Below are 63,328 nucleotides of genomic sequence, written 5' to 3'. Positions count from 1 at the left end.
CTCTGACATGCACTGTCAACTGTGGGAACTTATATAGACAGTTGTGTGCCTTTCCAAATCATGTCCAATCAATTCAATTTACCACAGGTAGACTCGAATCAAGTTGTAGAAACATCTAAATAAGGTATTTCTGTTTTTTATTTTTAATACATTTGCAAAAATGTCTAAACCTGTTTTTGCTTTGTCATTATGGGGTATTGTGTGTAGATTGCTAAGGATTTTTAAAATCCATTTTAGAATAAGGCTGTAACTTAACAAAATGTGGAAAAAGTCAAGGGCTCTGAATACTTTCTGAAGGCATGGTATGTAGACACTGAAATTATGAATACAAGGTTCATTAGGTTAAGTCTCCACATGGGTAGAATTGAAGGAAATGTGCTTTAAAAATGCAGAATGTATCTCTGCCAAATTGCAAAATTAGCAGAATTGTTTGAAATCTGTTATAAAATTGCTACATTTTCTCTCCACCCCATGACAAAATGTGTAGCACTGCAGAAAATGTGTTTTAAAACTGCAACATTTTCTGTATGCCTCATGACAAAACGGGTAGAATTGCAAATGAACTTTAAAATGTACATTTTTCTCTCTGCGGTCAAGAGGGGGTGCTACTAAAACATTTTGCCCTCTTGGTGACGGGGCCCCTCAACCAAATCTCGCTTAGGGCCCAAAAAAGCTATATCCAGCCCTGGTCACTACAAAGACAGGTGTCCTTCCTAACACGATACCAACCTAAATGACAGAGTGAATAGATGAAAGCCTGTTCAGAACAAAAAATATTTCAAATCATGCATCCTGTTAGCAATAAGGCACTAAATTAAACCTGCAAAGAAGTTAAGTTTATGTCCTGAATACAAAGTGTTATGTTTGGGACAAATCCAACACATCACTGAATAACACTCATATTTTCAAGCATGGTGGTGGCTGCAACAGGTTATAGGTATGCTTGTCTTTGGCAAGGACGATGGAGTTTTTAAGTGTAAAAATAAACGTAATAGAGCCAAGCATAGGCAAAATCCTAGAGGAAAACCTGGTTCAGTTTGCTTTTCAACAGACCATGGGGAGACAAATTCACCTTTCAGCAGGACAAAAACATAAAACACAAGGCCAAATATACACTGCAGTTGCTTACCAAGACAACATTGAATATTGCTGAGTTGCCTAGTTACAGTTTTGACTTGAAAATCTATGCTTGAAGAATTTTTTAAAGAATAATGTGCAGATATTGTACAATCCAGGTGTGCAAAGCTCTTAGACTTATCCAGAAAGACTCACAGCTGTAATTGTTGCCAACAGTGATTCTAACTTGTATTGAATCAGGGCTGTGAATATTTATGTAAATTAGATATTTATGTATTTAATTTTCAATAAATGTGCAAACATTTCTGAAAACATGTTTTCATTTTTTGTTATGGGGAATTGTGTGTAGATGGGTAATGAGAAAACCCTAGATTTAAACCATTTTCAATTTTCAAGGGGTATGAATACTTTCTGAAAGCACTGTATCCCACAGAAAGCTAAGTATTGAAATAACCAACTCTAGTTTACGTAATGAATCAATTTGTTTCTTAGATTTAGAGACTGAAATATCAAATCAGATTTATGTAGCCCTTTATGTAGCCAGTGATGTTCAATTCATGATAATCCAATTTAGGATTAATCCAATTGTGCGTCGTCCCACGGACCTCCCGGTCGCGGCCGGTTACGACAGAGCCTGGGAGGCCCCACATTGTAGGATTTTTAATGAATTTATTTGCAAATTATGGTGGAAAATAAGTATTTGGTCACCTACAAACAAGCAAGATTTCTGGCTCTCACAGACCTGTAACTTCTTCTTTAAGAGGCTCCTCTGTCCTCCACTCGTTACCGGTATTAATGGCACCTGTTCGAACTTGTTATCAGTATAAAAGACACCTGTCCACAACCTCAAACAGTCACACTCCAAACTCCACTATGGCCAAGACCAAAGAGCTGTCAAAGGACGCCAGAAACAAAATTGTAGACCTGCACCAGGCTGGGAAGACTGAATCTGCAATAGGTAAGCAGCTTGGTTTGAAGAAATCAACTGTGGGAGCAATTATTAGGAAATGGAAGACATACAAGACCACTGATAATCTCCCTCGATCTGGGGTTCCACGCAAGATCTCACCCAGTGGGGTCAAAATTATCACAAGAACGGTGAGCAAAAATCCCAGAACCACGCGGGGGGACCTAGTGAATGACCTGCAGAGAGCTGGGACCAAAGTAACAAAGCCTACCATCAGTAACACACTATGCCGCCAGGGACTCAAATCCTTCAGTGCCAGACGTGTCCCCCTGCTTAAGCCAGTACATGTCCAGGCCCGTCTGAAGTTTGCTAGAGAGCATTTGGATGATCCAGAAGATTGGAAGAATGTCATATGGTCAGATCAAACTAAAATAGAACTTTTTGGTAAAAACCCAACTCGTCGTGTTTGGAGGACAAAGAATGCTGAGTTGCATCCAAAGAACACCATACCTACTGTGAAGCATGGGGGTGGAAACATCATGAAGATGAAACGTGGCTGGGTCTTTCAGCATGACAATGATCCCAAACACACCGCCCGGGCAACGAAGGAGTGGCTTCGTAAGAAGCATTTCAAGGTCCTGGAGTGGCCTAGCCAGTCTCCAGATCTCAACCCCATAGAAAATCTTTGGAGGGAGTTGAAAGTCCGTGTTGCCCAGCAACAGCCCCAAAACATCACTGCTCTAGAGGAGATCTGCATGGAGGAATGGGCCAAAATCCCAGAAACAGTGTGTGAAAACCTTGTGAAGATTTAGAGAAAACGTCTGACCTCTGTCATTGCCAACAAAGGGTATTGAGAAACTTTTGTTATTGACCAAATACTTATTTTCCACCATAATTTGTAAATAAATTCTTTAAAAATCCTACAATGTGATTTTCTGGATTTTTTCCCCTCATTTTGTCTGTCTTAGTTGAAGTGTACCTATGATGGAAATTACAGGCCTTTCTCATCTTTTTAAGTGGGAGAACTTGCACAATTGGTGGCTGACTAAATACTTTTTTGCCCCACTGTATATCCATTGTATTCTATTTCTCTGGAAGCAAATAATGTAACGCTCGTCGGAAGAAGTGGACCAAGGTGCAGCGTGGTACGTGTTCATGATACTTTATTTAATCTGACCACCAACCAAAAGAACAACGAACATCACATCCCACAACCTAAGGTGGCCAAAGAGGCTGCCTAAGTATGATTCCCAATCAGAGACAACGATAGACAGCTGTCCCTGATTGATAACCATACACTTGCCAAAACATAGAAACCCAAAACATAGAAATAAAGAACATAGAATGCCCACACAAATCACACCCTGACCAACCCAAAAAGAGACATAAAAACGCTCTCTAAGGTCAGGGCGTGACAAATAAAGTGAGAACATTATTGTTTTAACCTGTTTTAAACGTACAGTATACTCCCATTTTATTTGGCATATTGTCTGTACAGTGCTGTAAAAAAAGTATTTGCCCCCTTTCTAATCTTCTCTATTGTTACATATTTTTTTATACTGAATGTTATCAGATCTTCAACCAAAACCTAATATTAGATAAAGGGAACCTGAGTGAACAAATAACACAACAATGATATACTTATTTCATTTATTTCATAAACAAAGTTATGCAACACTCAATGCCCTTGTGTGAAAAAGTAAATAACCCCTTTCACTCAATAACTGGTTGTGCCACATTTAGTTGCAATGACTCCAACCAAACGTTTCCTGTAGTCGCTGATCAGTCTCTCACGTCAATGTGGAGGAATTTTGTCCCACCTTTCCATGCAGGACTGCTGTAACTCATCAACATTTGTGGGTTTTCAAGTCCTTTCACAACATCTCAAATGAGATTAGGTCTGGACTTTAACTAGGTCATTCCAAAACCTCAAATGTCTTTATTTTTAGCCATTTTCATGTAGACTTGATTGTGTGTTTTGGATCATTGTCTTGCTGCATGATCCACCTTCGCAGACGGATGGCCTGACATTCTCCTGTAGAATTCTCTGATACAGAGCATTAAGGCAAGTCATCCAGATCCTGAGGCAGCAAAGCATTCTCAAACCATGACACGACAACCACCATGCTTGACCGGTGGTATAAGGTTCTTACTGTGGAATGCAGTGTTTTTTGTTTTTTTTTGCCAGGCAAAATGGGACCCACTGCAGCATCAGGTAGGTTCACAGCGCGAGCTGCACAGCCTCCTCATCCTTTGGTTTGGCTTCTCTTCAAGGTTACCCACCACTTTGGCATGCTAGGAAGGCCTAACGTTTCAACTCTTTATATTTCCCCTTTTTTTCTTTTCAATGTTTTAATTGTAATTTTCAAAGCTTTACAGGTTTATTTCAAATAGTTCATCTTTCCCCCCCCACCTTTTTCAGCCCTTTAAAAAAAAAGAAAAATAGGTGGAAGATGAAAAGGTGTGTTTAGCTACTGTAACTGCTATATAGCACAATCACATTGGCTACATCACAATTACAGCTGATGCCAGTTCAGGATATTAAACCCAATGATCCGTTCATTTGAGTGATAGGCTACCCATTCCAGTACTGTATGTATTCACGTCTGACACTGCACCATTGTCCTTGCTTTAAAAATAACACTATAAAAAAAAAAAAAAATCTGGTTCTTTACCCACAGCACTGTCTTTATCAGTCTCATATTGCTGTATAACAGGAGCGGCCGGAGGAAGGAGAGTTACACTGAAACCTGCAGAGGTCCAGAAGGTAAGATGGGCGAAAGGGCACTGACCTCACACTTTTTTGACCCTGTTTGAAAACGTCTGTCTGAGCCTAGGACACAAAGACTTTCAGGCATTGAACAATATGTTAACTTTCGTGTCTATATAGGTTATACTGTTGAAATGTGTCTTTCTATCTCCTAGAACCACATCCAAACGTGAAAGTCTTTGCTTTTGGTCTCCTGCTCCTGGTGGCCGTCATCTATGGTAAATATCATCTCTTCATGTTGAACCATCCTAATGTTTTTATTTTCAAAAGTTCAGATAAAAAAATAACCTTGATAGTAGGTCGATAGTGTGCACTAGACTACACACTATGACTATGGCCAGTGACTTTCAAGGTTGAGTTTTCGTTCATGTTTCTCTATTTCTCTCTCTTTCTCTCTCCCCTCTCTCAGGTGAGGCCCTGCAGTGCCATAACTGTATCCGGGCCACGCCAGGCAGTGGTGATTGTGTGGAGACTGTGGAGACCTGTCCTCCTGAGCTGGACGCCTTCCCCTTATGGTGAGTCCCAGCACCATTCAGTCGGCATGGCATATAGCCACAATCACTGCAGAGACGCCACAGTGCCTTATTAATCCGACCAGAAATCAATCAAAGACACACACACACACACAAAAACAAAAATCTATTTACTAGGTAAACCTACAAGATTATCACTCAGTCGTCAGTCATTACCCACTGGACAAAAACTGGTTGAATCAACGTTGTTTCCACGTCATTTTAACCCCCCAAAAATCTATGTGATGACTAATTGGATTTGCAAAAGTTAATCAATGTAAAGGCATTTCCTCTTTTTTTCACCCAGCTTTTAACCTAAATCCAATGTCATGGTGACATTTCTTGTTGATTTCATGTTGAATTCAAGTTAGTTGACAACTCAACCAAATGTAATCAGAACTAGATGTTGAACTGATGCCTGTGCCCAGTGGGTATCGTCATCATCACCCCCCCCTCTATCTTTCTCTCTCTATTTCTCCAGAGAACACCTTCCAGAAGTCCTGCTTCAAGATGATGGAGTGCCTGAAGCTTGGTGTGACCGAGGGTCTGAGAGTCACCTGCTGCAACTGGGACAACTGCAACGTATAAGACCCATGGCCCATACTCACCTTCTGTATCATTGGTATGCGTGTGGCTGGAGCCCAGTTCAAATGGCAATGGAATACATTCAGTATAGCAAAATTATATTTGTTATCTTTTGTTATCTTTTGTTCCTGATTTCATATGTCTCGAAATGTCATAAGAAGAACTTGTTTACATGTGATACGAATGATTCATCACTCAACACCACCTCTTACATAAACTATGCACACCAGTCAGTTGTTTTGTTGAGCTTTGATATTTCTAAAGGTTCTTTACACTCTGTCCCAATATGGAATGCCCCAGTGTGGAACATGACACTTCAAACCTTTTGTCTTGTGAAATCCGGTAATTTCCATTCCTTTACAGAGAGACATAGGGTGCTAAACCTGAGTAAATAGATTGCCCAATATCTCACACAAGTGACTCATAGATAACAGCTTTATTAGCATACTATGCTGTATAAAAGGAGAAGAAGAAGGAGAGGAGAGTAAAGGAACCTCAATACACCTAAAGGAAATACAATCAGGTGAGCAACTACTCTACTATCTACAGCACCTAATAACGTTGTCTCGTGATACTACTGGGGTCGTTAAATGGTTGGTTTCTGTACATTTCAAATAAACCAGGGTAGCCTAGTGGTTAGAGCGTTGGACTAGTAACCGAATGGTTGCATGTTCAAATCCCCGAGCTGACAAGGTACAAATCTGTTGTTCTGCCCCTGAACAGGCAGTTATTCCACTGTTCCTAGGCTGTCATTGAAAATAAGAATTTGTTCTTAACTGACTTGCCTAGTAAAATAAAAAAATAAAAAATAAATGTAGCAATTGTTGAACATCCCACTGCAGAGAGGGAGTCTTTGTTGATGCCTTTTTTCTATTGTCGGAACGACAGTTCAACAGACTCCTAAGGAAAGATGAAAGCTATATGTTTTTCTCTCCTTCTGCTGCTGGCATGTAGCTTTGGTGAGTCTGCCCATCAAAGTCTTCATCTTATTTCATGTCTTTATTTGACAATGCCAAATAAACACATTCATCTGTACCAGATTAAAGCTTGTTTGCTTATTCTTATCTCCATTCTTTAATCTTCAGTCTCCCAGTTTACACAATGGATAACCAGACTCCCTCTAATACAACAGAGGTAATGTTGTTAATCTGTTTTCTCCAGGAGAGGGCCTGAAATGCAACCGTTGTGTTGGCAAAGGCTGCAGGAACACAGTGGAGACCTGCCGTATTGACCATAACACATGCGGCACGGTCTTATTCAAGCCCCCACTCCGTACGTATCTATTATCCCCATTCACTAGGCAGTATTCCCTGAGTTTCATCTGTATATATCCCTTCACTAGGCACTTTACTATGTGTGTAACCCGAGGATCAGTAACCAATCGGTAAAACACAAAAAGCTGATCCTTTTGATTGACATCTAAGGAAACGTTTGCTATTTCCAATCAAGAAAATGTGCTGGTTTGTGTCTTCCATATCTGGTGTTTTACCCTGTCTCGCTTCTCTCTCTCCACAGCTATTTCGTACTTCAAGAGATGCATGAAGATGTCAGAATGCATGCTGCTGGGAAGCAACAAGGACATTGATGCCTTTTGCTGCACCACCAACCAATGCAACTGAGACACATACTCTGTCTAACATACAATACAGTCCATTTATTGTACTAAGCTGAATATCACTAATCAATGCACATGATTGAAACTGTTAAGAAGTAACATAAAGTTTAACTTTTTTCCAAACAGTTTGCATTTAATTATTATTTATGTTTGACATAATTCACCTGTGATTAGCCAGGTGATGGCCTGGAACATGAGCACTGCACTAAGCAAGTTCAGTTTATATATGATAAGTCATATACAAGTCATATACAGAACTAGTTTATAGTCTATATTATGTATTACCCAATACCACAGAAAATATAAACTCCATGTAGTTATCATTACACACTGTCCCGATGTGGAATGTCCACATACGGAACAGAGCAGACCGTGCATAACTATAGTTTTAACTATGCTTTGCAGAATGTACGTTTTTCCGGGAAATTAAGTTTTTAAAATAGATTCCAAAAAATGACTACAGCGCTCAAATTGACCACTTTTTAAAACTATTTGAATACAGATCTGAGAAAGCAACTCCTTCAAAATGTATTTGAATACAGATCACAGGAAGTGACTACTTTTCTCAAACTATTTGATTGGCTGCCTTCAACTAATGGCAGGGCTGTATTTGGAACTTTGGTTCCTGATTTCAACATTTCATTTCATAAGTTGTTTACATATGAATGATTCATCATCCAACACCAACTCTTACATAAACTACGCACACCAGTCAGTTGTTTTGTTGAGGTTTGATATTTCAAAAGTCTCTTTGCACCCTGTCCCAATGTGGAACACAATTGCTGTTGTGGCACGCCCTGTTTCTGCAAACGTTTGTGTCTTGCGCAATCTCTCGGGAAAACCTGGAATTTTAATTGATTTAGAAACAAACATTATTATTGCTACAGATATAACGTGTGCGCTGGGAATCAGGAAGCAAGTTCAGGGAGTGAATAATTTAATAAATGAAAACATAATACAAAACACGAACAGCGCACAGGCATGAAACTGAAACAACGACGCCTCGGGAAGGAACCAAAGGGAGTGACATACATAGGGAAGGTAATCAGGGAAGTGATGGAGTCCAGGTGAGTAATGACGCGCAGGTGCACGTAACGATGGTGACAGGTGTGAGCCATGATGAGCAGCCTGGTGACCTATAGGCCAGAGAGGGAGCACATGTGACAGTACCCCCTCCCCGACGCGCGGCTTCAGCCGCAGGATGTCAACCAAAATCACAATCCTAGGGATCAGGAGCGGACCAGTCACCTCACCTCTGCTGAGGCAGGGAAACCTGTCAGTCCGGATGAGACGCCAACCAAAGGGACGATCCCGGGGATCAGGAGTGGACCGGTCACCCCCGCTGAGGTGTGGGAGCCCGTCGAGCCCGCTGAGGCGTGGGAGCCGGTCGAGCCCGCTGAGGCGTGGTAGAGCCCGCTGAGGCGTGGTAGCGGTCGAGCCCGCTGAGGCGTGGTAGCCGGTCGAACCAGCCTAGGCGTGGGTATCAAACAAAACGGCTGAGGCCTTAGCTCCAGTTCTGACACCAGGACCCGACTTCACCTCCAACACGAAAACAAAAAAAGCCCGCTGAGGCGTGGGAGCCCGTCGAGCCCGCTGAGGCGTGGTAACCGGTCGAACCAGCCAAGGCGTGGGAATCAAACAAAACGGCTGAGGCCTTAGCTCCAGTTCTGACACACTGACATCACCTCCAACACGAAAACAAAAAAAACTCCCTGATGCTTCCCTTTGGGCACAATTAAGATGGCGTAGCAGTGAAGACAAGCATGTTTGTTTGTCCTCTCATGTACTTTTGTATTTTTCGTATTTTTTGTATATATATATTTCAATTTATTTTTTGAATCTCTTTTCGATTTTAAATTTGATTATACCTTCCGATAACCTGATAACTCACCCATTGTGATACGGAATCGCTATTATTTAAAATTATTTAGAACACATTCAAGAACCTCCAGCAGCTAACCAGCTAATTAGCTACAAGCTATTTAGTCATTGTTAGCCACTGCTAGCGGCTTTTAACTTCTGCACAGATACCAGCCCTGTTTTTAGCCTGAATAATACTCGCTAGTCTACCAGTATCGGACTGTCTCTCCACAACAATTCCTGCCGTAATCCCTGGACCACTACTTCTGATCTTCACAGCTAGCTTGCAGCTAGCTAGCTCATAGCTTGCAGCTAGCTAGCTCACAGCTAGCTTGCACTCACCGTGGTACCCAGTACGGAAGCTATCCCTGAGGCCCACCTCCCGGCCTACTCAGCTGTTCACCCGAACCCCACTCATACACGGCTAGAGCCCAATACTCCTCCGGATCCTTGCTGTAAACTCTGGACCTTGGCACCGGATCACCGCTGCTACCGATTGGATATAGTGACTAACGCCACTGCCACGAAGCTAGCACCAGTTAGCCGTCAGCCAGGCACATCTCCCGGCTAGCAAACTAAATTCCACAATACCTCTTTCGCCATCTGGCTTGGATTCTCTGTCGACGCAGCGCCCCGCCGCACCACCACGACTGGTCTACCGACCGAATACTCCATCCGCTGTGCCTTCATCCGGCCTCCGTCGGAGCAGACGCTCCTACTAGCCCAGGGCTATTAACTTTAAACGCCGTGTCGCTAGCGTAGTGGCAGCTTCCCTGTTCCATCTACTGTTGCCCCCTGGACACTATGATCACTCGGCTACATAGCTGATGCCTGCTGGACTGTCATTAATCACGGTACTCCATTCTGTTTATTTATTTTTTTATCTGTCGGCCCCAGACGCAAACTCAGGCTCTGTGTGTAGTTAATCCGACCCTCTCTGCCTAGTCATCGCCATTTTACCTGCTGTTGTTGTGTTAGCTGATTAGCTGTTGTTGTCTCACCTGCTGTTTTAGCTAGCTCTCCCAATCAACACCTGCGATTACTTTATGCCTCGCTGTATGTCTCTCTCAAATGTCAATATGTCTTGTATACTGTTGTTCAGGTTAGTTATCATTGTTTTAGTTTACAATGGAGCCCCTAGTTCCACTCTTCATACCTCTGATACCTCCTTTGTCCCACCTCCCACACATGCGGTGACCTCACCCATTGCAACCAGCATATCCAGAGATACAACCTCTCTTATCACCCAATGCCTGGGCTTACCTCCGCTGTACCCACACCCCACCATACCCCTGTCTGCGCATTATGCCCTAAATATACTCTACCACGCCCAGAAATCTGCTCCTTTTATTCTTTGTCCCCAACGCTCTAGGTGGCCAAGTTTTGATAGCCGTTAGCCGCACCCTACTCCTCCAATGTTCCGCGGGTGATGTGCAGGTAAACCCAGGCTCTGCATGTCCCCAGGAACCCTCATTTGTTGACTTCTGTGATCGAAAAAGCCTTGGTTTCATGCATGTCAACATCAGAAGCCTCCTCCCTAAGTTTGTTTTACTCACTGCTTTAGCACACTCTGCCAACCCTGATGTCCTTGCTGTGTCTGAATCCTGGCTTAGGAAGGCCACCAAAAATTCAGAGATTTCCATACCCAACTATAACATTTTCCGTCAAGATAAAAGGGAGAGGAGTTGCAGTCTACTGCAGAGATAGCCTGCAAAGTAATGTCATACTTTCCAGGTCCATACCCAAACAGTTTGAACTTCTAATTTAAAAAATGAATCTCTCCAGAAATAAGTCTCTCACTGTTGCCGCCTGCTACCGACCCCCCTCAGCTCCCAGCTGTGCCCTGGACACCATTTGTGAATTGATCGCCCCCCATCTAGCTTCAGAGTTTGTTCTGTTAGGTGACCTAAACTGGGATATGCTTATTAACACCCCGGCAGTCCTACAATCTAAGCTAGATGCCCTCAATCTCACACAAATCATCAAGGAACCCACCAGGTACAACCCTAAATCTGTAAACAAGGGCACCCTCAAAGACGTTATCCTGACCAACTGGCCTTCCAAATACACCTCCGCTGTCTTCAATCAGGATCTCAGCGATCACTTCCTCATTGCCTGTATCCGCTACGGGTCCGCAGTCAAACGACCACCCCTAATCACTGTCAAACGCTCCATAAAACACTTATGCGAGCAGGCCTTTCTAATTGACCTGGCCCGGGTATCCTGGAAGGATATTGACCTCATCCCATCAGTTGAGGATGCCTGGTCATTCTTTAAAAGTAACTTCCTCACCATCTTAGATAAGCATGCTCCATTAAAAAATGCAGAACTAAGAACAGATATAGCCCCTGGTTCACTCCAGACCTGACTGGCCTCGACCAGCACAAAAACAGCCTGGGGTGGACTGCAATAGCATCGAATAGTCCCCGCGATATGCAACTGTTCAGGGAAGTCAGGAACAAATACACAGTCAGTCAGGAAAGCAAACGCCAGCTTTTTCAAGCAGAAATTTGCATCCTGTAGCTCTAACCCCAAAAGGTTCTGGGACACTGTAAAGTCCATGGAGAACAAGAGCGCCTCCTCCCAGCTGCTCACTGCACTGTGGCTAGGTAACACGGTCACCACCGATAAATCCATGATAATCGAAAACTTCAACAAGCATTTCTCAACGGCTGGCCATGCCTTGCTCCTGGCTACTCCAACCTCGGCCAACAGCTCCGCCCCGCCCGCAGCTACTCGCCCAAGCCTCCCCAGCTTCTCCTTTACCCAAATCCAGATAGCAGATGTTCTGAAAGAGCTGAAAAACCTGGACCCATACAATTCAGCTGGGCTTGACAATCTGGACCTTCTATTTCTGAAACTATCCGCCGCCATTGTCGCAACCCCTATTACCAGCCTGTTCAACCTCTCTTTCATATCGTCTGAGATCCCCAAGGACTGGAAAGCTACCGCGGTCATCCCCCTCTTCAAAGGGGGACACACCCTGGACCCAAACTGTTACAGACCTATATCCATCCTGCCATGCCTATCTAAGGTCTTCGAAAGCCAAGTCAACAAACAGATCACTGACCATCTCGAATCCCACCGTACCTTCTCCGCTGTGCAATCTGGTTTCCGAGCCGGTCACGGGTGCACCTCAGCCACGCTCAAGTTACTAAACGATATCATAACCGCCATCGATAAAAGACAGTACTGTGCAGCCGTCTTCATCGACCTGGCCAAGGCTTTCGACTCTGTTAATCACCATATTCTTATCGGCAGACTCAGTAGCCTCGGTTTTTCTAATGACTGCCTTGCCTGGTTCACCAACTACTTTGCAGACAGAGTTCAGTGTGTCAAATCGGAGGGCATGTTGTCCGGTCCTCCCGCAGTCTCTATGGGGGTGCCACAGGGTTCAATTCTCGGGCCGACTCTTTTCTCTGTATATATCAATGATGTTGCTCTTGCTGCGTGGGGATTCCCTGATCCACCTCTACGCAGACGATTCTGTATACTTCTGGCCCTTCCTTGGATATTGTGCTATCTAACCTCCAAACGAGCTTCAATGCCATACAACACTCCTTCCGTGGCCTCCAACTGCTCTTAAACGCTAGTAAAACCAAATGCATGCTTTTCAACTGCTCGCTGCCTGCACCCACACGCCCGACTAGCATCACCACCCTGGATGGTTCCGACCTAGAATATGTGGACATCTATAAGTATCTAGGTGTCTGGATAGACTGTAAACTCTCCTTCCAGACTCATATCAAACATCTCCAATCCAAAATCAAATCTAGAATCGGCTTTCTATTTCGCAACAAAGCTACCTTCACTCACGCCGCCAAACCTACCCTAGTAAAACTGGCTATCCTACCGATCCTCGACTTCGGCGATGTCATCTTCAAAATAGCTTCCAATACTCTACTCAGCAAACTGGATGCAGTTTATCACAGTGCCATCCGTTTTGTTACTAAAGCACCTTATACCACCCACCGCTGCGACCTGTATGCTCTAGTAGGCTGGCCCTCGCTACATATTTGTCGCCAGACCCACTGGCTCCCGTTCATCTACAAGTCCATGCTAGGTAAAGCTCCACCTTATCTCAGTTCACTGGTCACGATGGCAACACCCACCCGTAGCACGTGCTCCAGTAGGTGTATCTCACTGATCATCCCTAAAGCCAACACCTCATTTGACCGCCTTTCCTTCCAGTTTTCTGCTGCCTGTGACTGGAACGAATTGCAAAAATCATTGAAGTTGGAGACTTTTATCTCCCTCACCAACTTTAAACATCTGCTATCTGAGCAGCTAACCGATCGCTGCAGCGGTATAGTCCATCGGTAAATAGCCCACCCAATTTACCTACCTCATCCCCATACTGTTTTTATTTATTTACTTTTCTGCTCTTTTCCACACCAGTATCTCTACCTGCACATGACCATCTGATTATTTATCACTCCAGTGTTAATCTGCTAAATTGTAATTATTCGCCTACCTCCTCATGCCTTTTGCACACAATGTACATAGACTCTTTTTTTCTTTCTTGTTTTCTACTGTGTTATTGACTTTATTGTTTACTCCATGTGTAACTCTGTGTTGTCTGTTCACACTGCTATGCTTTATCTTGGCCAGGTCGCAGTTGTAAATGAGAACTTGTTCTCAACTAGCCTACCTGGTTAAATAAAGGTGAAATAAAAACAATTGGTGAAGCGTCATTCTGTAACATGTGCGCTGGGAGTCGGGAATCAAGTTCAGGGAGTGAATAATTTAATAAATAAATCAAAACAATAAAAAACATGAACAACGCACAGACATGAAACAGAAACAATGACGCCTCAGGAAGGAATCAAAGGGAATATCATATACAGTAAAGGTAATCAGCGAAGTGATGGAGTCCAGGTGAGTCTAATGACGTGCAGGTGCACGTAACGATGGTGACAGGTGTGCGCCATGATGAGCAGCCTGGTGACCTAGAGGCCAGAGAGGGAGCACACGTGACAGCAAAATCATATTCCAAGTTTTATATTTCCATTTTACAACAAATTACATTTTCATCAAAAATCCCACACAGCTATTTTTAGAGTATATATAGAGTAGGCTAAGGGAACTACTTGTGATAAACCTGAGTAAATATTGCCAATATCTCACACAAGTGACTCATAGATTAGCATATTATGCTGTATAAAAGGAGAAGGAGAGGAAAGTAAAGTATTACTACTGCAGACACTACCACTACTGTAATGTATTTGAAAACCATACAGTACTTGGAAACAAGCTAGCAAACACACTACATTTTCTTCAGGATATGTACTTTTCAGTGTTAGCCTAAAGAGTTTATTAGATAGATAGAACTACAGCTAGCTATCAGTAGACCTGAATATAAACATATTCTACATAGTTCTTCAACTACCACAAAAACACTTTTATAGAGCAGCCATCTCTAGATGCACCATCATATTTCTCCCAGGCAAATAATAGCTTCAAACTTTCCAATCATTATATAATCATTCAACTTCATTCTCACTGAACATTTTACAAAAGTAAATCGTGCATCTACTCATCTGAAACCCACAGAGTGTATGATTTAGAGTTGCTTTACTTTCCAAGAGTGCTGTCCATGAACCTGCTTTTTATTCCCATCTTCTGACATCTTCACTTTGTCCTATGTCGTTCTTCTTTTAGTTTTCACACGCAACAACTGTAGTTTAGAAATGTTTGTGATATAGCTGCCCCACAATCCAATATAATATGGTTGATATAGTAGTCTATCAAAGTACTCAAACCAATAATTTGTCTTCAGAAAGTATTCATATCCCTTGACATATTGAACTTTTGTTGTGTTACTGCCACAATGTATTAAATATATTTTTTTTTTATCTCACCCATCTACACACAATACCCCATAATTACAAAGTGAAAACATGTTTTTAGAATTGTAGCAAATGAAAATGAAATACAGAAATATCTAATTTACATTTGTATTCAACACACTGAGTCAATACATGTTAGGATCACCTGTGGCAGCGATTACAGCTGTGAGTCTTTCTGGGTAAGTCTCTAAGAGCTTTGCACACCTGGATTGTACAATATTTGCACATTATTCTTTAAAAAACATTACAAGCTTTGTCAGGTTGGTTGTTGATCATTGCTAGACAGCCATTTTCAAGTCTTGCCATAGATTTTGAAGCCAATTTCAGTTAAAAATGTAACTAGGCCACTCAGGAACATTCAATGTTGTCTTGCTAAGCAGCTCCAGTGTATATTTGGCCTTGTGTTTTAGGTTATTGTTCTACTGAAAGATGAATTTGTCTCCCAGGGTCTGTTGGAAAGAAAACTGAACCCGGTTTTCCTCTAGGATTTTTCCTGTGCTTAGCTCTATTCCGTTTATTTTTACACTTAAAAACTCCCTAGTCCTTGTCGAAGACAAGCATACCTATAACCTGTTGCAGCCACCACCATGCTTGAAAATATGAGTGTTATTCAGTGATGTGTTGGATTTGCCCCAAACATAACACTTTGTATTCAGGACATAAAGTTAATTTCTTTGCCACATTTTTTAGCAGTTTTAATTTAGTGCCTTATTGCTAACAGGATGCATGATTTGGAGTATTTGTATTCTGTACAGGCTTCCTTCTTTTCACTGTTGATTGTTGTGTTACATTCACTGGACTCCCACCAATTAAACTTCATGTACAATTACCATCTGGTTTTATTTATGTATTTGACAGGGACCATGCCAATTAAACACATGGACCAGATTAAAGATAGATTGCTTATTCTCATCACCATTCTCTCATTTTACACCATAAATAACCAGATTCACCACAATAAAACGGAGATGATGCAGTTCTTCGGTTTTTCCAGGAGAGGGCCTGAGATGCAACCTTTGTATTGGCAATGGCTGCAGAAACACAGTGGAAACCTGCCGTATTGACCATGACACCTGCGCCACGGTCATATTCAAGTACCCACTTCGTACGTACTGTATCTATTATCCCCATTCACTAGGCAGGCAGTATACCCTGAGTTTCATCTGTGTATATCCCTTCACTAGGCACTTTACTATGTGTGTAACCCGAGGATCAGTAACCAATCGGTAAAACACTAAATACCTGATCCTTTTGATTGACATCTAAGGAAAACATTTGCTTTATCCAATCAAGAAAATGTGCTAGTTTGTGTCTTCTATATCTGGTGTCTTACCCTGTCTCGCTTCTCTCTCTCCACAGCTATCTTGTACTTCAAGAGATGCATGAAGATGTCAGCATGCATGCTGCTGGGAAGCAACAAGGACATTGATGCCTAATTGCTGCACCACCAACCAATGCAACTGAGAGACACATACTCTGTCTAACATACTGTATACTATACAGTCCATTTATTGTACTAAGCTGAATATCACTAATCAATGCACGTGATTGAAACTGTCAAGAAGTTTGTTCCAAACAGTTTGCATTTAATTATTATTTATGTTTGACATAATTAACCTGTGATTAGCCAGGTGATGGCCTGGAACATGAGCACTGCACTGAGCAAGTTTAGTTTATAGCTGATACATACAGGACTAGTTTATAGGCTATATGATGTATTACCCAGTAACACAATGTAAAATATAGACTCCATCCAGCTGTTCTGTTGAGGGTTTGATATCTTAAAATTGTCATTACACACTCTGTCCCGATGTTGAATGTCCCAATGGGGAACAAAGCAGACCTTGGATAACTCTGCATTGTGGAATTTAACTATTTATCCAGTGGAGCAAATAGCTTCTTAGGAGGTAACTACAACTATTTGAATACAGATCCCAAGAATGACTACTTTTTAAAACTATTTGTATTTTCAAATAAACCACAAAATATAATGATTTTCGGCCCAGGTCTGGAACAGTCACTGTTATGTGGCACTGGTCGCTATAAACTTTCTTGTCTTGCGTAATCTCTTCTGAAAATCCAGGAATTCCCAGTCTGATATTCAGATCCAGACCAGAGGACATCTAGGAAATGCTGTGCTAAGGAAGGACAGCTCCGCACATATCGAAAGGAAACTTAACCAGGTCAGAGATTCTGTTTGAGTTGTAACCTACCTGCAACTACTTCCCTATTTACTGCTCATAACGACGCACTATAACAGAGCTTCGAAATCGCCACGAGAACAAACAGAGACACTAAAATGCTTAAAAAGTTGTCAGGTGTCACAAATATTTGTCTCAATTAAATTGTGCTACTTGGGTTTCACCATGTCTATCATTATACACATGTGAAGCAGTGGGACAGGACCAACTGTATACATCTGTCACACTACGTGCTCTTTGATGACATATGTTCTATCGTTAAAACGACAGCTCAAAAGACACCTGAAGAGAAGGAAATATGAAAGTGGTGTGTGTTTGTCTCCTTCTCCTGCTGCTGTCTTAAAGCTACGATGAGTCTGCCCAAAAAGAGTACTCTTATGTTTTACTAGGTATGATAAACTGTCTCACTGAATACTTGCTTGCTTATTAACCAGACTGAACCATTGTGACATCATTTTCAGCATTGTTTAACATGGAGCGTTCAGTCAGGTTTAACCAAGCTACTAAACAAATGTTTTCACCATTGTTTAACATGGAGCGTTCAATCAGGTTTAACCAAGCTACTAAACTATACCAGAGATAATGCTGGTATACTGTATGTCCAGGAGAGGGCCTAAGGTGCAACAAATGTCTTGACAGTGGAGACCATAGCCGGACACAGATGAGACCTGCCAAAGCGGGAAAAAAAGGTCTGCGCAAGAATAATTCAAACACTCACTTCGTATTTAGCTCCCTCCTTCACTTGGCCACTTTACCTTGTGCTTCATCGGTGCGACCTACCAAGGTTAAATTATCAGTAAAACACACACATTTTGGAGTAGGAGTGCTGATCCTGGATCATTTTAGCCTTTTATATCATAATGAATAAGATTATATGGACACGGAAGACCTATTCCTGGATCAGAACTCTGAAATGCTTTATAAATACAGGCCCAGGTTATGTCTCTTAGGTATCTGGTATTTTCAATCTTCTCTCCACAGCTCCCTAAACATTTAAGAGATGCATGCAGATGTCAGAATGCCAGATGTTTGGAGACGAGAGTGCGAGCATTCATGTCTGGTGCTGTCCCACCAACCTACGCAACTGAGACAACCGTTGACTACCATAGATGATTCTGTAATTTGGTGTGATGTCTGGCACCGCAAGAGTACCACATATGTAGTCCATTTACCATCTATTACTGTTGTTGTGAAGCAGTTACAAAATGAAAGTTGCTTCGTTCCCCAACAATTTGCATTTGTTTATTGATGTCAGCTTTAACTTGAATGCATGATTCAGTTTGATAAAATAGATGGGCCTATACAGATATCATCTGACTCTTTAGCATGTGATTGGTCAGGTAAGTTGATGGCATAAAATATGAGCACTGAGCAGGACTATTTGCCACCACCCAAGTCTTGAGCTGCTCTGCCATTACTATAGTGACCAAGTGGGAAAGATCCAGGTGGCATTTCTAGAACACTTCCCATGGCAGCCTGCCGTGTCACAATTCCCAGATCACTACACCATCTTTATCAGGTACTTCACATATAAAGTTGTATTTACATAACAGTGAAAAGACAGTTTATATGAGGACAGCACTGTGTTTACACTAGAGTTTCACAGACACCTGTGAAGCACAAGAACTCAGATGAGATTATTACATTATTGTGGTGACATTTACATAACCATTCTATAATACCTGGTAAAGAAAATATCTCGGACTATCCTGTGTTTGGTTATGCAGTGAAGATGAGAGTCTTGGCTATATCTTTCCTTCTTCTGATGAATTCTATTTGTGGTATGTGAATGAATAGAATGTTCTGGAAATAACTTCAAAAGAACACTGAAACTCTTCCACTCTGTGTTCATGATAATAACATGTTGTATAGTGTTTGTGAACTGTATCAACAACCTAATTGATTCAGTGAATATACAATATACTGACAAATAAGAACACAATATTAAAGTTTACACAAAAAAAAATGCAAACTGAGTTTGTGGTCCGTGTCGCCCAGATTTATCACTTGATTATTGGAATGAATTATTTCAGATCAAATGTGAGAAAGCCACAAATCAAGGTTCCACTCAGTCTAATTCCTCCTCTTCCCCAATATCTCTATTGGGGAAAATCATCTACAACATTACGATCAGTGAAATCTTGTTTTTATATCGTTTGTGTATGTTTGTTGATGTTGGGATTGCATCTGTTTTGTGTCCCATAGTCCACCTCTCTCTCCTTGTAACGGTGTCATGTTTCTGAGGATTCAGCAGCAGCAAAGAGTGTGGACATCTCCAGTGAATCGAGGGAGGACTCCTCCACACACACTGCTGCAAATATGAACTCTGTAACCACTAAAGAGAGTGCATTTAAAATGTCTCCTCTCCTCATCCATTTGTTATATCACACGCAGCCTAAAAATAAAATGAATAAATATCTGCATGTTTACACAGTTTGTGGATCTTTTTCTGGGGTTATAGTCCTAGGTTGCAGATGTTTTTTAGGTTGCAGTTTCACACTTCAACCCAGGAAATATTACCACATAATTACAACATGATTTCAGGGCCGATTTGTCAACAGTGAAAAGAAACTGGTACATAATTCATCCACTAGATGTCAACAGAGCTCCGGCTTACAGCATAGTCCAATAAAAAGAGTTTATGGTTTAGCTGGGCACAGCATAAAGATCACTCCATAGTGACAGACATGCTTTATTAATACACTGAATGAAACTACATTTATCAGTTTCCTACAATACATTATGATCATGCATTTGAGATGAATAAAACCAAAATGTATTAATAATTCAAACTCTATACAGATAATGATTATTTGGATGTGTCCCAAATGGCACCATTCCCCTATATAGAGCATTCATTTTGACCCGGGCCCATAGGGCTCGTGCACTATTCTGACCAGGGCCTATAAGGTGAAACATAGTGCACTATGTAGGGTGCCATTTGGGACTCAGCCCTAGTGTCAAGAGACTCTGTGTAGTGGTGTATTGACTAAAACACCCATGCTGAGAGACAAGCTTTGTCTGTGTCAATAGTTATTGATTTATTTCATTACACTCCAATAACCGATCGTTACACCTCCTAGGGAATTGTATGATCGCGCTCCAAATGTGATTGTTGTTTTCTAAATACTAACACAGTCGGGGGTTTATTTGTAAACAAAGGTTGCCAACGAAAATCCCCCCACTCGCACACACACACACACACACACACACACGTTGATGGCTGAAGTAGGCAACTCATATCATGTCCATTCCTCCCTTCTCACATAGACACAGGGGTTCCCTGACCCTGGTTTTATGACCCATATTGTAGGGGACACCCCATTGGCAGAGGCTTCCCCCAGTCAGGAAAGGAAACCACCAGGGTTGTGGAAAATACCATTCAGCAGCCTGCAGGAGACTACAGGACCCCACACCAACTAGCTACTTCTTCCACCACATAATTGCAAGGATCCCCTCTCTGCACACACGCATGCATATAAGTACATATTCTTTAACATTTTTTTTAAAGGAGCAGGGGGTATTCCTCCTCTTGAAAGTTGCAGTGTGGTTGGACCACCAGGTGAATAAAATGTACATGCGTAGTTTATTGAGTAACTCTGGCATTGCTGATATATAGCCTTAGAGATTAAAAGGGTCATCTGTAGTTGAAACAATAACAAAGTGGCTACTCTGCCTGTTTTGGTAAAAATAAAGAGCTCTTGATGCAAGGACTGAAAAAATATAGTTTGACGTTTATTTTGAGGCTTTATAGTGTTTGTTTACATGTACAATGTTTGCACACACTGAAGTAAAACAAGCTTATATTTTTGGTTCTGAGGCATTATAAATGAGGCATTTATAAGTTATGTTCTTCTTATTTTATGAGCCCAAAATGGATGTAGCATCTGTGGATTGCCCCTTTAAGATACAGTCACACACTGTCACTCAGCGTTGCATGACCAAGGATTTGAGAGGGGCCCCATGCCATTTCTACTAAATACATGATTTCATTTAAACATGCAATTGCGGTCCAAATGACAGAAGACAGAGACTGAGTTACCAAACTCTTCACATTTTACTCTCCGCAATCTCCCTCTGTGTAAACTAAAGCTACTGTGAATGGACAGATTGAACCTGACTCTGGTTCTGAACTGCAGCCAGTGTCAGAAACGCTCCTCACCTGTAGACTAATTATGACACTGTAATTAGTAGACAGCACAGCTGCTGTGATTCCACACAGCTCAGCACAGCTCCACTCTATAAAACCTAACATAGAAGAGGTGTGGGCCAGTCATTATCACCCCAGGAAGCTAACGCACCAAGCAGAGACTATTTTTTCAACGAGCATGAGCAAATAATACCAACTACGGGAGGATTCCTTCAATATTTCCTACACGTCATATTCTCTCCTTTCCGTGGGCCAGAAAACAGTGCCAAAACGTGGAGAGATACTTTGTGAGATATGGTAGTGGTTAGTTTTTATAGTTTTGCCCATAAAAATGTTGTTCTCTGCTACCGGTGAAAATGATGGGGATCCATGGAAGCTGTGTAAATTCCCGCCCCCCAGATAGGTTTCCATGAGGCAACAAACTTGTTAGTTAGGAAAGTTTCAATGAATTAATGAATGAATTACTTAATGAATAAATTAAGGAAAATGAAGGGATGAATCCCAAATAAGACAACGAATATGTAGATTTTTTCTTTCTTTCAGTACAGTCAAGGATAACATTTAAGAGATTATGAAGTGATTGTTGCAATTCTATGTTTTTTTTTGGGCTCCAGAAAATGCATTGGGCAAGACCATAAACAGGGGTGTAGTGAGTTGCAGGTGAACAGGAGCTCTGAGGGGTGGCTTCTGTCGATTTTGTTAATGTATAATTACCATGTATCAAAATGCATTCTTCTTTAGAAGCAGGACATTATCATTAAAGATAATACTAGCCCTAGTTTTATAATTTGAAGTAAATGAGCCCTTACATTTAGATTGTAATTTTGGAGGCTATTTGGCAATCATCATTTAAAATATGTCAGCAATTAAACAATTAGATGGCATCAGTCCAAACTCATCACACACATCATACCTGAGATCATTGCCGTTTATGGGAGATGTTTTCCAATGTCAGGCTTGAGCTCAGATCCTGACTCCTCCCTTCGACGTAGAAGTTTCATCAGGTTCCCGTGCTGCATCCACAAACTGTCATAAACCCGTCGCGACGAGGGGAAACACTCAAGAGAAAAGTCCTCGACGATGTCATTATTCGAAAGTCGAGGTGTGTTTGCGAGTCTTTGTTTGTGGAGTATATTGTTCTTGAGTGTCAATGCGAAGACGCGGAAGAAAGACGAGACCCAGTCGACGAACGACATCTACCGAGGGAGATGTGCGTCCAGGTGCCTCAGCTTGCACAGCACGCGCATAGCGACGCTCTCAAAACAATCTCAGGTGGAGGTAAGGCCAAAACAACCGGGCGAGCATGCTGCTGTCTTCATGGAATAAAGTCCAAGTTGGATCAAAAGCAGACAATCCGAATTTTTCTACTGCATTCTATAATATTTCATTTACTTTTTATGCGTAAATGTTTTAGTAAACAAGAATGTGCTTGAAATAGACCACCCCTTTAATGAACGTGTTTTTCTTGTTTTTATTTTATTTGTTTATTTAGTTGATTATTAACGATAACTGCTTTAGATTTGGTAAGTTTGCAAGCAAACTAGACACAATATATGGAGACAATTCAGTACCAATGTTCTGACTGGAAACGGACTATACACTGTACTCCTCATTAGAAAGTTCTCGTTAATTAACATGTCCCATTTTTAAATCTGACTCTGCATTGAGAAGTGGAGCAACCTACTGACTGATGGAAAGAGATGGAGGCTTGTTATCCTAATTATGTCCATACCAAGCCCGTCACTACCCATCCAGTCCCAAGCCTACCACACTGTGACTGAGCCACCCATGTCACATGATCAAGTTCATGTCCTCCTCCTCCTTGGATAACATACAGTACATGGAGATAACTTAGCTTTAGCAGTGAACATGCCCAGTTACTCACTATTCAGCCTCAGGATTTGGAAGGATGGCCCCGTGAGAATATCCACTAGTATACTCCCATATAGTAGGCCTATATAGTTGCCTGAATGAATTGATCCATAGAGAATATGGAATGGGGAACTAGTGAGATTAGCTATGGTTTATTATCATAGGACTGGAACTGCACTGACATCAGATCATTAGCCACACGGTCAAGCACTCGTGACCTCTCGAAGGGTCAGGATATGACCTTTAACCTGTTTAATCACTACTTCCCCACGGATCATGTAGCAGGGTCAATGTTAGATTGCAAGGGCAGTCCATCTATTCCCTCTGTGATGGAATTCCTGTCATAGATCAAAGATCAAATCTACCCATTGTAGGAGTGGATAGGATACTATGTCATGTCAGCCTATAAAATGGCTAATTCTTATTGCCAGACTTGGGTATAGCTACAGTACGCTTCAGCTGTACGTTTTCATCAATTCGACACATTGTAATGGACAGATGAACGTGACTAAAATGAAGCATATTGTTTGAAAGGTCTCTGTTGAAAGCAGCCATGGAAATACATCTTGGTACATATTGTTGAATCTATCTTTCCATATTGAAAAGTCCCTTTCTGAGATTTGATGGAGACTTTTTAACATGACATAATCTACCCCGGACGGTGACTTCAAATCATGTTAATGCCACCATCAATCAGGATTAGTAGTGCACTATATAAGGAATAGGGTGCCATTTGGGATGTAGCCTTACCCTTGATTTCCAGTCTTTCACATGTAATATTTCGGAAACAATTGTCTGACTTGTGAAACTAGTTCTGATTTGCGTCAGAAGGCATATTGTGCTCCATGGAGTCAAAGTGACATAACAAAATGCCCTTCTCTGTCCTGACTTTCATGTCTCTTGGGCTGCCATAGTAGCCTTCATAACATGGGTATGATGAATTGAATGAGTCCCCAATGGTACCCTATTTCCTTCATAGTGCACTACTTTTGACAAGAACCCTATAGGCCCTGTTCAAAAATAGTGCACTATAATGGAAATATGGTTCCATTTGGGATGCAGCCATTCATTGACCTGATAATGACAGAGAAGTCAGATGACTATCTGTCTTTAGCCTTGCCTGCACTGGACACAGCGGTCTTTTTTTCCCACAACCACCCCTTCCAGACCCTTGTGCCTGCACTGGACAGATGAAGACTAGGGTGCCTGTGACTGGCCTGCTCGGTCTCCTCAGACATTTGCTCACTAAAGGTCACTTTCACTTTAGGTCACTTTCTTTGCCACTTCAAAAGCCGTGTTGCCAACATGAATGGGTAAACCAATCGTATTTGTACACTTTCGACTTTTGTTACAGTGTAGTTATGACAGTAGTTAAGACTAACTTTTACGGTACTGACTGTCCTCTACTCTCTCCCTAGTAATTACACTACTGACTGCCCTCTACTCTCTTCTCTGCCTAGTAATTACACTACTGACTGCCCTCTACTCTCTTCTCTGCCTAGTAATTACACTACTGACTGCCCTCTACTCTCTTCTCTGCCTAGTAATTACACTACTGACTGCCCTCTCTTCTCTCCCTAGTAATTACACTACTGACTGTCCTCTACTTTCTTCTCTCGCTAGTAATTACACTACTGACTGTCCTCTACTCTCTCCCTAGTAATTACACTACTGACTGCCCTCTACTCTCTTCTCTGCCTAGTAATTACACTACTGACTGCCCTCTCTTCTCTCCCTAGCAATTACACTACTGACTGTCCTCTACTCTCTTCTCTCCCTAGTAATTACACTACTGACTGCCCTCTACTCTCTTCTCTTCCTAGTAATTACACTACTGACTGCCCTCTCTTCTCTCCCTAGTAATTACACTACTGACTGTCCTCTACTTTCTTCTCTCGCTAGTAATTACACTACTGACTGTCCTCTACTCTCTTCTCTCCCTAGTAATTACACTACTGACTGCCCTCTACTCTCTTCTCTCCCTAGTAATTACACTACTGACTGCCCTCTACTCTCTTCTCCCTAGTAATTACACTACTGACTGTCCTCTACTCTCTTCTCTCCCTAGTAATTACACTACTGACTGCCCTCTACTCTACTTCTCTCCCTAGTAATTACACTACTGACTGTCCTCTACTCTCTTCTCTCTGCCTAGTAATTACACTACTGACTGCCCTCTCTTCTTTCCCTAGCAATTACACTACTGACTGTCCTCTACTCTCTTCTCCCCTAGTAATTACACTACTGACTGCCCTACTCTCTTCTCCCTAGTAATTACACTACTGACTGCCCTCTACTCTCTTCTCCCCTAGTAATTACACTACTGACTGTCCTCTACTCTCTTCTCTCCCTAGTAATTACACTACTGACTGTCCTCTACTCTCTTCTCTCCCTAGTAATTACACTACTGACTGTCCTCTACTCTCTTCTCTCCCTAGTAATTACACTACTGACTGCCCTCTACTCTCTTCTCTCCCTAGTAATTACACTACTGACTGCCCTCTACTCTCTTCTCTCCCTAGTAATTACACTATTGACTGTCCTCTACTCTCTTCTCTCCCTAGTAATTACACTACTGACTGCCCTCTACTCTCTTCTCTCCCTAGTAATTACACTACTGACTGTCCTCTACTCTCTTCTCTCCCTAGTAATTACACTACTGACTGCCCTCTACTCTCTTCTCCCCCTAGTAATTACACTACTGACTGCCCTCTACTCTCTTCTCTCCCTAGTAATTACACTACTGACTGCCCTCTCTTCTTTCCCTAGTAATTACACTACTGACTGCCCTCTACTCTCTTCTCCCCCTAGTAATTACACTACTGACTGTCCTCTACTCTCTTCTCTCCCTAGTAATTACACTACTGACTGTCCTCTACTCTCTTCTCTCCCTAGTAATTACACTACTGACTGTCCTCTACTCTCTTCTCTCCCTAGTAATTACACTACTGACTGCCCTCTACTCTCTTCTCCCCCTAGTAATTACACTACTGACTGCCCTCTACTCTCTTCTCTCCCTAGTAATTACACTACTGACTGCCCTCTCTTCTTCTCCCCTAGTAATTACACTACTGACTGTCCTCTACTCTCTTCTCTCCCTAGTAATTACACTACTGACTGTCCTCTACTCTCTTCTCCCCCCTAGTAATTACACTACTGACTGCCCTCTACTCTCTTCTCCCCTAGTAATTACACTACTGACTGTCCTCTACTCTCTTCTCTCCCTAGTAATTACACTACTGACTGCCCTCTACTCTCTTCTCCCCCTAGTAATTACACTACTGACTGCCCTCTACTCTCTTCTCTCCCTAGTAATTACACTACTGACTGCCCTCTCTTCTTTCCCTAGTAATTACACTACTGACTGTCCTCTACTCTCTTCTCTCCCTAGTAATTACACTACTGACTGTCCTCTACTCTCTTCTCTCCCTAGTAATTACACTACTGACTGCCCTCTACTCTCTTCTCTCCCTAGTAATTACACTACTGACTGTCCTCTACTCTCTTCTCTCCCTAGTAATTACACTACTGACTGCCCTCTACTCTCTTCTCTCCCTAGTAATTACACTACTGACTGTCCTCTACTCTCTTCTCTCCCTAGTAATTACACTACTGACTGCCCTCTACTCTCTTCTCTCCCTAGTAATTACACTACTGAATGTCCTCTACTCTCTTCTCTCCCTAGTAATTACACTACTGACTGTCCTCTACTCTCTTCTCTCCCTAGTAATTACACTACTGACTTCCCTCTACTCTCTTCTCTCCCTAGTAATTACACTACTGACTGCCCTCTACTCTCTTCTCTCCCTAGTAATTACACTACTGACTGCCCTCTACTCTCTTCTCTCCCTAGCAATTACTCTACTGACTGCCCTCTACTCTCTTCTCTCCCTACAGAACAATGGATCCCTGGGCTGGTGTCAAAATCATAAACAGTGTGCCAAGGTAACGTACAGATGTTTACATCCGCACCTTACCTAACATGACAGAAATCACACAAACTGATCTATTTTCAGAGGAAAAACTCTCAGGGAAAGTCAGCAGCTGAACAAATAGCATGATACATCATTGTCATAGTGGTTCTTACACAGTACTCTATTTACCATGCAATGCCATACATCACTGTGTCAGCCAATATACTGCAGCTAGCTATGTACTGTTCATCTGTAGGTCACAGAGCCGACATAATATATGATCGCAACGTATAGCGACAGGTGCTTTAGATGGATGCTTGGCTGTTAAGCTCTTAGTCTCTCCACTTTGTATTTTCATCAAATACATTTCTGTATATCCCTTTCTGGAAGTCATAATTGTCCTTGGGTAATGAGGTCCACTCATTTTTGGTAATGAGGACAGTAACGTTCTCTAACAGCCCTTCGGTATACTATCCCCACAGTGTACAGAAGTGAAGCTGACATGTAGCTTTTGTGCTCATTCCACAGGCTTCAGTATACTGTAGTATACGAAAATAGAATGGTTGCACAGTTGTCATATCTCATAATGAAAACCGCAGTCAAATACCATTATGAAAAGTATTATCTCATGTTTTTGATTAATTGAATGTTTTTTTTTCAATAACACGTTCACACTCGTAGCTATTTATTCTGAAGCCACATTCCTAATTAGTTTTGAAATGTCTTTGTGATTGCTTTGTTTACTACAGTATAACACTCTGGCTAGTTATGTGTGTGTGTCACCATATGGGAGAAAAGCACAACAACACACGTCTCTCTCTGGGACAGACAGACAGACACACCCCTGGGTTGGCTCGCAGCAGAAACATAGTCAGCCAGCCACTGACCTCTCTTGGTGGGTCCATGAAAACATTTGGCCAACTGTTTAGCAGATTTCTCCAGAACTCTGGAGATAGTTTTCACTCAAACTTTAAACCAGGTCAATCCCTGTAGCGTGATAGCATCCTCCACACTATGTCCATGTAATATAGCCTGGAACCGAAACCGATATGCTCTGTTTTTAATGGTGAAACTAAGCATATCAGTTTGGATACCAGGCGACAGATAATAAAATGTCTGCGCTCTCCTTGTTTTCTTGAAGAGTGACAATGCTATTTTATTCACACGAAGAAAGTAATAATGATATTCTATTCTCGTTCAGAAAGAACACAGGCAATTAGAGTTCTCTTCCTCGTAGAATGTTCAATACACGGCAGCTAGTTGCCAAATTAGAGGCTCTGAAGTAGAGATGAATCCATTTATTCTCACTAAGGAGATCTTAATGTCTCTGCGGTCTCACTTTAAAAGTAAACTTGCTTTGCTTTCAGTTCCGGTACGTGTCGCCAACGGTTCTGTATGTCACTCGAACTCAACATTAGATTTGATAGGCTGCCCAAGGATTCCAGTTTGAAGTTTAAGGTGTTCCTGAAATGTCACTGCCTACTATGTAAGCTGTACTGTTGTTCCAGCTCAACCACAACATTGGAAGTCAGACCCTCATGTTTTTCAGTATTTGATTACAGGAGACCATTTGTTTTCGCTGCGTAAGCCATCGGATGTCTGCATTTGGTGATTGCTTGCAGCAGTGTTTACGGCTACACTGAAAGTCCACCCACAACGTATCGGAGACAACAACAGTGCTGCCATTTTTTTTTAAAGCCCTCAATGATTACATCCAGTAGAGCTATGATAATGTTTGGTCACAATAGTCCGATCATCCTGTACTTTGCCCATGCACACCCATGCCCATGCACACATCACGTTGTCTCCATGGACCTCCCTGGTAACGATGAGTGACTGTTAATCCGCCTGTCACTATCTCTTCGAGGCAGGCAGTCAATTAAGGCTACTATAGATGATTACCATAGCCTGACAAAATAGAGTCCGGTCACATCTTCATTTAAAGGCTTAGCAGGGGATGACAGGATCGCTTCAGTGCCTCATTTAGGAGAACCGTGGACGGTCATAATTGCCATGCCATTACACCGGGCTGCCCGTCAGCCTCTCAGCTCTGCAGATATCAATGCTTAGTTGAAGTCATTATTTTTTTTTATCACCTCACGACAAGCCACGGCTCCTTCAGATTGGCGTTTAGGCAGCACTTGGGAGTCATTAGTGTACTAACTAACACTTACTGGTCTAGCAGTTAGGATGATGTGGCCCTAAGGACTAAAAATAAGGCTGAAATGGCACCCTACTCCATATATAGTGCACTACTTTTGAATGCACACCACATGAATGCATCTTCCACCACAGACATGACCAAGTGAAATAATGAGCAGTGTTAGCACTACAGAGAGGTGGCATGGGCTTGTCCTCTTGAGAAAGACTCTGGAACCCCCTCAAAGCCTGTTCAAGTTGTAGAAACACGAAGGGAGCGACAAATGCGAGGTCTCTTTCCTCCGGGGAGGGTGTCATCTGGGCACTGTATCAAACACTGTTGTGTGCTACAGTACAGCCAGGGCGCCTCCCAAATGGCACCCTTTTCCCTCTTTAGTGTATTTATTTTGACCAGGGCCCATATGGCGCTGGTCAAAAGGAGTGCACCGTATAGAGAACAGGGTACCATTTGGGAAGCAGGCTCAGTCTCCCCCAACAGAACAGCAGCGTTATGCACGGTCAGCAGAGAAGTCACTGGGGCTATTATTTACCGTCGTTCACAAAGGAAACGGTTCACTCTTGTCCTACTACATCCTGAAATGGCCATGTGCACTCTGCTGGTGCATTTCCTGTTTTCCCTGGTTCCTTTGTTAAACAGAGCAGGTTTTCCTGTGTTCAAAATGGAGAGTAAGCATTATTGACTTTCAAATGTCTTATCAAATTTATGCCATCAAGGGGTAACACTCCTTTGTCTTTTGCCATCAGTGGAAGAGAGTCCTTAGGTGTTCTGTAAATTCCTAGGCATTCTATCAGAGTCCTAGAACTCTGCTTTATTTGCGGTCGGTCGCTAGTGGAAAGGAATGCCTGGTTTGAGTTTGAAATGGGGCGGAAAACGAAGCGTAGCCGAGGCACAATAAGAACGAGGAGACGAGAGTCTGAGCGTCAGTTGGGATTAGAGGGTGAACCTCCCGTTGGAGACCAGAGAAGGGAGATAAGAGATGACAGGACAGGGACAGTCATAGTACAGCATGGCACTAGGCTATGGCGGGGAGCCGAGGATCTAGACCCTATGGGAGAGCTTTAGACATGGATAACATTGTAGTATGGAGGGACTGTAGGAGAGAGAAAGCAAGGGCAGGGCACTACAGGAGAGTAGAGGGGTAAGAGAGTGCTAGCTGAATGTATGAGCAATGTATGAGCATGTGTTACTGAATTGGAAAGGGTACAACGTCAGGCTGTAGCAGTTTCAGGATGTTCCTTCCATGGAAGTAGCAGTGGAGCCTGGGGCTAGCTCGGCAGGGTCTCCGCATTTCCCCCTCCATAAAGTGGGCACCTCAGCTGCATTTAAACGTGTGCCCCCTTCCTTCACATTATTCAGAGTTTCCGACAACTACCAACACTTTCCACCCCTCACACACTTACTCTCACACCCACGCTCACACACACACACACACACACACACACACACACACACACACACACACTTGCTCATGTTTTCACAGCAACTGAAGATAAATGTGTTTCCCACTCTCATTCCGACCAAAACGTTGCCCCAGGACAACTCCGATCTTCATGCCTTGAAAACTTTCAACAACGCATTACATGGCTGAGGTTTTCTCTAGAAGGTTGTAGGAGTGTATTGGATTTGCTGTTATACTTGTATCAAGGCATAAGTAAGTAAAAAAATAATAACCATAAGCATACCGAGTTTATAGACTGAACACAAATATAAACGCAAAAGTGTTGGTCCCGTGTTTCATGAGCTGAAATAAAAGATCCCAGAGATTACCAAGAACAATCCATCCACCAGACGTGGCATATCAATAAACTGATTAAACAGCATGATAATTGCAAAAGTACACCTTGTGCTGGGGACAATAAAAGGCCACTCTAAAATGTGCAGTTTTGTCACACAACACAATGCCACATGTCTGAAGTTGAGAATGCAATTGGAATGCTGACTGCAGGAATGTCCACCAGCGCTGTTGCCAGAGAACTGAATGTTCATTTCTCTACCATAAGCCGCCTCCAACGTCTTTTTAGAGAATTTGACAGTATGTCCAACCGGCCTCACAACCGCAGACCACTTGTAACCACGCCAGCCCAGAACCTCCACATCCGGCTTCTTCACCTGCGGGATCGTCTGAGACCAGCCCCCCCGGACAGCTGATGAAACTGAGGAGTATTTCTGTCTGTGATAAAGCCCTTTTTGTGGAGAAAAACTTGTTCTGATTGGCTAGGCCTGGCTCCCCCAAGTGGGTGGACCTATGCCCTGCCAGGCCCACACATGGCTGTTCCCCTGCCAAGTCATGTGAAGTCTATAGATTAGATTAGGGCCTAATTTATTTATTTTAAATTGACTGATTCCCTTATATGAACTGTAACTCAGAAGAGTGACATCACATATCAAATGGATATTTTTACTGTAATATGGTAACTTTCAAATTACCCCTAGATGCAACATTCCCAACTGCCTTTCCTCCATAGCTACCAGCCACTGTGTTTCATTGCAGCATGAAATTGAAAATATGAATATTCCCCTGGGCAGTCTAAACTGGGTTACTCATGCAGGAAGAGTGTCTCTCAGGGGACAAGGACATTAGTACAGATCTACAAGCCGCTACAGGAAGCACATAGTTAACAAACACACTGTGGAAGAGTGGTGTTCTTTTGATTTTCAAACATCCTATTTATTTCTTGCTTATAATGATGTTCCCCAAATTAAATGTAGGTCCAGCAACCGGCGGTCAAGTTATTTTAGCTGTTCTCTCCTCAAGAGAGGCAGGAACACCGACAAGGCCACAGATGTCAGATACATACAAAGATTCATCCCAATAATCCTCAAACGGCTAAAGTTTGTGGCAACTGTGGTGACGCGTTTTTGCAGTAATGAGCTGCTTCAGAAATCCCCTGTGGTGGCAGGGATGGTGCAACAAGCCCTTACCTCCACCTCTGTTTCTCTCACTTTCAAAGTGCCTGGAACCCTGCAAGGCCTCCTGGGACCTGAAGAGCCAATGCCGGGAGCTTTGTGAGGTATGATGACCTTTGACAGCCTCCCATTTCGTTAAGTTAGGGGGGAGGCACGCGCTGAGAAGAGGCTTCATGTTGAGAGGCCTAAATTAGTAGAGTTCAGTTCAGATTCTCCTCCATAGGATTTTTTTCGGCAAATGTAATCAGACACAGACATCTTTTACCTCCGTGCTTCCTCAATTTCATTACTCAGTCAAAAGTCATCAGAAACTGATCTTTTTCCTACAGTTTCTGCACAGTTTTTCCTACAGTTTTTTTTGGCAATGTTATTTTAGTAGTAAAGCATCTGTGCTTTCTAACACTCTTCTCTCTCTCAATCCTCCACCCCAGCGCTCATTTCCCAAGAAGCACTGGGAGTGTGTGACGAGTTGTGAGTTCCTGCGCTCGGTGGTGGCAGTGAAGCAGGGTGACTGCCCTGCCCCTGAAAAGGCCAGCGGATTCGCGGCGGCGTGCGTGGAGGGATGTGAGGAGGACAGAGAGTGCTCTGCCCAGAAGAAGTGCTGTTCCAACGGCTGTGGGCACACCTGCCAACCTCCCAAGAACCTTTACAAAGGTACAGCAACCTCCAGTACACACAGTAGAAACTACAGTATGTACATTTTTTGTTGGTTGGTTACAACCAATATATTATCTGCCACCAATTTGTGGGCCAATTCAAAGATGAGATTTTTTTAAATTAAAAAATAAAACTTTTGCTTAGATGATTCACTGATGTCATGTAAGGTTAGAATCTAACTATGTGAAAAATCTGTCGATGTGCCCTTGAGCAAGGCACTTAACCCTAATTGCTCTGGATAAGAACGTCTGCTAAATGACTCAAATTGAATGATCACATGTGACGTTGAAATGACCCACCTCACCCTTCCAGGAGCCCCTCTGAAGCCCAGAAAGGAGCTGAGTTTTAAGGAGCTGAGGTCTGGTCAGATGGAGGTGAGCTGGTCCACCCGATTCAACGTGTCAGCCGAGCCGGTCGTCTATGTGCTCCAGAGGAGGTGGAACTACGGGATCCAACCCAGCGAGGACGCTGCTACACAGTGGGAGGGGGTAGCTCAGGTTAGTCAGCCTTTTTGGGGATGCTTACTTATTGATACTGTATTTAGTTGATTATAAAGGGACAAATGAATGTAATCTACTTAGAATTCAAAGTCTGGCAATGCATTGATTGTGCATGAAGTTAAACAACGCTCTGTCTCTGTTTTACGCTCTCTCTCTCTCTCTCTCTCTCTCACGCTCTTTTGCTCTCTCTCTCTCTCTCTAGACCACGGAGGTGAAAGCGCGGCTGGCTGACATCCGGGCAGGCCGGTGGTACCAGTTCAGAGTAGCAGCAGTGAACGTCCACGGGACCAGAGGGTTCACCACTCCCAGTCGCCACATCCACACCAAGAAAGGTCAGGCAGAGTGCGTTTGTGTGTGTGTGTGCGTGTGTGTCTGCTTGCGTGTGTATGTGAGGCTGGCTTAATCACCCTGGGGTGATATTGCACTGACTGTAATGAAGATGAATACAGACTAATTACATTGGCTTTTGGCCATTTCTGAAGTGCTGTATTGTGCTTTAGCTCCGTAGAGCTGTAATACCTTCCAGTCAATATATGAATATCTTTAATAGACAGTTACTAAAGCTTCATGTATTTGGCAGCTGTAATGTCATTAACCTTTTTACTGCAGTGGGCTAAATCAGGGTCACACAGATTCTTAGTAGTCTTAAACAAACCTACTTTGAAACAAAAGTATATACCTCACACACATAGTTATGGGCTTAAATAAAGAATCAACTGTACCATGTCATATATGGAGTTGAACTGTATTACATTTTGAGTTTGTATCCCAATATTACACCTTAAAACACATAAATATAACAAAACGCTTTGACATGGAAACACTATTGATGTCTACTTCAGACCAATGGCACCTGATTGATTAACGATGGCTTCCCCAGACCCCTCCAGACCCCCTGCCCCATCTGAGCTGAGGATGTCCAACATGACCTTTGGCCCCGGCAGCAGGGCGGTGTCGGTCCGGCTGCGCTGGTCCATCCCCTCAGATCTGGATGTCCCTGTACACCACTACAGGGTGTCCTGGAGCTGGGCCACAGGCAGCACTGGGGCCATAGCACCACCTAAGACCAAGAGGAGGAAGCTGGTCAATGGGGTAAGTCATAGAGTAAGTCCCCAACCCTGACATTTTGGGCCCATGGGGTAGGTCAGTCATGTCAATAGAAATGGAATGACGTGCTCTGAGGTGCTTTGGCGGTCTAGTCATTCTACTTCTAAGGTCATAGCCTCTACACTCCTAGAAAAAAGGTGCTATCTAGAAACTAAAAGGGTTCTTCGGCTGTCCCCATAGGATAACCCTTTGAAGAACCCTTTTTGGTTCCAGGAACCTGGTACCTGGAACCAAAAAGGGTTCTCCTATGGGGACAGGCGTAGAAGCCTTTTGGAACCCTTTTTCTACCCTGAGATGTAGGCACTCATTAACATGGGACATTCCCTGGGACAATGTACAGTGGAAGCCTGTTCTTTCTTTCCTCAAGCCACAACAAATGTAATGGAAGGATAAACAATGGCAGTGTGTGTGGCTTTGATGCCATAAACTCTCCAATCGGATGGTGCTTAGTGCGTACACACCAAACCAAGCAATTGTATAGTTGTCGCCTCTGGCAAATGAATCGCAAATCGATGCTATTAAATAGCCAAAATCTGCATTAGCTCATGTCTGTTTTGGAAAATGACAAGTTATGCTGTGATTACTGGACCTACTTTGTACCTTTGTTGTGTGGATACAGAGGACACAGAACGGTCTTCCTGACCCCATAACCCCTCTGTCCTGTGTGTGTATCCAGGGGCAGAGCTATGTGGAGCTGGAGAGTCTGCGAGCTAACAGGAGTTACAGTGTGGAGCTACAGGCTGTGTCCTATTGGGGACAGACCCCACTGAAAAGTCCCAAAGCCAGCCTGCACTTCAACACACGACACAGTATGTCAACAACAGACAATGATTATCAGCTCCCAAATTCTGGGAACATTCTCAAAGTTCCCAGGTTTTTACAGAAATCCCAGTTGGAGGGTTTACAGAATTGAGTAACTCCTATTAAATATTTACCCAGTATATGGAGGTTGGAAGCGTAATACAATACATGACCAAAACTCTACTTGTCGAACATCTTATTCCAAAGTTGCTAGGGCTGTTATGGTGACCGTATTACCGCGACACCGCCGGTCACGAGTCATGACGGCAGTCAAATTCCAAAAGACCGTTTATCATGGTAATTAGGCTTCTCCAAGCTCTGATGCTGCTGATGGTCATTAGTAGCCTACCAAACTTGCTAACTGCCTGGTACTCAGCACCAATGCAATTGAAATCGAAAATCTAAAACAAACACTTCATGAGAGCCAATGAGCTCATATTGCGTAACATTTCAATAGGCTATGCAATTGCTTGAGAAAACAGTGATGGCCTCTACTAAAAAGAGGTGGATCCCATCAGCTTTTTATAGGCTAGGCCTACTATATTTATTTGTCAACCTTCCTAATATTAAGCACATTGCTTCTCTTTACAACAGGAGTATAGCCTACCTGACTGGCATGAAAATGAACCACGGGAAAAGCGTCCTCCATTTGCTATTTAAGTGCATAGATGACGTATTTTTTTCCACTGCCCCTGTTTTTGAGACGGATGCATGATAATGGTCCATTTTAAATCAAAACAAATTTAACACATATATATTATTTAGTATATGTAACGATTAAATCAAGAATAGTCTGATGGGTGACAATATTAGCCTATCACTTGTGAATTATACAAGGATGCCCAGCACAAGAAACAATGCCTTTTTATTTTGTTGCAACTTTTCCTAATCATATTCGCACACCTCATGTAGCCTAGCCCAGAGGCCTGTTTTGATAAGGTTTGTAATCACAACTAAAGTGGGTAAATAACTTCTTAAAATGAAGCACATTAATCTGCTTTACAAGGGGTGTAGAGCCTAACTGGCATACTGTACATAAGCAGCGTGTGACTTTCAAGTTTGGGGAAAGATCATTTTCACCATAAAAAGTCACATGCATTACATGCATAATCACATTTGTGGTCATGGCCGCAAAAGGCCACACGAAGGGGATGTCGCTGGGAAATTTGAGGCATTTATCAAGAGCTCGTCAAATCCTGAATCAGAGACTGTATGTACAGCATACGCTAAAAAATCAAAGCAGAGCTTGAGCCTTTCACACAACTTTTAAAAAAAAATCATCATTAGAGTCTCATCATGCAGCCTTAGAATGTATTAAAAATCTAAACTTATAGCCCAACGTCTGTATCATAACTAAAATAACTCTAAATGAAGCATAGGAGGGAGGACCTGTTTCGTTAACCGCTCAGCACAGAATAGCCGCATGTGCGCACTCCCTCAAATCGTTTGGAGAAAATACGCTTTCTATTTTATTCAGCTATGTTGAATTGTATTCTTCATACTGTTAAATAATATAAAATAATGCCACGGAATTCTAAGCACATCTTGTCTGCTAAATGAACTAGTGTACTCTAGCCCACAGCCATATGGCACAGACACATGCACGCACGCGTACTATACATACATATGGATTTAGTACTGTAGATATGTGGTAGTGGTGGAGTAGAGGCCTGGGGGAACATAGTGCGTCGTGAAATCTGTGAATGTATTGTAATGTTTTAAAATTGTATAAACTGCCTACATTTTGCAGGACCCCAGGAAGAGTAGCTGCTGCTTTGGCAGCTATTGGGGATCCATAATAAATACAAATATGGCATAGCCAGATCAGGGCCTAACATAAGGACAACTCAGAGTATGCTATTCTGTTCTTCTGTAATAGACTACAGTTTCTTTTAGACCCGTATAAAATAAATAATGACTTTATTGTGATGGTGTAGACTATATTACATGGATTTAGTGGACTTTTTCAAATGTAGATGTTCTAAAGGTCTGAATCAGTGGCTTTTAGGTTGCGTGGAAGCCAGGAGATGCTAAATGTGTTTATGTTAATTAGCGGTCAATTACTGTGAGACCAGCAGTTATTTGCTTGACAATCACCGGCTGACAAAATGTCATGATTGCCACAGTTGAGAAATAAGTATTTGGTCCCCCCTTTGTTGCTATAACAGCATCCACTCTTCTGGGAAGGCTTTCCACTAGATGTTGGAAAATTGCTGCGGGGACTTGCTTCCATTCAGCCGCAAGCGCATTAGTGAGGTCAGGCACTGATGTTTGGCGATCAGGCCTGGTTCACAGCGGGGTTCCAATTCATCCCAAAAGTGTTCGATGGAGTTGAGGTCAGGGCTCTGTGCAGGCCAGTCAAGTTCTTCCACACCAATCTTGACACTCATTTTTTTCCTCCCCCCCCCCCCCTTTTCTCCCCAATTTCGTGGTATCCAGTTGGTAGTCTGTCTTGTCTCATCGCTGCAACTCCCATACAGACTCGGGAGAGGCGAATTTCGAGAGCCGTGTGTGAAACACAACCCAACCAAGCCGCACTGTGTCTTGACACAATGCCCACTTAACCCGTAAGCCAGCCACACCAAAGTGTTGGTGGAAACACCGTACACCTTGCGACCGTGTCAGCGTGCACTGCCGGCCAAACCCTTCCCTAACCCGGACAACGCTGGGCCAAATGTGTGCCACCCCATGGGTCTCCCGGTCGCGGCCGGCTGCGACAGAGCCTGTACTCAAATCCAGAATCTCTAATGGCACAGCTAGCACTGCAATGTGTGCAGTGCCTTAGACCACTGCGCCACTCGGGGTGCCAACAAACCATTTCTGTATGGACCTCGCTTTGTGCAAGGGGGAATTGCCATGCTGAAACAGGAAAAGGTCTTCCCCAAACTGTTGCCACAAAGTTGGACGCACATAATCGTCTAGAATGTCATTGTATGCTGTAGCATTAAGATTTCCCTTCACTGGAACTAAGAGGCCTAGCCTGAACCATGAAAAACAGCCACAGACCATTATTCCTCGTCCACCAACCTTACAGTTGGCACTATGCATTGGTCCAGGTAGCATTCTCCCGGCATCCGCCAGACCCAGATTTGTCAGCCGGACTGCCAGATGGTGATTTATCACTCCATAAAACGTATTTCCCCTGCTCCAGAGTCCAATGTTGGTGAGCTTTACACCACTCCAGCTTGGCATTATGCATGGTGATCTTAGGCTTGTGTGCGGCTGCTCAGCCATGGAAACCCATTTCACGAAGCTCCCGACTAATAGTTATTGTGCCGACGTTGATCATGTCCCTGTTTATAATTATCTGGGTATCTGGATTGACAGAAAAGGCTGATTGAGGATCTTTTTACTGAAGAATGTGTTTGTTTCCTGTAATTGTGTTTTGCTTTTCGTGTATTGATGTGAGTATTGATGTGTATATTGGTGTGTATAGTGTATATTGATGTGTATACAGGGCTGATCTGTGTAAGTAAGGGTAAAAAATGAAATATATAGTATTTTGGCCATATAGTGTATGTTTGCATCGGATCTAACATCGCTTTGTTCCCATTTTCATTGTTCCACAATCAGGGCAGGAGCAGACGTCTGGCGCCCGCCCGGTCCCCGTCCCCGAGGGCCTTATCCCTGATGTGTTGGATGTGGGCACCCCTTTCTACCAGGACGGCCAGCTGCAGGTCCGGGTCTACTGGCAGAGGAGCACAGGTATGCAGGGGGAAACCCAGACACAGCTACACACACATGCTTGCACACACACACACACACACACACACACACACACACACATGCTTGCATGCGCACACACACACACACACAAAGGCACGCATGTATGCATGCATGCACGGATGCACACACACACACACAGTCACACGCATCCACACACACACACATTTGATTTGGCCTTCGACAAGAACAGCAGTGTTGCTGAGGAAATAATCCTCTAACCACCACCTCCCTATCGTTATGTAAACAGAGAGATTATCGTAAATGTACAGGCTGCTTGTGGGTAATTAAACACGAAACAAAAGACTGCTTTCTTACAAGCTGATAAGATGCACAGAAGTACATCCGGAATCCTGTTCATGCAGGAACATGAGCAGAGTAAGCTAGCATTGCATGTGCCCTGGCTACCCATGGCACACACACTGGGCTACCCAGGGCACACACTTGGCTACCCAGAGCACACACACTGGGCTACCCAAAGAGCCAACTGAGGAACAGCTTCTCTTACATTTTGCGTCAAATAATCTGTTCTGTCTGAACAAGTTGAGCTTTATAGAAGTGAACTATTGATTCTTATTTTGAAAGGCCAATGTGTGTTTGTCACCAATGTTATGCGACAAATCGGCAGTTGATTGAGGATGAATGATTATTGATTTATTCTACTTTCCATCTCTCTCAGATCCCACTGTAGCTCGGTATCGTGTCCAGTGGGTACCAGCGTACTGTGGACACAACCAGACCAAAGGAGTGGACAAGATCATCACACGGGTGACCAGTTTCATTCAGCCATACAATCGATTTTATGGTGTATCTTCAATTAAGACAAAGGGTATCTATCTCTATTGGAGTTACAGTGTAGGCTGCTCTCATCATATGTGTCTGCTGTCTTTAACCTCTTATAGGAGGGCTTTGCCAGCCTCCCCGGCCTGCTCTTCTCCTGTAAGTACAGAGTGAACCTCCAGCCACTGGGTACTAAGGGACGTGCCCAGGCAGAAACCACCTTCTTCTACACCCCCTCCTGTGCCACCATCAGGGCCAAGAGCCCCAAACACATATCCTGTCCCGGCCAGGAAGGTGAGACACCACTGACCACCCAAAGACGACTTTAGTCAATTTGTCATTAACCCTAGTGACCCTTCAATTCACATGTCCATTGGTGTACCTCTCTATGTTTGAGATCAACTACATTGAAGTTGGACTGTGCAGAATCACTGATCTACATATCACCTTGCATCCTAAACAACTAGTCAGTATGTGATCAAGATTTGCAATTCTGCGCGTCGCTTTGCTCAAACTGATCCCCTCAAACACTCTGTACGTTTGTCCCATAGGAGCTCCTCCTCCTCCCAAGGTGCTGTCCAAGGCAGAGAACCTGACCGCCTCCTTCATGGCCCACAAGGGTAACGTCACAGCTGTGTTTACATGGGAGGTATCTACGCCACTCCCACCCCAACAGCTCCACGGGTTCCAGGTCACATGGGCAGAAGTGACCTCAGCCAGTCGCCATAACAACCTTCCCAACAGCCTAATCTCACAGTCCCAGATACTACCACCAGTAAGTCCATCAGTATAAACCCAAATAGTGCTGCCCAGACGTAAATTCAGGGGCACAGACGTAAATTCAGCGTCTTTGCCACGTTGGTTCAACATAATTTCATTGAAATGACGTGGAAACAACGTCGATTCAACCAGTGTCTCCCCAGTGGGGTGCCACCATAACCGGAAACCCATATCAACTCAATGAATTAGCCCACCTTTATGCAACAAATCTGACCATTTGTCTCAGGAAATCAAAATCCCTGCAATAACCAACAAATGTCAAAGTAATCCATCTTCATTTTCACAAATTCCCATGATTTGTTGCGGTTTAAATACGTAGCGTCACGGCAAAGGGTGGATGTGTAGTAGAGTAAGGTGACCAAAACATCCATATAGGAAAAAGACAACCAGCTCCCCCTTTTCACAGTTAATGAGCCCCTGTATTGCTGTCTTCCCTCTTCTCTCAGGAGCGTAATGTCCTGGTAGTGTCAGGTCTGCAGCTAGCCACCCTCTACAGGTTGGAGATCCAGCTGATTGGAGCTGGAGGAGAGGGTCCTGCCACCACCAAAACTTTTTGCACTCCCACCATCTCACCAGTCCAGCAGCACAGTAAGATCATTGATTGGATTATCTTGCTCTTTTCCAGATGCTAAAAGAGAATTACAATGAGAATACGCACATGCATAACCACTGATAACTGACGTTCTCTTAAATATGGCCAGTTTGATAGGTGATAGAAAATGTAATGTAAAATTATTTATTTTTTAAATGTGGTGATTTTGCAGTCTGACTATGGTTGCAAAGGGAGAGCATATTACTGGAAACTTTAAAAGTCTACCATTAAACTCATCATAATTTTGGTAACTTTCAAGGAATGTATGGAATTTTACAAGATGACATCTTTTTGGGTGCCGCCGACTATCACAGGTGTCTGTAATTATCTCTGGCGCTCTGTGTGGCCTCATGTCAAATATATTACAAAAAATCCAACAAGATGATTTTAAAATATAAAGACAAAGCTATAAAACATTATTCTAAATATAAACCAACTTACTAAATGTATGTGTTTAATATGAGGATTTCAGCATGAAATATCCTTTATATTTTTTACACACTTATTTATTTGACTATACCAATATGTGTATGTTGTAAATGTTTGGGGTACAAACTGGTTGTAGTTGTGAAAAAAGACAATAGTTGGAAGAGTTGCTGAGTTAATTGAAAATAATGCCATTGTTGATTTCGATGCTTTTTTTCATTAATGACGCTATTTTCTCTTGAACCATGTGGTCTATCCACTAGAAACTCATGCACAATATGGACACATATAATAAATGTATACTTTATATATGAATAAAAATGTTTTTGTTATTCAAGTATAAATCACCAAAGATGCCATAGATTACCTGTTAATTACCATTATTACTGAAGAATCTGGTAACTTTTCGTAAATTACCGGTAGCTTTGCAACCCTAACTCTGACCGTATCGTTGACTTGTTTGGCCTATCTCAGGACCTAGACTCAGGAACCATCACCAGCACCAGCCCAACATAGAGAGGCACTGACCAGGGCTGACCAGACTGCACAGGACTAACCTCCCAGACTCAGGACACTGGAGAACAGCCACCAACAGAAGAGAGAAGTGTTCTCTTTCAGACACTACTCAGTCATGCCTCTACTGTTGTATGTACACTCTACCAATCAAAGAAATTGCTAACAAGTAGCCCACCGATAAACAGTTGACCCAACCCTTCAACGAGGGAATGCTTCTGAATTTTGCATGTGGATATGAGTCGTTATACAGTAGATTAAGATTCCTTAGAGACCTTGGCTTTGCATGTAAAATCCTAGTGTTTCTGGCATGAAATTATTTGTATTACAACCTCCCTGTCTCCGACAAATAGACAATGACTTGTCACTGTTAATTAATACATTTTTTAAATATAAAAGCAATGTTTTTTTTTTAACGTTTTAATAGGCTGAAGATGTCATTTTGTGCCCCAACTCATGTACTGTAAATGGTGTACATACAGTTTGTCTATAATTTATTTATGTCTACAGTGGTTTATTTGTATGTATTACTGTACACAGTTGTCTTTGTGTTACTTTTGACTGTATGTTCTTTCCAGTTCACCCTTTTGTAAACTGACATACCCTGTATAGAGATGTATAAGTAAATTCCATGTCAAAAAGTGTTGTCGTCTGTGCATATTTTATACTGTATGGTTCAAAAGTCCATAGTTATAAACCAGAGAAAATGAACGACCATTGTGTTTCTATTGACATGGTGGCTTGTTTGGTGTGCAAACAAAAGGTTAGCTAGTGAAACACAGGTCTCCTGGGGACGTGTGGAAATACAAACACACCACCCGGCAACGCAGTCTGTCAGCGTTCTATACCCATGGTGCATGGCGTCACACTTATCCCCATTCAACCCAACCAACTGGGTCTCTGTGTTTCTGCCTGTCTAACTACTGTATGTCTGCACATGCGTCTGAATATGACTCTGCTATGGTATCTAGCTCTCATTTATATATATACACTGCTCAAAAAAATAAAGGGAACACTTAAACAACACAATGTAACTCCAAGTCAATCACACTTCTGTGAAATCAAACTGTCCACTTAGGAAGCGACACTGATTGACAATAAATTTCACATGCTGTTGTGCAAATGGAATAGACAACAGGTGGAAATTATAGGCAATTAGCAAGACACCCCCAATAAAGGAGTGGTTCTGCAGGTGGTGACCACAGACCACTTCTCAGTTCCTATGCTTCCTGGCTGATGTTTTGGTCACTTTTGAATACTGACGGTGCTTTCACTCTAGTGGTAGCATGAGACAGAGTCTACAACCGTGGCTCAGGTAGTGCAGCTCATCCAGGATGGCACATCAATGCGATCTATGGCAAGAAGGTTTGCTGTGTCTGTCAGAGTAGTGTCCAGAGCATGGAGGCGCTACCAGGAGACAGGCCAGTACATCAGGAGACGTGGAGGAGGCCGTAGGAGGGCAACAACCCAGCAGCAGGACCGCTACCTCCGCCTTTGTGCAAGGAGGAGCACTGCCAGAGCCCTGCAAAATGACCTCCAGCAGGCCACAAATGTGCATGTGTCTGCTCAAACGGTCAGAAACAGACTCCATGAGGGTGGTATGAGGGCCCGACGTCCACAGGTAGGGGTTGTGCTTACAGCCCAACACCGTGCAGGACGTTTGGCATTTGCCAGAGAACACCAAGATTGGCAAATTCGCCACTGGCGCCCTGTGCTCTTCACAGATGAAAGCAGGGTCACACTAAGCACGTGACAGATGTGACAGAGCCTGGAGACGCCGTGGAGAACGTTCTGCTGCCTGCAACATCCTCCAGCATGACAGGTTTGGCGGTGGGTCAGTCATGGTGTGGGGTGGCATTTCTTTGGGGGGCCGCACAGCCCTCCATGTGCTCGCCAGAGGTAGCCTGACTGCCATTAGGTACCGAGATGACATCCTCAGACCCCTTGTGAGACCATATGCTGGTGCGGTTGGCCCTGGGTTCCTCCTAATGCAAGACAATGCTAGACCTCATGTGGCTGGAGTGTGTCAGCAGTTCCTGCCAGAGGAAGGCATTGATGCTATGGACTGGCCCGCCCGTTCCCCAGACCTGAATCCAATTGAGCACATCTGGGACATCATGTCTCGCTCCATCCACCAACGCCACGTTGCACCACAGACTGTCCAGGAGTTGTCGGATGCTTTAGTCCAGGTCTGGGAGGAGATCCCTCAGGAGACCATCCGCCACCTCATCAGGAGCATGCCCAGGCGTTGTAGGGAGGTCATACAGGCACGTGGAGGCCGCACACACTACTGAGCCTCATTTTGACTTGTTTTAAGGACATTACATCAACGTTGGATCAGCCTGTAGTGTGGTTTTCCACTTTAATTTTGAGTGTGACTCCAAATCCAGACCTCCATGGGTTGATACATTTGATTTCCATTGATAATTTTTGTGTGATTTTGTTGTCAGCACATTCAACTATGTAAAGAAAAAAGTATTTAATAAGAATATTTCATTCATTCAGATCTATGATGTGTTATTTTAGTGTTCCCTTTATTTTTTTGAGCAGTGTATTTTACATCTTTGGGGTCCTTAACTTTTTATTTTTAGCCTATGAGAGTTGTTGGTTCAAGCGTTGAAGCCTTCCTTACTGCTCTATATGTTTAATGCTGATTTAATTTGCTGTCTTTAATTTGCTATCATCCAGTTTTTATTCGAGTAAAGTCATGACAGCTGTGATGGAAAAGGAATTTTCTGTCAAATTGTATAGATGCTAACAAATCATTTATTCGGTGGACATGGTGGCATGTTTTTGTTTCGGTCAAATGTATTATACGACAAATGGTGGTGGAAATGCCTTTAATACGCAATTATTGATATAATAGCCATCATATGGAAGTAAACTTGTGGTCCTGCCACTACAATTCAGGAAACCTGACAGTTTCAATTGGGCATCACAGGGTGGTGAAAATGCATTGTATGAGCTTGATGCTCCTTTCCAATAAATGTTGAGGGTTTTATTCTGGTGATATGATGATTGATGCTTGACAACCGTTTAGACAATTAAAAACATTCTCGCTCTCATCCATAATCTCTTCATGTAGACTAGCCTACCTGCAGCGCCTACCTGCAGCGCCTACCCGCACTGTATCTGCGAGCTGTTGGCTACATCGCATGTGCTAAAACCAGCGTAGACACATTTGCTATTTAACAATGTCAGTGACAAAACTATCCATAGAGTTGAAATGCGATGGAAATACATTGAACACTAGATTTATATTCGGTACATGAAAACTTCAGCTAAAAAGTACATTTTGTGTGCACTATGTCATCACACACTGTTTTTTAAAATCTGCAAGTCAGTTTGATGGAAACAACTGGATGGAAAAATGTGCATATTTTCTTTATGCAGATTTGAGAATATTCATATGAGGTTTACATATGCGGTTACATTCCAATTGGATGTAAACCTAGTTTATGGCAGGCAGTGGAGGCTCCTCAGAGGAAATAGGGGAGGACCATCATCAGTGAATACATTTTTAGATAAAACTATACTAAATACATTCACGTCCCCAAATAATTGATTAAAACATACTGTTTTGCATTGAAGGCCTACTTTAGTTAAACATCACTCTGTGGGGTAGCACCATTGTGTAGTCGGAGGAAAGCTAGCTTCCGTCCTCCTCTTGGTACATTGACTTCAATACAAAACCTAGGAGGCTCTTGGTCCTCACCCTCTTCCATAGATTTACACAGTAATTATGACAACTTCAGGGGGATGTCCTCCAACCCATCAAAGCTCTTGGAGCATGAACTGACATGTTGTCCACCCTATCAAAGGATCCGAGAATGAATATAGTAGTGAAAGCATAAGCTACAGCTAGCTAGCACTGCAGTGGATAACATTTGGTGAGTAGTTGACTCAAAGAGAGAAAGACAATAGTTTAACAGTTTTCAACAAATTCAATAAAGGAGAAGCAAGAGAGAGAGCGTGGAAGAGAGATGTAATCTTTTTTTTTCACTTTCAGTTTCACTTAGCAAATGCACATGGCTAGTTAATCTTACTCAAACACCCGGCTCAAACAGAGGGATACTATGTTAGCTAGCTGGCTGTGACTATTCAACACAACACTGGAACTCTACCAAGTCAATGTAAGCTTTGGTTTTATTAATTTATTGCCACGGGTCCCGCTGGTGTAACTGCTAAACTGCTTACTGACTGTACACTGCCTGATTGTAGCGGGTTTACTAACACATTAGTTATGTTAGCTATGTTGACTAGGATGTTACTTTAGCTAATATGGGGACAAAAATGTAGGCTGTGTGCAGCGGTTTTGATATGATTTAGTTGGAAATGTTTTTTTCGCATGGTCACATACAGCTGATGTGTTCTGCATTGAAGTCCACAAACAAAGGGAAAAGGTGAGAGGAGGAGAGTGCATAGATGCGAGAAGGAATGCAACGTGGCTGCTATGAAAGTGAACTGTGTTTACGTGTGATCAGGGTTGTATTCATTCCACTGATTATGTTGAAAAACGTTTCTTAAACAGAAGCAAATGAAACAGGGCTAAAAATATCTGAATTTGTCCAATAGAAACTCTCGTTTGCAACTGTTGGACTGATGATTACACCCTTGATAAGCTAGATGCAGGCAAGAGTGTGCAAGGCGGTATTGAACGTGTCACTGTCTGTCACCTTTTCGCTCAACCTTTGCGCACCTACGTTGTAAACTTTCATTCATAGGCTAGGTTATAGCAACCTCATGATGGGCATAGGGAAAATTTTAGTATCATGTAGTAGCCTAAACCTATTGATGTTACATTGAACTGGGTGAATGGAATATGAATGACAGTCATCCAATATGCTGTAATAGAAACAAGGCCTCCATCATCGTAAGCGGCACTGACCGCCAGTGATGGCAGGTAATGCTGTAAAACACTTGAACAGTAAACGGTTGAATGCTCTAGTATACACTGTACTCGGAGTCCTGAAAGGCCTTGCTGCAAACATAACCACATCTATCCAGTTCCATCCTTGTTCGGGATTTATGACTGTTTCAAGAGTATGGTCCCTCATGTTTATGACCTTCCCTAGGGAGAGGGGAAGAGAGAGAGAAAGGAGGTAGACACATAGAGGGAGAGATGGAGGATTGAGGAAAAAGTGAGAACACAGGATATATATCAAAACAGTTTAGAAGGCATGGTTCAAGTATATAAATATATTTCCCATATTTGCTTGACTGTTTTAGCACCTAGCAGCAAACGTCAATATCCTAGCAACTAATTAACTTCAAAATATACAGTACCAGTGTCATGACTCCTACCGAAGGCGGCTCCCCTTCCCGTTCGGGTGGCACTCGGTGGTCTTCGTCACCGGCCTAGTAGCTGCCACTGATTCTTTCCTCCCCCTCCTTGTCTGTTTATTGGTTACACCTGCTGTTTATTTGGTGATTAGCCAGCCGGCCCGCCTGCTCTTTGTGCGGGATTGTTTGTGTGACTAGTGTGCACGTTAGAGGTTAATGTGTTTTCCTGTTAATGTTTTTTTTGCTGGACTGTTTTAGTCCCCGTGTTTGGGGCATTTGTTTTTGTGTGCGCCCTGTGTTTTCGTGGGGTGGCTTATGTTCGCCGTTTGTGCATTAAATAGCACTACCCTGAACTATCTGCTTCCTGCGCCTGACTTCGTACCCACTACACCCAGATCGTTACAACCAGTCAAAGGTTTGTGTACACCTACTCATTCAAGGTTTAATTTATTTCATTTTATACTATTTTCTACAGTGTAGAATAATAGTGAAGACATCAAAACTACAAAACAATGCATATGGAATCATGTAATAACCAAAAACGTGTTAAACAATTCAAAATAGATTTTAGATTCTTCAAAGTAGCCAACCATTGCCTTGAAGATCGCCAAGAGTGTGCAAAGCTTTCTCTCAACCAGCTTCATGAGGAATGCTTTTCTAATAGTCAAGAAGGAGTTCCCACATATGCTGAGCACTTGTTGGCTGCTTTTTTTCACTCTGTGGTCCAACTCATCCCAAACCATCTCAATTGGGTTGAGGTCAGGTGATTGTGGAGGCCAGGTCATCTGATGCAGCACTCCATCATTCTCTGTCTTGGTCAAATAGCCCTTACACAGCCTGGAGGTGTGTTTTGGGTCATTGTCCTGTTGAAAAACTAAGCACAAACCAGATGGGATGGCGTATCGCTGTAGAATGCTGTGTAAGTGTGCCTTGAATTCTAAATCAATCAAAGACAGTGTCACCAGCAGAGCACCATCACACCACCTCCTCCATGCTTCATGTTGGAAACCACACATGCGAAGATCATCCGTTCACCTACTCTGCATTTCACAAAGACACGGCGGTTGGAACCAAACATCTCAAATTTGGACTCATCAGACCAAAGGACAGATTTCCACCAGTCTAATGTCTGTTGCTCGTGTTTGGTGGCCCAAGAAAGTATTTTCTTCTTATTGGGGTACTTTAGTAGGGGTTTCTTTGAAGCAATTCAAACAAGAAGTCCTGATACACGCAGTCTCCTCTGAACAGCTGATGTTAAGATGTGTCTGTTACTTGAACTCTGGGAAGCATTTATTTGGGTTGCAATTTCTGAGGCTGGTAACTCTAATGAATGCATCCTCTACAGCATAGGTAACTTCCTTTCCTGTGGCCGTCCTCATGAGAGCCAGGTTCATCATAGCGCTTGATGGGTTTTGCGACTGCACTTGAATAAACTTTCAAAGTTCTTCAAATTTTAAGCATTGACTGACCTTCATGTCTTTAAAGTATTGATGGACCGTCGTTTCTCTTTGCTTATTTGAGCTGTTCTTGCCATAATATGGACTTGGTCTTTTACCAAATAGTGGTATCTTCTGTATACCAATCCTACCTTGTCACAACACAACTGATTGGCTCAAACGCATTAAGAAGGAAAGATATTCCACAAATGAACTTTTAAGGCACACCTGTTAATTGAAATGCATTCCAGGTGACTACCTCAAGAAGCTGGTTGAGAGAATGCCGAGAGTGTGCAAAGCTGTCATCAAGGCAAAGACTAGCTACTTTGATGAATCTCAAAAATAAAATATATTTTGATTTGTTTAACACTTTATTTGGTTACTACACGATTCCATGTGTGTTATTTCATAGTTTTGATGTCTTCACTACTTTCTACAATGTAGAAAATAGTAAAACTAAAGAAAAACCCTGGAATGAGTAGGTGTGTGTCACGACATCCCCCGAAGTCGGTCCCTCTGCTTGTTCGGGCGGCGTTCGGCGGTCGACGTCACCGGCCTTCTAGCCATCGAAGATCCACTTTTCATTTTCCATTTGTTTTGTCCTTGTCTAACACACCTGGTTTCAATTCCCCAATTACATGTTCATTATTTAACCCTCTGTTCCCCCATGTTTGTTTGTTTGAGTAGTTGTTTGATGTATTTCGGTCCTTTGTGTGGGCTTAATATTTACTTCATGTATTTTGTATATTTGAGTAAAATTGTATTACTCATCTCTGCTGTCCTGCCCTCAAATTTGGTATATTTGAGTAAAATTACTTTTATTACTCATCTCTGCTGTCCTGCACCAGCTACACCGCCTTACATTGTGTCCAAACTTTTGACTGGTACTGTACGTTTTACGGACACAATCTATTTTACAATAGTTACATTTAGTTTGTTTTTAGGCCTGTCCTTCCGCTACCCTCAACCCCTCCCACCTATCTCTAAGCACTGTCCATATTGGATTTCCACCCCCCCCCCCCCAAAAAAAATGTATTGTGCTGTGATGCTTCACAATAGTTTTGAACCTTTTTATTCTCATAGTTTCTACAGATTGTAAATTAAAATATTAGTTTTTTTCTAAAAGTATTATTATATAAAAGTCGATTGACTATGACTTTTCAAGCCACTCAGTTTTGCTATCTGCAGCATTAGCTCTAGGTAAATGTTGCAATTCTTCAGCCATTCCTGGCCCTGTGACCAAAAACAAGCTACATATGGACAGTACCAAATTGAATGATTGTCACGACTTCCGCCGAAGTCGGTCCCTCTTGTCGAGCGGTGTTCGGCGGTCGACATCACCGATCTTCTAGCCATCCCTGATCCATTTTTAATTTTCCATTGGTTTTGTCTTGTCTTCCATCACACCTGGTTCCAATCCCATCAATTACATATTGTGTATTTAACCCTCTGTTTCCCCTCATGTCCTTTCAGTGATTGTATGTTTGTGCTAGTTATGTGTTGGTGCGTGACGGGTTTAGTACCCACTTTTATTATGTTTGTATATTTAGGTTTTTGGAGTTTGTGAGCACTTATTAAACGACTCCGTTTATACCAAGTTCGTTCTCCTGCACCTGACTTCCCTGCCACCAACACTCACCCTTTACAATGATCAAGGTTGTATCCCCCATATACAGTGCCTTCAAAGTATTCACACCCCTTGATTTATTCCACATTTTGTTAGGTTACAGCCTTATTCTAAAAGTGATCAAATTGTTTTTTTCCATCATTAATCTACACACAATACCCCATAATGACAAAGGAAAAACTGTTTAAAAAAAAAATCTGCTAATTTATTGAAAATAAAAAAACGAAATATCACATTTATATAAGTACTCAGACCCTTCACTCAGTATTTTGTTGAATCACCTTTGGTAGCAATCACAGCCTTGAATCTTCTTGGGTATGACGCTACAAGCTTGGCACACCTGTATTTGGGGAATTTCTCCCATTCCTCTCTGCAGATCCTCTCAAGGTCTGTCAGGTTGGATAGGGAGTGTTGCTGCACAGCTATTTTCAGGTCTCTCCAGAGATGTTTGATCGGGTTCAAATCTGGGCTCTGGCTGGGCCATTCAAGGATGTTCAGAGACTTGTCACAAAGCCACACTTGCATTGTCTTGGCTATGTGCTTAGGGTCGTTGTCCTGTTGGAAGGTGAACCTTCGTCCCTGTCTGACGTCCTGAACGTTCTGGAGCAGGTTTTCATCAAGGATCTCTCTGAACTTTGCTCCGTTCATCTTTGCCTCGATCCTGACTAGTCTCCCAGTCCCTGCCGCTGAAAAACACCTCCACAGCATGCTGCTGCCACCACCATGCTTCACTGTAGGGATGGTGCCAGGTTTCCTCCAGACATGATGCATGGCATTCAGGACAAAGAGTTTCATCAGACCAGAGAATCTTGTTTCACATGGTCTGAGAGTCTTTAGATGCCTTTTGGCAAACTCCAAGCGGGCTGTCAATGTGGCGTCCGTCTGGCCACTCTACCATAAAGTCCTGATTGATGGAGTGCTGCAGAAATGGTTGTCCCTCTGGAAGTTTCTCCCATTTCCACAGAGGAACTCCAGAGCTCTGTCAGAGTGACCATCGGGTTCTTGGTCACCTCCCTGAGCAAGGCCCTTCTCCCCTGATTGCTCAGTTTGGGCTGGCAGCGAGCTCTGTGAAGAGTCTTGGTGGTTCCAAACTTCTTCCATTTAAGAATGATGGAGGCCACTGTGTTCTTGGGGACCTTCAATACTGCAGACATGTTTTGCTACCCTTCCCTAGATCTGTGCCTCAACACAATCCTATCTCGGAGCTCTACAGACAATTACTTCGACCTCATGGCTTTTTTTCTCTGACATGCACTGTCAACTGTGGGACCTTATATAGACAGCTGGCTGCCTTTCCAAATCATGTCCAATCAATTGCATTTACCACAGGTGGACTCTAATCAAGTTGTAGAAACATCTCAAGGATGATCAATGGAAACAGGAGTCTCATAGCAAAGGATCTGATTACTTGTAAATTTGTAAATGTAAATTTAAATAAACTGTTTTAGCTTTGTCATTATGGAATATTGTGTGTATGTGTGTAGTTTTATTTTTATTTTTTATTTAATACATTTTAGAATAAAGCTAATGTAACAAAATGAGGAAAAAGTCAAGTGGTCTGAATACTTTCCGAAGGCACTGTATATAACATTCTATTGGTTGCAAGAACTTTGTATAAAAATTAAATTGGGAAATTCTAAGATTTGAATCTGGCATCGTTTTGCGTATCAATTCACAAACCATGTGCCATGGAATCGGTACATCGAAAATCTCTTCCCAACGACTTTGCAATCTATATGGCACAGCTGTCCTTTTTTGGTCCTTAAATGAAACTGGTATATATTTTTATTTATCACAATTTTCTTTAACCAATTTTGGTCTTTAATGCAGGGCTGACAGACACTTTCCTTACTTTTCCCCCTTGCACTTTCCTCTTCCATTTTTGCGGTAATGCTGCAATTAGTTGGTTGTAATTTTGGGTGGAGCAGATATTTTCATATATTTCTGTTAGCTGCATGTGTGACAACTCCAACAGTCCTATTTCTGATATAATATACAAAGAGTATACTGTTTTTTTAAAAATGTATAGATTTAAAAAAAAAAATTGATCAATTAGTATATTTTAGTTTAACCACAATATTTATTGTATTATTTGTTCTGTCGTTTCTGGTGGATTAAACTGAAATTGCATCTAACTTTCTATGGCTTGTTTTAAAAGTAGTGATATTTTGGAGATTATTTTGTTTTCAAATAACTGAAAGTAAGAGGTTGCAATCTGAATAAAGGGAAAGGGGCCATTCTTGAACATGGGGTGAGACATTTTTACTAATTTGCTAGCGAACCAGATTGGATTTAAGTATAACTTTTGTTTGACTGATGCCTTTAGTGAGAGGTCTAATGCTTTAATATTTAATCATTTCTGCAGTCTGAATTCATATTCATAATATAAATAGGACCATTTTATTTTGTCTGGCTTGCCGTTCCAAATCAAATGGAATATTTTTTGCTCATATAATTTAAAAAACAGGTCACTAGGTGTAGGCAAGACCATAAGCAAATAGGTCAACTGGAATATGAGTAGGGAGTTATTCAGAATGATTTTTCTACAAATAGACAGGTATTTTCCTTTCCATGGTAGCAAGATCATTTCTTTCTTTCGGGATATGTATACCGAGTATGTCCACATCCTCGTCAGACCATTTTATTGGTAAACTACATGGTAATGTAAAAGTTGTATTTTTTGTGATTAAATACTTAATATAGTACACATTTGGTTCTAATCCAGAGGTTAGAAAAAGTATCTAGATCCACCCTCATCTTAAATGGCACCGACTGCCACTGATTGGTGTTTAAAATTAAGGTTTCAGCATGAAATATCCTTTATTGATTTTTTTTACACACTTTAATTTATTTGAATATGTCAATATTGTAAATTGTTTTGCCGCCAAACTGGTGGCTGTGGTGGAAAAGTCATTATTTGGAAGAGTAACAGAGTTAACTGAAAATAATGCCATTATTGATTAGATCCTTTTTTCATTAATTAAGACTATTTTCTCTTGGAACTATTTGCTCTACTAGAAATTGATGGACAATATGGACACAAATATATGCTTTATGCAGTGGGGAGAACAAGTATTTGATACACTGCCGATTCAGCAGGTTTTCCTACTTACAAAGCATGTAGAGGTCTGTAATTTTTATCATAGGTACACTTCAACTGTGAGAGACGGAATCTAAAACAAAAATCCAGAAAATCACATTGTATGATTTTGGAGTAATTAATTTGCATTTTATTGCATGACATAAGTATTTGATACATCAGAAAAGTAGAACTTAATATTTGGTACTGAAACATTTGTTTGCAATTACAAAGATCATACGTTTCCTGTAGTTCTTGACCAGGTTTGCACACACTGCAGCAGGGATTTTGGCCCACTCCTCCATACAGACCTTCTCCAGATCCTTCAGGTTTTGGGGCTGTTGCTGGGCAATACGGACTTTCAGCTCCCTCCAAAGATTTTATGTTGGGTTCAGGTCTGGAGACTGGCTAGGCCACTCCAGGACCTTGAGATGCTTCTTACGGAGCCACTCCTTAGTTGCCAGGGGGCTGTGTGTTTCGGGTCGTTGTCATGCTGGAAGATCCAGCCACGACCCATCTTCAATGCACTTAATGAGGGAAGGAGGTTGTTGGCCAAGATCTCGTGATACATGGCCCCATCCATCCTCCCCTCAATACGGTGCAGTCGTCCTGTCCCCTTTGCAGAAAAGCATCCCCAAAGAATGATGTTTCCACCTCCATGCTTCACGGTTGGGATGGTGTTCTTGGGGTTGTACTCATCCTTCTTCTTCCTCCAAACACAGCAAGTGGAGTTTAGACCCAAAAGCTCTATTTTTGTCTCATCAGACCACATGACCTTGGACCTGCAGGATTTTAATCCATGACGGCGTAGTGTGTTACTAATGGTTTTCTTTGAGATTGTGGTCCCAGCTCTCTTCAGGTCATTGACCAGGTTCTGCCGTGTAGTTCTGGGCTGATCCCTCACCTTCCTCATGATCATTGATGCCCCACAAGGTGAGATTCTTGCATGGAGCCCCAGACCGAGGGTGATTGACAGTCATCTTGAACGTCTTCCATTTTCTAATAATTGCGCCAACATTTGTTGCCTTCTCACCAAGCTGCTTGCCTATTGTCCTGTAGCCCATCCCAGCCTTGTGCAGGTCTACAATTTAACCCGGATGTCCTTACACAGCTCTCTGGTCTTGGCCATTGTGGAGAGGTTGGAGTATGTTTGATTGAGTGTGTGGACAGGTGTCTTTTATACAGGTAACAAGTTCAAACAGGTGCAGTTAATACAGGTAATGAGTGGAGAACAGGAGGGCTTCTTAAAGAAAAACTAACAGGTCTGTGAGAGCCAGAATTATTACTGGTTGGTAGGTGATCAAATACTTATGTCATGCAAAATGCAAATTAATTACTTAAAAATCATACAATGTGATTTTCTGGATTTTTGTTTTAGATTCCGTCTCTCACAGTTGAAGTGTACCTATGATAAAAATGACAGACCTCTACATGCTTTGTAAGTACGAGAACCTGCAAAATTGGCAGTGTATCAAATACTAGTTCTCCCCACTGTATGAGTATTGTTTTTTAAGTATAAATGACCAAAGTTACCATACATTGCCATAGATTACCTGGTAATTACCATTATTACCTAAGACGCCGTAATTTTGGTAAATTACTAGTAGGTTTGCAATACTAACCCTGCCCTTACTGTTGACTTGTTTGGCCTATTTCAATGTAACCATTCAGGACCAAGACTCAGGAATCATCACCAGCATCAGCCCAACATAGAGAGGCGCTGACCAGACTGCACAGGACTAACCTCCCAGACTCAGGACACTGGAGAACAGCCACCAACAGAAGAGAGAAGTGTTCTCTTTCAGACACTACTCAGTCATGCCTCTACTGTTGTATGTACACTCTACCAATCAAAGAAATTGCTAACAAGTAGCCCACCGATAAACAGTTCACCCAACCCTTCAATGAGGGAATGCTTCTGAATTTTGCATGTGGATATGAGTCGTTATACAGTAGATTAAGATTCCTTAGAGACCTTGGCTTTGCATGTAAAATCCTAGTGTTTCTGGCATGAAATGATTTGTATTACTATCTCCCTCTCTCCGACAAATAGACAATGACTTGTAAGTGTTAATTCATTTTAAAAAATATTTAAAAAGTGATATTATTTTATGTTTTAATAGGCTGAAGATATTGTGTCCCAACTCTCAGGTACTGTAAATGCTGTACATACATTTTGTCAAAAATTTGTCTAGAGTGGTTTATTTGTATGTATTACTGTGTTTGTTCTTTCCAATTCACCCTTTAGAAAACTGACATACTCTGTATAGAGATGTTTTAAGTAAAAATAAATTCCATGTCAAGAAGCGTCCTGTCTGTGCATAATGTATCTTATACTGTATGATTCAAAAGTCCATAGTTATAAACCAGAGAAAATGAACGACCATTGTGTTTCTATTGACATGATGGCTTGTTTGGTGTGCAAACAAAAGGTTAGCTAGTGAAACACAGGTCTCCTGGGGACGTGTGGAAATACAAACACACCACCCGGCAACGCAGTCTGTCAGCGTTCTATACTCATGGTGCATGGCGTCACACTTATCCCCATTCAACCCAACCAACTGGGTCTCTGTGTTTCTGCCTGTCTAAATACAGAATGTGTGTTTTGCATCTGAATATGACTGCTATGGTATCTCTCTCTCTCTCGCGCTATCCCTCTCTATTTTATGTCTTTGGGGTCCTTTACCTTTTAATTTTTGATCCTATGAGGGAGTTGTTGGTTCACAGATTGAAGAAAGACATCCTTGCTGCTCTTTATGCTAACGCAGATATCATTTTCTGTCTATGGCATGTAACGGTGTAAAACACTTGTATGAACAGTAAACAGCTGAACACTGGTAAACACTGTACCTGGAGTCTATTTAGTATAAGGAATGAATGGCCTTGCTGTGAACATAACCAACTCTATCCAGCTCCATCCTGCTTCAGGATTAATGACTGTGTTTTAAGACCGTGGTCCCTCTATGCCCCAAACACATTCATGACCTTCCCTAGAGAGACAGAGTGAGAGCAAGAGAGATAAGGCAGAAACATAGAGGGAGCGATGGCAAAAGAGAGGAGGAAGGAAGGAAGGAAGGAAGGAAGGAAGGAAGGAAGGAAGGAAGGAAGGAAGGAAGGAAGGAAGGAAGGAAGGAAGGAAGGAAGGAAGGAAGGAAGGAAGGAAGGAAGGAAGGAAAAACATGGGATGTACAGTTGAAGTCAGAAGTGTACATACACTTTAGCCAAATACCTTTCAAATCAGTTTTTCACAATTCTTGATATTTAATCCTCGTAAACATTCCCTGTCTTAGGTCAGTTAGGATCACCACTTTATTTTAAGAATGTGAAATGTCAGAATAATAGTAGAGAGAATTATTTATTTCAGCTTTTATTTCTTTCATCACATTCCCAGTGGGTCAGAAGCTTACATACACTCAATTAGTATTTGGTAGCATTGCCTTTAAATTGTTTAACTTGGGTCAAACGTTTCGGGTAGCCTTCCACAAGCTTCCCACACTAAGTTAGGTGAATTTTGGCCCATTCCTCCTAACAGAGCTGGTGTAACTGAGTCAGGTTTGTAGGCCTCCTTGCTCGCACACGCTTTTCAGTTCTACACACACATTTTCTATAGGATTGAGGTCAGGGCTTTGTGATGGCCACTCGATCCTTGTCCCCATGTGCAGTTGCAAACTGTAGTCTGGCTTTTTTATGGCGGTTTTGGAGCAGTGGCTTCTTCCTGTCTGAGCGGCCTTTCAGGTTATGTCGATATAGGACTCGTTTTACTGTGGATATAGATAATTTTGTACCTGTTTCCTCCAGGATCTTCACAAGGTCCTTCGCTGTTGTTCTGGGATTGATTTGCACTTTTTGCAGCAAAGTACGTTCATCTCTAGGAGACAGAACGCGTCAACTTCCTGAGCGGTATGACAGCTGCATGGTCCCATGGTGTTTATACTTGTGTACTATTGTTTGTACAGATGAATGTGGTACCTTCAGGCATTTGGAAATTGCTCCCAAGGATGAACCAGACTTGTGGAGGTCTACAATTTTTCTTTTGATTTTCCCATGATGTCAAATAAAGAGGCACTGAGTTTGAAGGTAGGCCTTGAAATACATCCACAGGTACATCAATTATATCAATAAGCCTATCAGAAGCTTCTAAAGCCATGACATACTTTTCTGGAATTTTCCAAGCTGTTTAAAGGCTCAGTCAACTTAGTGTACAGCACAGTCAACTTCTGACCCAATGGAATTGTGATACAGTATATTATAAGTGAAATAATCTGTCTGTAAACAATTGTAGGAAAAATTAGTAGATGTCCTAACTGATTTGTCAAAACTATAGTTTGTTAACAAGACATTTCTGGAGTGGTTGAAAATCTAGTTTTAATGACTCCAACCTAAGTGTATGTAAACTTCCGACTTCAACTGTATACGAAAGTTTAGACGGCAAATTTAAAATATTAAAAGATATTTCACATATTTCTTTAACTATTTTAGCACCTAGCAACTACAAAACCTATTGAAAGCAGGTGCTTTCACACAGGTGTAGTTCCTGAGTTAAGTAAGCAATTAACATGCCATCATACTTGGGGTCATGTACAAAAATGCTGGGCAGGCTATTATTTTTGCAATTATTTTGGGTACCATGGCTATGCCCCCATCCACAGGGAACGAGTGGTCACTAAATGGTTTGATGAGCATGTAAGCAACGTAAACCAAATGCCATGGCTGTCTAAGTCACCAGATCTACCCCCAATTGAAAACTTATGGGAGATTCTGGAGCGGCGCCTTAGACAGTGTTACAACCCATCAAGAAAACACCAAATGATGGAATTTCACGTGGAAGAATGGTGTTGCATCCCTCATAGAGTTCCATACAATTGTAGAATCTATACCATGGTGCAGTGAAGCTATACTGACTGGCTTGTGGTGGCCCAATGCCCTTTTAAGACACTTTATGTTGGTGTTTCCTTTATTTTGGCAGTTACATGTATATTAACGTGTTAACGGAGGCTGTTGTCACAAACACAAAATCTTGTGTGGTTTAGAGGAATTTATTCAAACCAACTCCTCAGAGTCACCTTCAAAGCAGCTCTTGTATGTCTTTTTTTAAATGGCCCATGTGAAATGTATGTATAAATTAATGATCTGACACCATACTGAGCTGTGGGATTAGCGTTGGCTGAAAGCAGCATGGTGCCCTGAGAGGAATGCTTTATGTTCCCGTTATGTTTGTTACAGAGAGAGTCATTCATTCCTTTCATTATAAAAAATGGCTCTTTTGGGAGAACGCAACATCTGTTAGGGACTCACTAGGCCTGAAGTGTGAGAGGAGAGGAGGAGGACGGATGCTGCCTCTCTCCTCCCTTGTTCAGGGCATCAGCATGGTCCTCTACCATTGCATATGTTGGCTGGTTTGGATAACATTATTACATTTACATTACATTTAAGTCATTTAGCAGACGCTCTTATCCAGAGCGACTTACAAATTGGTGCGTTCACCTTAAGACATCCAGTGGAACAGCCACTTTACAATAGTGCATCTAAATCTTTTAAGGGGGGGGGTGAGAAGGATTACTTTATCCTATCCTAGGTATTCCTGAAAGAGGTGGGGTTTCAGGTGTCTCCGGAAGGTGGTGATTGACTCCGCTGTCCTGGCGTCGTGAGGGAGTTTGTTCCACCATTGGTGGGCCAGAGCAGCGAACAGTTTTGACTGGGCTGCGCGGGAACTGTACTTCCTCAGTGGTAGGGAGGCGAGCAGGCCAGAGGTGGATGAACGCAGTGCCCTTGTTTGGGTGTAGGGCCTGATCAGAGCCTGGAGGTACTGAGGTGCCGTTCCCCTCACAGCTCCGTAGGCAAGCACCATGGTCTTGTAGCGGATGCGAGCTTCAACTGGAAGCCAGTGGAGAGAGCGGAGGAGCGGGGTGACGTGAGAGAACTTGGGAAGGTTGAACACCAGATGGGCTGCGGCGTTCTGGATGAGTTGTAGGGGTTTAATGGCACAGGCAGGGAGCCCAGCCAACAGCGAGTTGCAGTAATCCAGACGGGAGATGACAAGTGCCTGGATTAGGACCTGCGCTGCTTCCTGTGTGAGGCAGGGTCGTACTCTGCGGATGTTGTAGAGCATGAACCTACAAGAACGGGCCACCGCCTTGATGTTAGTTAATTATATTATATTATATTATATTATATTATGTGGTACCATAACACCACATAGCATAACATAAGGGTTTACAAATGAATTCATTGTGGCAGATTGATTGTGGCACAATACAGTTGCCAACAGTATAAAAATAATTGAATCACATTTTATTTGTCACACGTGCTGAATACAAGAGGTGTAGCCCTTACAGTGAAATGCTTACTTACAAGCCTAAATAAACTGATGTAAAAAAGAAAAACAAAAAATTTAGAAAATAGAAAAATAACTACTAATTAAGGAACAACAATAAAATAACAGTAACGAGGCTACAGTATATACAGGGGCTACCGGTAGAAAGTCAATGTGAGGGGGCACCGGTTAGTTGAGGAAATGTAGATAATATATACACTACCGTTCAAAAGTTTGGGGTCACTTAGAAATGTCCTTATTTTTTTAAGAAAAGCACAATTTTTGTCCATTAAAATAACATCAAATTGATCAGAAATACAGTGTAGACATGGTTAATGTTGTAAATTACTATTGTAGCTGGAAACGGATGATTTTTAATGGAATATCTACATAGGCGTACAGCGGTCCATTTTCAGCAGCCATCACTCCTGTGTTCCAATGGCATGTTGTGTTAGCTATTCCAAGTTTATAATTTTAAAAGGCTAATTGATCATTAGAAAACTATTTTGAAATTTTGTTAGCACAGCTGAAAACTGTTGTCCAGATTAAAGAAACAATATAACTGACTTTTTTTAGACTAGTTGAGTATCTGGAGCATCAGCATTTGTGGTTTCGATTACAGGCTCAACATGGCCAGAAACAAAGACCTTTCTTCTGAAACTTGTCAGTATATTCTTGTTCTGAGAAATGAAGGCTATTCTATGTGAGAAATTGCCAAGAAACTGAAGATCTGGTACAGCGCTGTGTACTACTCCCTTCACAGAACAGCACAAACGGTCTCTAACCAGAATAGAAAGAGGAGTGGGAGGCCCCGGTGCACAACTGAGCAAGAGGACAAGTACATTAGAGTGTCTAGATTGAGAAACAGATGCCTCACAAGTCCTCAATTGGCAGCTTGATTAAATAGTACCCTCAAGTCTCATGGCTTGGGTCAGTCTATGACTGGGGTGACTGGAGTCTTTGGCAATTTGACACTCTGGGGGTCTCAAATGGGGGCGTGCTCGGCCCTCCTTTTCCTGTAGTCCACAATCATCTCCCTTGTCTTGATCACGTTGAGAGAGGGGTTGTTATCCTGGCACCACACTGCCAAGTCTCTGACCTCCTCCCTTTAGGCTGTCTCATCGTTGTCAGTGATCAGGCCTACCACTGTTGGGTCATCGGCAAACTTAATGATGGTGTTGCAGTCATGCTTGGCCATGCAGTCATGAGTGAACAGGGAGTACAGGAGGGGACTGAGCATGCACCCCTGAGGGGCCTGTCATGCCAAATAATGTCCCCCTCTACGTCACAATGGGATTTGATGAGTTCTAACTTCTGTTGCTAGGGTAGTTGCTAGAACTTGCAACATTCTGACCGGATTACGTAATGAACCAAAGTGTCCGTTGCTATGCTGGTTGCTTGGTTACCTTGTAGTGGTCGTGAAGGAAGGAGGACACTGGCAGTTCTAGTTGTATTTCACCTCAGAAGTGCTCCCTCAATCCGTGCAAAATGATTACCTCAGAATTGTTCTCCAAAGACTGTGTTTTTGACAGTGACAACCTTCTGACTACCTGCTGCTTCAGAGGCCCAAAAGACTGGAAGGAAAACACTATTTCTTTCCCATATATTTGTCTTTATATAAGAAAATATTGTTAAATAGGAATAAATTATTTAAGCTGTTTTTAGATTGATTTTATATTGACATTGCTAGGTACTTATTTACCTCAAGCACACAGTTTTATTTAGCTAACGTTATCTAAGTTAGCTAGCTAACTGTTATTGCTGCTTTCTGTTTATCTAGCTAGCTAACTTCTTGTAGCTGCTTTCTGTTTGTATGTAGTTTGCACTTTAATGGTATCTCTCGAGGAGATTTTCTTTTATCTTTCCAACCAGGCAAAGTACTATGAAGGCAGCACTGATCTCGACTAGAGGCGCAACATTCATAGGGGGGCAGAGAAATTCACAATTCAGGGTAACGTTAACGTTAAGCTGTTAATTTATATTACTGTTACTGTTAGATAACTGGAAGGATTTATGTACAACCATTTAACAACCATTTTTCATCTAGCTAACGTTAGTTGGTCATCTACATGTCGCTAGCCATACATTTAGTTATACTGTATGTCTGTCACATTGAGGTATCTAGCTATAAGTTAACCCTGATCAATCAAATGGATAGGTGTAAACAATTATGGTAACTCCAACTGCCCTTAACTAGGTGTCACTAGATGACAGAGAGAGACCCATACAGAAAGAGAGGGAGGAAGAAAGTGAGAAAGAAAGAGAGAGAAAGTGGTGGGAAGAGAGTGAAAGACAGAGAGATGGAGAGTGAGAGAAACAGAAACAGAAAGAGAAAAAGAGCAGTGCAATTTTACTTTGACTTTAGTATTACAACAACTCCTGTCTTCCAACTTGTTATGCAAGCACGTGCACCTACTGGGGAAGTATGGCCAGCAACACAGGAGGGTGATTTTCACTAAGGAGGAGAAGGAGGACATGCTGACAGAGATGCATGTTGGACATTTAATATGAAATATATTTGCATTTATTTCTGTTATCAATCAAGGTGAGACTGAAGATCAACAAGGTGCAGGATAAGCAGAAGGAGAGCTACCAGAGGAAAATCAAGAAGGGGACCAAGTGCTTCGACATCCGGGCAAATTACTTGGTTTGGAAGAAGGATGAAGGCGAGACCTGGGAAACCTCGCTCCTCTTTCGCTCCTAGCTGGGGTCATCATCCGTTAGGGTTATGTAAATATAACAGAATCTCAGATAATAACTATTTGCACACAAAATAACCTGAAGCTAGTTTTAGTTTTCCTAACACTGACATTTTTTCTCTTTTTGTCTTCATAATGGTTACCTCGGTAGAAGCCAACAATCTTCTCCAGTTGGAGCAGTTGGACACTTCCAACTATTCCGTCACACTCCTAGTTAGACAATTTTACAATTGATCATGCTCAAGCTCTTCTGCAGGTGCAGCATTCAGAAGTAGGAGGCCTCCTCACGGTGGGCGGCATCGCCATGATGTCAGCAGTACCAACACTGGCCCAGGGGTTTGTCCAGAGAGTCAATCTCAAGGCTAACTACTGGGTCACGGTAAGTAACCTTCGCTGAGAGGTAGGTGCTGTTAAGGTGTATTACTCCAGTGGTCATAACACCGTCCCAGAGTTTCTCTCACAATTGACAGTTCAGTTGCCTAGTTCCTTACTGGTCCTTAACCTCTTCTCCCTAACTATTAATCTTTTGTGTCCAATTCCAAATCAAGTTTTAGGCCAGGGTTGGCATGGAATTGTACATGGGTTTCTAGTTAGTGTTTGCATATCCGGAGGCTCTAGATTTGTGTATGTAA

General features: G+C 42.4%; 1 protein-coding gene and 1 long non-coding RNA gene across 2 annotated transcripts; one reads left to right on the top strand and one right to left on the bottom strand.

Annotated features, from left to right (window-relative positions):
* Positions 1 to 14,050: 14,050 nt before the first annotated feature.
* On the bottom strand, positions 14,051 to 22,526 carry LOC135571812 (uncharacterized). The gene is made up of 2 exons (XR_010463977.1): positions 22,440 to 22,526; positions 14,051 to 14,275 (listed from the first exon to the last, which is right to left on the bottom strand). It is a non-coding gene; the product is annotated as an uncharacterized LOC135571812 (long non-coding RNA).
* LOC115129685 (anosmin-1-like) lies at positions 22,514 to 42,901 on the top strand. The gene is made up of 14 exons (XM_029660306.2): positions 22,514 to 22,804; positions 27,296 to 27,343; positions 32,425 to 32,484; positions 32,812 to 33,034; positions 33,350 to 33,534; positions 33,740 to 33,869; positions 34,418 to 34,629; positions 35,321 to 35,453; positions 39,019 to 39,150; positions 39,848 to 39,936; positions 40,071 to 40,242; positions 40,500 to 40,723; positions 41,175 to 41,316; positions 42,221 to 42,901. The coding sequence occupies exons 1-14, from the start codon at positions 22,607 to 22,609 to the stop codon at positions 42,271 to 42,273; spliced, it is 2,001 nt and encodes a 666-aa protein (XP_029516166.1). The 5' UTR covers positions 22,514 to 22,606; the 3' UTR covers positions 42,274 to 42,901.
* Positions 42,902 to 63,328: the final 20,427 nt, after the last annotated feature.

This window comes from Oncorhynchus nerka, linkage group LG5 (assembly GCF_034236695.1).
Source record: "Oncorhynchus nerka isolate Pitt River linkage group LG5, Oner_Uvic_2.0, whole genome shotgun sequence".
NCBI classification, from domain to species: Eukaryota; Metazoa; Chordata; class Actinopteri; order Salmoniformes; family Salmonidae; genus Oncorhynchus; species Oncorhynchus nerka.
Note: the sequence above shows the minus strand (reverse complement) of the source record. Positions and strands in the feature narration are given on the sequence as shown.

Excerpts from the sequence above, each read along its gene's own strand:
- LOC115129685 (XM_029660306.2), top strand. The coding sequence starts at position 22,607 with ATGTCATTATTCGAAAGTCGAGGTGTGTTTGCGAGTCTTTGTTTGTGG. Across the intron at positions 34,630-35,320 it reads GGAGGAAGCTGGTCAATGGG|GGGCAGAGCTATGTGGAGCT; the intron begins GTAAGTCATAGA and ends GTGTGTATCCAG. Across the intron at positions 35,454-39,018 it reads GCACTTCAACACACGACACA|GGCAGGAGCAGACGTCTGGC; the intron begins GTATGTCAACAA and ends TTCCACAATCAG.